Source organism: Hyalella azteca, unplaced genomic scaffold (assembly GCF_000764305.2).
Source record: "Hyalella azteca isolate HAZT.00-mixed unplaced genomic scaffold, Hazt_2.0.2 contig5945, whole genome shotgun sequence".
Classification (NCBI taxonomy): domain Eukaryota; kingdom Metazoa; phylum Arthropoda; class Malacostraca; order Amphipoda; family Hyalellidae; genus Hyalella; species Hyalella azteca.
Genome location: NW_025936119.1, coordinates 132,561 through 190,376, shown reverse-complemented (window position 1 = coordinate 190,376; position 57,816 = coordinate 132,561). Strand labels below are relative to the sequence as shown.

The window sequence follows — 57,816 nt, the reverse complement described above, 5'->3', positions numbered from 1 at the left end:
GGCAGCAACATTGAGCTATGTCGTGCATATGTGATATACAGCTCGTATAGTGTGCATACGTATCACATACAAGTAGGAAGAAAATAGCTTTAAAGTTTAAACTAATACTCGATATATCGTGCTATGCACATTAATAAGTCACTGTATCAGCATCACTCTCTGAGTGCACAATACAAAAATATGAACAACAAAATATCGTTTACCTGACATTCAGACGCGTCAACAATATAAAGACCGTTAATCTGAGGCTATGTACAACGGGATCCTGGTCCTTACAACTCCTATTATATTATCTCTGTACACTTGATATGATAACAATCGATCAAGATGAAGAGCGGAAGACAACCCACTGAAACTTCACCTGCCTGCCAACTAAAGAGAACGTAACAACTGCCAATAACAAACGGGATACCGTAAAATATCGTAGAGCTTCAATGAAACGGTTTGCGTTCACTGTATTTATTATGTATTTAATGGGAGATTAAGACATTAAACAGTACGAAACACAACTGTCACTTATCTTTTATAAGTATGGTTGTTTCACAAATATGACTATAATATTCATTTGTAAATATTTGCCATATTGAGGGTTTTTATCAGCCTCAATCAAAATATTTATAAAGAAAAAACCTTCACCAATAAAGTTCATTCATGCTGATCTGAATGGTAGCTCGGGGACTGGTTTTCCACTCATTATTTAAAGCTGGACAAATTAAGGGAAAAAATTCTCTTGGCATTTACAATTTGGTTACCCGATAAATTGCCTTTAACTGAACCAAAATCTTAGCGGAAATTTCCGGCATATTTATCGTTCAAAGCAGGCACTGCGAAGACAGTGTCTGAGAAAATTTTGGTCTCACGCTATAATGTACGTGAATCACTCAGAGCAAAAAGTTTCAAAGGATTTAAATGTATATATATGGTATGTTACATCCATGATACATAAGGCAATTTACATTTAGAACCTTATATAGAAGCAATGAAAAGTTTATTTAAGTAAATATAAGAATAATGTTCACTCTACACATACTTTATTTCATGTGCCAGTCCCTTTCTTCAGCTGTGTGGGTCTCCAGCTGTACATATTTACAGCAGACCCCGATCAACTAGTGGTCTTTGCATTAGAGAGATACACTAACACTTGTGTGTTTGTCGATCACTGATACAGAGAGGTACAAAGTAAATAAAATACAGAACTGAAACTTCGAAAAGTCTACCATATATTATAGGACAAACTTTATCCTATAGGTAATATAGGATAAACTTTTCGAAGTTTCTGCTCTGTATTTTATTTACTTTGTACCTCTCTGTATCAGTGATCGACAAACACATTTTGGAGCGCAGCAGAGTTCTGTGCCTGCGCTACACGTTTGCGACATGCACCTGCATACACACGAGCATGATCGAGTAGTTTTTTTCTATACATGAAGTATAAAGCAGGAAGCTTCGGTAGCACATATACACGAACATCTCAAGATATTGCTGTCCAATAAAGAAAATGTTAATCAATTGTAGTAATAACTGGGAAAATATAAATGCAGCGGACAGCACAAGATAACAGGAGAACGCGACGTGCTCTGTTGTCTTATGCGGGCGCCTGTTATATTAAAGATGGGTAACGATTAGGCACTTCCTATACGCTCAGTCGGCAGACACTATACAATCCGAGCTATAAATTAATGCGAGCAGCTAAATGACCGCATAAATCCTATTGTACGACATGACTGCATCATATTTGCTAAGTGTTACAGCAGACCCCGATCAACTAGTGGTCTTTGCATTAGAGAGATACACTAACACTTGTGTGTTTGTCGATCACTGATACAGAGAGGTACAAAGTAAATAAAATACAGAACTGAAACTTCGAAAAGTCTACCATATATTATAGGACAAACTTTATCCTATAGGTAATATAGGATAAACTTTTCGAAGTTTCTGCTCTGTATTTTATTTACTTTGTACCTCTCTGTATCAGTGATCGACAAACACATTTTGGAGCGCAGCAGAGTTCTGTGCCTGCGCTACACGTTTGCGACATGCACCTGCATACACACGAGCATGATCGAGTAGTTTTTTTCTATACATGAAGTATAAAGCAGGAAGCTTCGGTAGCACATATACACGAACATCTCAAGATATTGCTGTCCAATAAAGAAAATGTTAATCAATTGTAGTAATAACTGGGAAAATATAAATGCAGCGGACAGCACAAGATAACAGGAGAACGCGACGTGCTCTGTTGTCTTATGCGGGCGCCTGTTATATTAAAGATGGGTAACGATTAGGCACTTCCTATACGCTCAGTCGGCAGACACTATACAATCCGAGCTATAAATTAATGCGAGCAGCTAAATGATCGCATAAATCCTATTGTACGGCATGACTGCATCATATTTGCTAAGTGGATAATTAACTTGATTATAATACTTTTTTACCTTAGTTCTTTTAACTTTAACTCTAACTAGTTTAGTTAGAGTTCATCAATCGATGAACTCTAAAAAAAATAATTGCTGTGTATGAGGCTGCAAACAAGAGGCGAGATCGCGTAGCAGAACATGCAGCCTGGGAGTCAAGAATTACCGACGATCATGTATGAGTAACCGCTATATTTAGTAAAGCGGCTCGGCCATGCTCAACTATGAAATGAATTTAAAATTCTTCTCGTAAAACGGAAAGAGAGACAATTTCGTCGCCCAGGCTTAATGCGATAATGACAAATGCGAATTGTTTTGGGGCCCAAATGTTTATGTAGGGGATTGATTAATTGTAAACAAATAATTTCCATTATTATAAATATTATTTATTTGTCAACATTATTCATGTCAGGCGTTCCCAGCTAATTATGAGAGGGAAAGGTAGTTCAAGACATCAATTTCAATTAAATAAACTGAAGAATTTGTAAACGGAAGAATGCAGTGGGCGGCAAAGATGGAGAAGAACAACAAAAACAAGAGGGCGATGAAGAGCGGCCCAGGACAGGCATGTTGAGTGCGCTGAACCCTGGGTCTGGCGCCGAGCTTTGGGTATCTTCCTAAACCTGGTGACTAAACATGGAGAACCGGGCAAACATTGGGCCGAAATAGTAGAAATCCAAGCGTTTAAACCAAGTTAACTAATGAAAGACTTGGCGGGAATGACATGGAATAAAGAGTCAAATAACCAACTACTAATTAGGGTTCTACAACAACTACATTAACCTAATAAATGGCTTGGCGTAATAACAAACTGAATAATTGAGTTCTATACCATATGAACTAGTAAAAGACTTGATGAAAATAGCACAGATACAATAGTTTTGGTTTCAGGACCAAGTGAACTACGGAAGGCCTTCGCGGAAACTTCAACGGATACCGCAGCTGCAGGCAAGGGTCCCTAAAGAAGTTGACACGGAAACTTGAATACCACACAAAATAAAAATAGAAACAGGACCTATTATAAAAAAATTGAGTATCGACACAATCACTCATCAAGTGATATCTTGAACATAACTTTATTCGCTGAAAATATTGCGACAACATCGCAGCCATTCTTCAAGACGTTGATGTTGATTTGATGAACGAATTCATAGACAGAGCTTGTCACGATATTGATGGTGAGCTGGAGTGGTAGTCGAGACAACATATAATGTGACACCTGCGCTGTGGGCTGCAGACATCATATAGTATGACACCTCCGCCGTGCATGGGCTGCAGACATCATATAGTGTGACACCAGCGCTGAGGGTTACAGACATCATATAGTGTGACACCTGCGCTGTGGGCTGCAGACATATAGTGTGACACCTGCGCTGTGGGCTGCAGACATATAGTGTGACACCTGCGCTGTGGGCTACAGACTTCATACATTGAGATACTTGCGCTGTGGGTTACAGACATCATAGAGTGTGACACCTGCGCTGTGGGCTGCAGACATCATATAGTATGACACCTGCGCTGGGGGTTACAGACATCATAGAGTATGACACCTGCGCTATGGGTTACAGACTTCATATAGTATGACACCTGCGCTGTGGGTTACAGACATCATATAGTATGACACCTGCGCTGTGGGTTACAGACATCATATAGTATGACACCTCCGCCGTGCATGGGCTGCAGACATCATATAGTGTGACACCTGCGCTGTGGGTTACAGACATCATATAGTATGACACCTGCGCTGTGGGTTACAGACTTCATATAGTATGACACCTGCGCTCAGTGCGCTGTGGGTTACAGACTTCATTTAGCGTGACTCTTGCGCTATGGGTTAGCGACACAAATGTTAAACGGATGCCAGCGGCTACAGGTATACTGCATAGATAGGAGCAGAGGATGAAGGTGCGAGTTGCTGCATTATGCGACGATGACATCACACACAAATTCAGCCTCGAAGCCTCAGGGCTTGTTGGCCTAAGCTCTTGCCACCCACAAGCAAGCTGGTCGTTCGCGGTCATGAATTTAAATTACGGCGGCAAGCAGTTCTGCAGGGGATGAGAAGCGGACTTGCAAGGGCCCTACTTGCAAAACTCGCTAAGTTAACGTAAGTACTTACGCTCTATTTTCTTGTCTATGATTGGTGGATTTCGCTTGAAATGCCGTCAATGATTGGCTAATGAACTTACGATCTCTTAACTCTTTTTGAGAGTATGGCCCTTGGACTCTTGCAGCTTACACTGAAATGCTGTCACGAGGAAATCTTCTCACCCCAAATGCGGGATTTTTTACATCGAGTCAATAATGCACTATCAGGAATTTTTTAATTCATGTGCTCATGTTTAACTAAATTTTCAGAAATTTCAAATTTAGTTTTTAGTTTTATATTTGAAGAAAGCATAGCATCAAAGTTTTTGAATAATAAATGGTAATAATTTTGTGTGTAGTCTGAATCTGTATGACTGTACGTAGAACTCAAAAATCGTCATTTTTATTTTTTTTTAATAATGAGATAAGTATTTCAGTTAATACACAGAATATCTCAATAATTAATTACTATTTCTCCATAATGAATAATGAACAGTCGCAGGAGTTCAGGCTTACCGCGGTACAACACTTCAGCTGACGTCGCACCCAGAAAAATAACTGAGCCACGTTGTCTAAAAATGAACACACTTATTTTAACTCCGGCTGGAGCAGAAAGCGGACGTTGCACTAATAAACGCTCTATTGCCGGGCCAAACAGGGTAAAGATGACCAACGCACGCTCAAAAAGTGCATCACTATTCGAACAATTTTCACTTATTTCTCTGAGTGCGCATTGCATATCAAGAAGACCATTGCCGGACTAGAGTCTAAACCGGTCCGGGAGACCCAGACGTCAGAAGTCCTGACTGGGAGACCAGGCCGAGCTGGCAGGGATGGGGGGACGATGGGAGTGTATGCGTCAACTCTGTTCTATGGCTACAGGTTTTGTGTCTATATTGGTAGCTGTTATTTAGGCTCTACATAAATAACAAAATTTAGATGATGAAAAAATTTTGAAGTGGAACTAACGATGTGATGCTAGTTTGTCAACACTATTGCAATGTAGCTTTTACAAACGATACATTCTAAATTATCAAACAATGTATAAATAATGGGGTGAGAACAATTTATAAGATTACAATATGGTGAAAAAGGAGTATATATGTTTAAAACAACAAGAATTACGCACAATACAGTAATTTGAATCAACAAGTAAAGACGGCATCTTCAAGCATCCAAAGCGCCACAATGTAGTGAGAAACACTTCTATTATCACGAGCAACAATCAGGGTGGTGAGTCTATTTGTAGCAAATATACGACTTGAAATTATTTACGCGACTAATATTAGGATTGTATTCAATTACATCCCTATTATAAAGTGTTTGTAATTGATCCTTCCATTGATGTGGTTTAAAAAAGCGAAAATCGAAATTAATCATTCACAAATAGCGACAATGAGAAAAAATTTCGGCATAGCCCAAAGCATATCCTGTGGTAGCGAAGTTGCATACATGTAAAGCGAAAAAGTTTCAAAAGTAAAGCAAAAAAAGTTTCTCATTTTAACAGAAGCAAGAGAGCTGCCAACGTAGTGTAACTTGCACATCGAAAAATGTTTCTTGCTATAACAATTGACACGGATTACTACGGATCAAAAACACTGGAAACGTTAGCATAGACATAAAATGGAAAAGGCAATAATGATGATACTGTTTATTACTTCGTTGAAGATGCGAGCGAGTGCTAAATGTTTCCATATAATTAAAAGCTGCAGGCTTATACCTTGAGAAGTACGTAGCCCCTCACGACGCTTGCAAAGCGAAGGTCATTCATCAGGTCAGGCAACACTTTCGCTCCATAATAAAATAATTTACATCGCTTGACGGCTTGAATATATGTCAACGTAAAATAAAGAATTGTCGTTAGGCTTTCTTGCATAAAACTATCGCGAAGCAAAATCTTTAACCTATAAGTGTCAATCTTCGAGCCAATCAATCATGCTCGCTGAATGCAATTTGCAAACGTGCATGCTCTTCGTGTCCTATTGCTCTTTCATTCATAAATAAAGATATTTCTAACTATAAATTTCAATCTGCTCTAAAGTAAGTAAATTAAAGTTTATGTACATGAGCTGGTAGCTTTAGCCGACTTGGTTACCGAACTTATGACATGACAGCACATTCGAGTCGGACGATCGGAGAGAAATTTTGCACACCCTCCCTCTACACTGGCCAGCGACACACTGACTTACCTGAAACGATGAAAGCGGACAACTGTTATGCGGATTATCCACATTACAACTGAGACACGTTTAAACCATGGTTGAACTAGTAGTAGTTCAACCATGCATTTAAATAACAAGAAATAAGTCCACTTCAATTATAACGGCAATACTTATATAAGTACTTATATTATCAGTCTGCTTATATCGCAAGTTTACAAGGAATTTAAAAGCAAAGAAAACGCCAAGAAAATTCACCATATCGATATTGAAAACGTTTCTCTAGATCTAGTCCTGTTTATTTCGATATAATGTTAGGTCTTGTTTAGATTTTATATCTGTCTTTGAATTTTTACTTATAAAATGATTATATTCATTTTTAGTTTAGTCGAACTGATGATGGAGCTGGACTCCGAAACGTTTTCAAAATTGATATGGTGAATTTTTTGCGTTTTCTTTGCTTTTAAATTCTTTGTGAACTTGCGATATAAGCAGACTGATCATATAATATAAGTATTGCCGTTATAATTGAAGTGGACTTATTTCTTGTTATTTAAACGCATGGTTGAACTACTACTAGTTCAACCATTCCTGGCAATACTTATCTACTAGATAAGTATTGCCGTTATATGTGAAGTTTGTATATTATTAATTTATTATATACTAGATAATCTAGCTAGTATATAGTAATGGGGAACGGGAACCGCAAATCAATTGTCCTACTGTTTAATGCTGACTTATAACACCTCTAAACTCGATCCTGTGGGATTACTCTAACTAGCGTTTGGCTTACCTGTATGGCAATAGGAATAGTCATTGTGGTAACCAATTGTAAGATATTGTTCAGTTTAGTAATAAACCTCTGCCCACTACTGTTGCATTTCACTTGGCCCTCTATACGACGACTTCGGTCACATCAATCCGGCAACAAAATCGGTTCGACATTGAATCCTCCCTGAAGATAAATTTCGAAACTCTGCGGTCATACGAAATATAAGAAACACATTATTTATACATATAAATAATATATATTCTATTTGCCAGGTACGCAAAGAGAAATTCTATATTCTATATAACACAAGGCTATATAGGCAGGGACAAAAGTGAAAATATAAAGAAATATATTCATTTACATGACTCAGTATATCCGTGTTAATTGATTTATTCTCTTGCATTGCGTTTCAAACGATTGCACTCCAGTAAGATAGGGCTTTGCTTTCTCAAACCGATGCAAGAACTTATCGCTTACACAATTTTGATACGACTAAAGGCGTCATGCAGCATACCTGGTTGTCATGGTTACCAATACCAATAGTGTAACACTATGGCCGTATGGACTTTTTACCTCTCAACCATATAAATCATTTACATGTATATACATTCAATTTTTTCACGAAACAATTAACGCATCCAACAAGGCAATGATAAATTTTGTCTTATTTCGCCCGAGATTAGCCAACATGTATTTTTATAATAAACAGTTTAGTAATTTGTGTGGCTGCTCAAAAGTTGTTGGATTTAATTCCAATATACAAGTATCATTGACTATACAAGTAAAGTTGCCTATACAAGTACCATTGACAATATACAAGATACTTCAATTGAATTGAAATGGAAAAGAAGATTTGACTTTTTCTTATGATACGTTAGAAGCTTGCACTATGGGATAAGTGGTCAGGGTATTTACATTATCGATGTCGAGTCATAGAGTAAATTTGGATTTAACATGTTAGATGTTAGAATCGTTTGTACACGTGGGAGGGTAAGGTGTGCGTGTTTGTGTGTGAATCAAGTCTGGAAAAGTGGTCAAATTTGACGTAAATTCGTAATGGTTACCTCTAAGGCTCTAGACATGGCAAATTGTAATAGAGTTTGCTTCGCATCTCAAACTCATAACTCTGTATGTACTTACTGCTTGTGATCGAAATTCAAAACTGCTGTTCGTAACTTGACCTCCGGGGCCGGGCTTCTCGCCAATTTCGTGTCTTTGAGTCAACCAGGATTTTTTTATTAGTTTCCTACTTTATATATAAATTTATTACTATTTTACACGCCGTCATAATTAAAATGAAGTAAGCTGCAGTCTGCACTGCTGCAGCTTATACACATTTTTGCTTAAAATAACAATTTAACTGTGAATGAAACTTGGGTATGAAACTGAAAGACAATTCTGTAATGTAAGAAGACTCTAGACTCTAGATGTAATGTAAGAAGACTAGACTCCAGTCAAGGTCTAGCCTAACCCGGCTAACCATCCTAATGCAGCTATAAACTTGATTTCAGTGTGCACTCATCTTCTCATTTGAGGAAAGAAAGGTGCTATTGTGCTTGGCTTGTCATGTCCATCTGTGACTTTACTTCCTTCCATGACTTCAGACTTCTGACTTCACAGACTAACAGAAGAGAAAATGCACTCACTGTCACTCACAGTCTCACTGTAGTCAGGGCTGGAAAAGTCCTATTTTATTCTAAAATATTGCAGCTCTAATAACTAATATCATATAATTTCAATACGTATGAAATGTCATGGCTCTAATGTCATAAATTTTTGTTTGATTGGAAAAATAGCTGTTTGCACTTCGCAAACATGTTGTTTCATACGATTTTCAACTTCTGCAATCCACACTCCACAGTATAGGTATATACTTCAAAGTTCAATGCTCCTGCCTTCCGCCAAAATAACATGCAGAACGTAATAACAAGTCAACTCAAAACTTTTCATCTATGATTAGATTTAGATTGCGTAGTTGCGGTCACATCAGATGGTCAGGGACTAGGGGTGCCGGGGGTGGTCATACTGCATTATCACTTGTTCAGTTGCCACTTGAGTGAAGACAAATGCTAGTGGCTGTTTTTTCTATGGGACATTGTAATTTTGTAAATAACATGGGACTTTGTATGAATATGACTTTGTAAATAACAAGTTTGTGGGTCATAAATGGCTTGTGGCCAAGATATGGAATTCATGGCTGATGGCTCAAAGACATGGAATCACAGCTGGCAAACCCATGAAGCCATGGTTTGAAAAACCCAGTCGCGGCATGCCAAGTATATTGTAATGATCTTTTGTGCCAAAGTTCAATGAAGAGCTCTCAATTAACACAATTACTTTAATTTTAATGAAAAGTGAGCACTTAAATTACAAACCTTAAACAAAGATAATGTGAACATATGCCATGGTCAGGAAGATGTGCCAGGTGCACGGGAATTTATTGTCATTTTAACAACCTGCGCGGTGCGCCGTACTACGTTGGTAAAAAAATGCACCGTGCGAAGTACTTTAGAAAGCTAAAATAGTTCTACTATTTTAGTCAACAATATATGCGATTATATTGACTACGTGAGTCGAACTGACAATAATAAAATGTAAGACATGTCCGGGTTACTTCTGATTCTTCCGGTTGTCCGCCTTGTCGGATACGGAACGTACCATAATCGTAAACTGCGTCTGTTATACATATGAAATGTAAACAGACCGTTACAGACGGTGTTCAGTGTTGCCATATGACTTTGGAGAAAATTTCTTCTAAAATAAAGATGGCTGGGATTGTGTGAACACGTGCGCAAAGATAATCAATTTTCATTACATTGCGCCAACTGTGCACAGCAATAGCTTAAAAAAGTTAAAATGCGCAGGAAAATTCACCGAAAACATACATCATCCTGAGTGTGGAACATATGAGCATAGGGACAGGGCACACTGCACAGAACTGTTTCTTCATTCATATGCTAGGGCACAGCACAGTAGATGTTGTTCCTCACAACACAGTAGTAAATTTGGATAAGCACAACACTGAATCTTCTGAATACCAGCCTCTCAACCCTTGTGATTTTCTATCTGGGTTGACTTCTCTCTACATGAACAAAATGAAATTTACAATCAGTTGGATAATTTCCCTACTAGATATCTTGCCTAGTATAAACAAACTGATAATAATTACATATAGATAAATATCGACAGTAGAATAACTCCACAACTCTAGAATATTACACGTACCAGTACCTCTGCAGTTGTCTGAATTCACAAACTAGTTCTTGCTTATGTCCCACAACAAGTCTGCTCTGAATTTGTATTTCGTATACTGCTACAAGATGATCAACACTTTAACTTATTCTGCGTTCCACACATTGGTTACTATTGTTCTTATTCTCCCTCTGTTTCCCTAAGTACTCTTGAATATTATGCTAAGTTCCCTACATTGATATATTCCATGCCTGATTGCAATGAGTACAGATATAATTTTTAGACTCATTCTCAAGTTGATTTCTGAGTCCTATGTGTAGACCAGCAAAAAGGACAATAAAAACAAAAATACTTCAATGACTGTTGTAATTTTCTCATTTGAGAATACAATGTCAATTTCCCAATTTTTTTCATACAGTCTTGAAAATGACATCGGTTAAATTGCAACCCCCATTGCTCATGCACTGTTGAAGTCTGTTTTTGAAATTTGTATCAACTCTTTGCAGCTTTTCATCTGGTATGTTGGCAAAGGCATCATGAATGTTGTTCTTTGGGTGTGCTATGGTCCATGGTTGATCGACAAAAACCAGAGATTTCAAATAACCACATAAAAATAAATTGCATGCAGTCAAATCTGGAGAGCATGGCTGCCATTGGAGATTGCCTCTGAGAGAGATGAGGCAGTCGGGAAAATGTTGTCACAACAAATTCATTGAGTCTTGTACTGTGTGTGCTGTGGCTCCATCTTGCTGAAACCACACTTTCCTAACGTTCATCTCTGAGTCTTGGAAGAAAAAATTCCTCAATCATGTTCCTGTAACAAGCTCCATTAATGGTAACTGCGCATTCGTTTTCTTAAAAAATAAGGACCAATTATTCACATTACCAACATTGCACACCAGACAGTAACTCGCTCACAGTTAAGTGGCTTCTGGTGAAGCTCACATGAATTTACACCACACAATAACGCATGTTTTGCTCATTGATGCAGTCCAAAATGTGGAAGTGAGCCTTGTCACTGAAAAAAAATGACCATGTCTTCAGGCAGGTGGTCAACCAGAATTTCACATGCATTTTGGCAGGCAACAAAATCGCATTCAGGTAATTCTTGCACAACAGCAAATTTATTTTAGAAACAAACATGGGAACTTTTCTCTTCAGTGGCACCCTCTCTCTCCCCTCTACCCACCCTACTCACCATACAGGAATTTTTTCAAATAAGTAAGTTTATCTGGTGCACTCTGTACATCATGGATACCAGCATTTTCATACATAAGATATTGTTTTATATAATAACTTTATATCCTAAGTCCATAAGGAAATTGAAAACAGATTACCTGTAAAAAATCTCTGGTTTGCTGATATTTTCACCCATTTTTACTCTCCTCTAAAAAACTTCAATGAAACATAATTAGTCACTTGGCAAGTTGGAAGATAGGTACTGCCTTTACTGCATTACATTGTCAAATATGGTCAAAACTGCCATATGTACAGTATAATGTAGGGTTCTATAGTACTAAAATGAACCAGGCATGAAATATATCTGCTTGGTGAGCCACGATTGAATTTTTGGAGCTGTGGTTTTTTGGATTTGCCAGCCGTGATTCCATTTCTTCGAGCCGTGATTCCATTTCTTCGAGCCGTGATTTCATTTCTTTGAGCCATGATTTCCATATCTCAGCCATTAAAAGCCATTTATGAGCCAGCAGCCACAAACTTTTTACTAAATCCCATGCATGTGTTTAGTGTTACCCCTTATCTCTAATTTTACTCTAAAAACAGTTAACACTAATATTTGTCTTCACTTGACTGGCAACTGATCACATGATAATTCAGGCTGACCGCTCTGATATTACCTACCGCAACTATGCAATCTATTGAGAAACATTTTAGGTTGACTTGTTGTTGTTTCTTTGTGCAGGATATTTTGGCGGGATTGTTGAAAAAGTGTGGATTGCAGAAGTTGGAAATTTTATGAAATGACATGTTTGCGGAGTGCAAACAACGATTTTTTCAATCAAACAAAAATAAATGTCATTAAAGCCACAAAATTTCATACCTACTGAAATTATATGATATTAGAGCTGCGAATAAATACGGTCAGAATAAATACGGTAGAACTTTTCCATCCCTGTAATAAACCATGCATAGTGGCAAAGCAGAGACTTTTTTAGACTCTTCCTCCAGTTCATTTTTAGTCTTATAAGGACTTATACACAAAGTAGACCCCTGGGCACTGAGCATTGTGACTACTAAGATATTTGGACCATGCTGGAAAGATTTGGTCCAGTTTTTTTTATGTAAAGTAGATTGTTTCTATTGAAGTGCAGTTGGTTTGTTTTACTGACCAAAAAATCATTCTACTGTTTGCTTCATTTCCTGCAGCTGCACCAATACTAATGCTATAGCAATCCCTTGTTTTTCAATGATCTTAGATTTATCATCCATGAAATTCATTCTAAAAATTAATAAGTACTTCATTCAAAAGGAATTACAATGGATGACTTATTAGATATTATAACTTAGAATGTTTTTATTGAGATACAGAGATGAGGATACATTTATGTTGGTTCTAGTATGTATGTGCATTTACAAAATTTTATTAAACTTACATTTTTTCAGTGTAAATAGTTTTAAGTTCTCAACTTCTCACTAGTATAGAAAAATGAGCACTGTAAAGGTGAGTGAGAGAAACTAGATCTGGGTGAAAAAAACCATCGCTGGGAGTCATGTGCTGCACGTGTTGTGTACAAATCGTCAAACAAACGTTAGAACTTCTGACATTGACTTCGGACTATCGCCCCCCTACCGCCCTCTTCTTCCTTATCGCCCCCAAAATTTTTCCACCGCCCCTAGGAGGGCGATATCGCCCACTTTGGGAACCACTGCTCTAAATTTATTTTTATATTACTTGCATCATACTTTTGAAATATATTTTTTTTTGTCAAGCATAATAATGAATTATGACAGACAGGGTTAGAAATTTCCTACATAAGAATGAAATCTTGTGGCTCCAAAGTGACAATTTTTCATTACATATGGAAACTTGCAGCCCAATTGTGCACTTTTAATAATAATTGGAAAGGAAGTAATTTATTTTGGGGGAATCTTGCAACTCCTAAAATGCCAGGAAAGCTTCAGTTGCAACTTAAAAGGTTGATATATTCCATGCCAGGTGACAGAGATTTTAAGTGATATGTAGCAGATAAAATTATTCTTTCTTTAAAAATATTAAATCAGGATGCTGATGATGACCTAATTCACCTTGATACTCTACTCAGGTTGGAATTCTAGGATAGTGCCTAAAGTTTCATTTTTGGGCATATGAATGTTCATCTCCAGGCTGTGATTGATTGTGATGTCAACCACTCCATACTGTGTTTGGTTATAGATTGTGATGTCATCCTCTCCATACTATGATTGGTTGTGTGATGGACATTACAATATGCTGTGTTTACTGGTTAATTTAATGCCATCAAAGTAACATGACCATGTTATGACCATGGTTGTTATTGTCATGCCTGAGGGTGTTCAAATTTTTTTGTTGATTGAATTGTGCTTGACACTTATCCCAATCATTTCCAAATGATGTAATTTCTGTTCATTTTCATCATACAAATCTATGCAGGCATGAATTATATCTACCTATCCAGCCATGACTAGAACTTTCCAGATATTTATGAAGCCACAAGCTTCCTGATAGATGATTACTTCCTATCTTATTGTTGATACAGTACAAAATTAGGCCACAAGATTCCAAATGTATTAAACATTTGTCAATTTAGAGCCAAGAGTTTTCAGTAACGAGTCAGAGTTCAAATTTTGAATCTATGGTTTAGCATTTCTCAGGTATTTTCACGCAATAAGCAGTTTTTTTTCAGATGAATTTTGTGAATTAGGCATTGCTTAAATAATTAAACTTATTTATATATTTCAGATTGGTATCATTGGAGGCACTGGTTTGAACCAACCTGATCTGTTCACCCCAGACAAACCTGACGAGCAAGTTGTGACTCCGTTTGGAGATCCTTCAGACACTCTGCAGCATGGCACCATTGCTGGTGTCCCATGTGTGCTCTTGCCCAGGTATGGCTCTGTTACAATAAAATATTTGTCTTTTATGATTATTCTTAAATTAAGTAAGCCCCATCAAATCTTGGTACAGGGTGATGCACAGAATCTTCCTGATTTGATAGATCAATAAAAAAGAACTAGTAAATATATCATTACAATTTAAATTTTGTTGAAAAAGACATTACCTCAATTTTTGTATCACTTAGTTTTAAAGATTACATTTGACTAATGATGGCCCTGTTGTCAATGCATTCAGTTAGTTGTTTCTTAAGTTTTGTTCCACTTGCTGAAGCATATTGAGAGGTGTATTGGCAATGGCTTGGTGTGTGTTGTTCAATGAGATAGGTCTTTGAGGTAACTAGACCTTACCAAAAGACCCTACCAATGAGGTAAATAGACCCTACAAAAAGACCCTACCAATGAGGTGGGGTCTTTGGACAGTTATTGTAAATAATTGATTTGAGATGACCCTATTAAAAAAATCTCATGGAACCAAATCAAGGGATTAGGCCAGATTTCTGATCAGGAACCTAACTTGAAGGAAAAATATGGAACCAAGTCCGGAAGGCTTGTTGAATAGCAACAATAGAATGGCCATTAGACAAGTACGTATGCCTCAACAGCAAACGCACGCTGCTCACTGGTCCGGTACATAGTGGCAATTGATTAGGTGGGACACAAAACTTCATTACCTTGTCTTTCATATGAAATACTCCCTGCCCTTTTCCTGCAACATCTGGCTGCTTAGTTCAAAATAGAAAAGGGAAGTTTCCACAAACCTGAAAGGGACTAGCAAAATTTTCCATGTATGCTGTATCATGACCTGGAATTATTAGTAAAATTTTTTGTTGGTCACCATTTGTGAGAGTTACGAATCTATGTGAATCACATGAGGGACTTTTATGAGGATTTCCTTATTTTTTTGAGGATGATATGAGGATTTGTTTATTCTTGAGGATATGAGGATTTGCTAATTTTCTTATTCTCAGGTTGTGTTGAAAACTTACTATATCATTGGTAACTATTGAATATATTGATACTTTTGCACCCTGGGGTTGGCAAATCTAAGTTCATTCATATTATTTCATGCCACTATATTCCACCATTTCTATTAGAACTGTGACTCAGAAATTGTATTATATTTTTCAACTACACCTCATTTCTGATAACCATTTGCTAGTATCTGTGTTCCAGTTCATTTTTAGTGCATTTTTTCATTTATGGAAATATGCACTATTGTGCTTGCCATGTCCGTCTGTCTGCCCGTCCGTGTCTTTACGTTTTCGTTGACGAGAAAATGCGCTTTCTGTCACTCACTGCAGTGAGTACTGAGATATTTTTTCATACTCACACTCTCACACAGACATGTTTTTTTAACTTTCTGTATTTCTTATTTGTGATTGAAGTCAATGATGCATTTTTTACAGACATGGTCGTGGCCACACCATCCACCCGTCTCGTGTCAACTTCCGAGCCAATTTGTGGGCCCTGAAGGAGGCTGGCTGTACACACGTGCTTGCTGCTACGGCCTGTGGCTCACTTAGAGAAGAGATCAAGCCAGGCGATTTTGTCACCATCAGCTCATTTATTGACAGGTTCAAAGATGCTATTTTTTAAATATCTTGAACTCTTGTGAAAATTGCACCCAAATTTCCACGCTGACACAACAAGATTCATGTTTTTTGAAAGGACATGTATGATTATCATCAATTATCTATATACATTTAAAAGAGCAGAGATTGTTATTATTGAATGTTTCTGGCTACTCATACGATTTTTGATTGGTTTTACCAATATATCCAATAAATTAATAATTTCTACGATGTGCAACATGAAGAAGTAAAACTAGCAATGCTAATGTTTTAAGAATATATCGATGTGAGAAATTTCTAGTGTAGTATATGTAATGCCTCTTGATGTGAAAAAAAAGTTGTTGTTGAATATAATTTGTCTTCTGTGGAATTTAATTGTCATGTTAAGGATCTTGACTCAAATTACTTCCTTTTTACAAATGAAATGGTTTTGCATGCTTCCAAAGCATCCAAGATTTCCCAATTTGAAACTAATTTTTTAATTTATTTGAAAAACTTTTGAATATAGTCTCCGTTTGAGTTTTAGCATTTGCCAGGTAAGAATTGCAAAGATCTTTCTCCTTTTTAGCCTGACATACAAAATTCTAAATTAGCTTATCGGTTGTTGATACTTGTATGCTGATTCATTAGATCAAATGTTCAATTTCCAAAGATCTTGTGATGGTCTGTCAGGAATTGTAGGGACCTCGTCACCTCGAGCTTGACTTGGAGCATTCAAGGTTGATCGCAAATTGATGTATTGTTTATTTCTGTAGGACTTACAAGAGAGAAGTTACGTTCCATGACGGCTCTTGTGATGGTCTGCCTGGGATTCTCCACCTGCCTATGGACGAGCCCTTCTGCAAGCACACCCGTGCTCTGCTACAGCAGGCTTGCGACGCTGCCGGAGTCAAGTGTCACAAGGAAGGTGTGCATTATCAGTAATGCTGTCCATATAAATAATCTTGAATGACTACACTTTTTCTCACGTATGCATCATTGATATTTTTTCCAATTATGATTTTTATTATTCTGTTTCAAACATGGGAAAATTTATAAAAATGATTTGATCAACATTAAATTTTCATAATATTGTCGCTGTAAAATCATCATTTTCTAGTACTCTTGATTCGTTCAGTGACAATTTGTGCAATTAAATATCGTGTGTGACACATCTCCAAACTGCATTTCACGTGTCTGTCCTCCGTCTTTGTTGCGGCTCATTTCTGAACTGTGGTTGCAGGAGTCATGGTGACAATTGAAGGTCCGCGTTTCAGCAGCGTTGCCGAGAGCAAAATGTTCCGCATCTTGGGAGGAGATGTGATAAATATGACCACCGTGCCTGAGGTTATTATCTTAGTGGATGATCACAGTGGCTGAGGTTACTACCATGGAATGAAATACGATATGCTGTGATGGAATCTTCTCTTTAACTTGGTTGAAAATGTTTGGTACTGAAAAGTTTCTAAGCCTGAATTTCCAGTGCTGATTTTTTTATACTCATAGAATTATTCCTTTGTCCAATACAACGCTAGGTAAATATATTTCAGATAATTTTCTCCATAGCCCAACATGCGGAATTCTGAAAATATTCTAATAGAAAATTACCTTTGTTTATACATTTTCTAGCCGCTGGTGTATTCTGGTTATAGTATTTACTCTGTGGTATGTCACTGAACTTTTGTTTAGAATATATTCCAATTCGGTGTTATTAACTAGAAACGGACCAGTTGCAGTTTATCGAAAATGAGTAAGTTTTCGCCAGCCGGTCACTGACGACTTGTCAAACTAAAGCTGCCAATCGCAGATGAGAAGTCGGCCGCTACGTGTACCTTCATAGTACGGCCCCAGAACTGAAAGTGTTTACCCTCATTGAAATATATCTTGAAATAAAATCTCAGATTCACTGGTCTTCTATAAAAACTTCATAACTGAAGAACTTCTGCCTCGGTGTACCAATAATGTAAAATAATGTGCAGGTGGTGCTGGCCCGGGAGCTGGGCCTGTGTTACGCCTCGCTGGCCATGGCCACTGACTATGACTGCTGGCGATCATCCACAGAACCCGTGAACGTCGAGGTGGTCATGGCGACCATGAAGTGAGTAAATGTTGATGAAATTTAACTGCAATGTTCACTCGGCAACATGAGATTTGCTTTGAGGGTGGACTCGTTTTTTGATTGTGTCTGTTGATTGTTTTGTTTTATTATTTTTTTTCATTTTCTTCACCAAAGATACAACGGTGATTGAGCCACATTTTCAGTTGTGATCCTGATGATTGTGGTAGTTGTGACATGTTTTCGTTTTTGTTATTGACAATACTGGGATTGTGGAACATTATGTTTTGAGTTTTTTTCTGTTCCTTGTGATATGTCAAAATTTATTTCTTATTTTATAAATTGCAAGGTTGCTTATGAATCATGAACAGCAGTGTTAGCTACGAGTAAAATAAAACTATTTTCCAAGTGATGAATCATCCTCAAAATTTTCTTGGTACCGTATGGTTCTGTAGCGTAACTCAATCTTCTGCTTCGTAAATTATGCATATCCTCTTCCCTTGTAACCTTGTCTTTGCCGTGAGGAAGGGCTTGTGGAAAATTATTCTGGTTGGGGATACCGGTATGTGGTTGGTTATTCCTTGGCAGGTTATAGATATTGAAGCGAAACATGTAAACTGGCACTGTAGCCAGTTCTCTTTGACTGTCTTCGTCTTTATGGCTAAAGGAACTCAAAAAAGTTATTTTATTGCCTCAACGGGGTAAAGCAAACCGAGCCTTGGTTAGTTGATGTTGAAAAATGTTTGTAGTTTTTACAGTAACATGACATTCATAAGGCTTCAAACCTGGGTGGTCTTGAGCAAGACACTGATACTAGTTTTGATTGGCGGTTCCCCGCCCAAGAACACTGATTTTGCGTAAAAGAGTTGATCCAATTAATACCTGGATCTGGATTATATGGACCCGCTTTTAAGCTCTCAAAAAAGACGCAACCCTCGAAAAAAAGACAGACGCAACCCTCGGTATGTGCGCTAGGGGGATGCGACACAGCGACCTCCAAACTTATTCATTGTTAATCTCTGACAGATCTAATGCAGAGAAAGCGGTGGCAGTGATTAAGTCAGCTGTTGAGCTCATAGCTCAGCATGACTGGACTGAGATCATTCCTTCCTTGAAGGTGAGTTTTGAAGCTTGAATAATTGACCAAACTTTGCTGTCTCCATGTAAAAACGAGTTTATTATTTTCCTCGCTTACTAATTGCTTAGTTATGAACATTGTAACTACAAAAACCTTCAGTTAATGGTCTACTGATTGTAATGGTGTATGTACTATATCGATTACCAATTGAGTAGCAGTATTTAAAGATGATTTTTTATTGATGAATTACTGGATGATACTGTTGTATGATTCGTGTTTCTAATTGGTTGCACGTTTTAAAAATTGTAATCACTATATATTCTCAACGTTAGCGTTGAGAATATATAGCGTTCTTAGTTCTATATATTAGCGTTCTTTATTCGCATTTTTAATTTATGTGTGTTTGTTTTGCGTTATCACTTAATCAATATTTAGTCATGTGATGATAACTGGTTTAGTTTTGGATATGTAAATCCAAAATTGCTCCATTTATTAACCGTTTACGATGTTATTACTTTACGTTGTTGTTATTTAAATTTTGTAGTATTCCTACTGTACGGAAATCATACCGGTACTTCAAATGTTATCGTAGGCCTTAGTAAGAAGTTAACAGAAGGAGGTAGAAGTATGTATTGTTGAAAATATTAATGATTGTTCTATATTTTTCTTGCAGAAAAGCGTGACCATGAACTTGATGCTGCCTAAATGTTAACGACCTTCCACACTTGCCATCTTGCCATGTTTGCCAATTTTTCGTTCTGAAGTTTTTTGGACCTTGAACGTTTGCATTTATTTTTGTTAGCAATTAGAAGTCAATCAATGCTAACTTGATGACTTTTGTTGTTTATTTCTTCTGTTTGATCTTTGAACGCGCTCAGTACGTGCCGATGTTGAACGTACTCTTTACGGCTCAGAGCACGTGCCGATGCATTGTTTGGATTCCTTGTGCATCTGAAATATAGAGCCGTTATTTCATTCCATGTTATTATATTCTATTATTTTTCGTTAAAGGAATTTGTTTTCTACTTTTTAGTAGCTCAAACTTTTTACGTTGTTTAGAATCTCAAGTTAGTCAGCTATGAGTGTATAACTTGGATTGCGCATTCTTTACTAGCTATTTTTGTAGTAGGACTGATTTTTCTTTCTATAAAAGGCTTCCTGGTACAGAATTGTGACCAATATGCTGCGTTTATTCCTGTTTTTGATTGTATTTGTTAGAACTTGTAAGATTTTTCCTGCGTGGACTGAGATAATATTGTACGATAATATGGCCGTTATTGCAAATTAGTATCAAGCTAGTGATTTTGTTTCTTTTATTTTCATTTGAGAGCATGTAGTTTTTTGGATCAAAGCTTGAAATAGAAGAAAACAACCATATTTCAGTTCATCCTTAGTAGGTCACAGCGGCGCAATAATAACCGTGTAAGCAGATTACTTTAAAAGAAAAGTTGTACTATGTCCTCAGCGCTTAAGCATTGCCTTTAAAACTATTGTTGTTGAGAGAAATATTTTTCTATAGAAATTCGTGAAGGAAATATTTTATCGATAAAGTTTTGATCGGAATAAAGAGTGTAAGGCAAGTGTTGTATTATTTGTATCATTGTTATGCAGGGTGGCCCAGTGGTTACAGTTCAGAGTACCAAGATTAGCGCAGAGAGGCGCGAGTTCGATCCCGGCTCAGTGCCCCAGTTTCTGGTCAGAATTGGCAAGGAGGCCGGGCGGTTAAGCACAGCAGAAATTGAATCAGAGAGTTGTGAGTTCGAGACCGCAACAAGCTATGGATGTTCTGCGATGTTAAGAATCGGCGACAGGCCTATGGCCTATTAAACGCTGAAACCGCTATTATTATTATATTATATCATTTTTTTCTATAAAATCTTGCGCAGCCGTATTGATCCGGCTCCGGGCTTCAGTTGTTTTCTGGAAGCGGCAAATCGAAATGCGCTTCGGACCTTGAGCGCGTCTCGTGTTTTTTGGTAGGAGCATTATTTATGCAAAAAGATAAAGTATAGTCTTTCTGGGGGTAGACTGGCAGAAGCGTCAACTTCAGAGGAGGGTGGTATTGTAACTTGTAGGAATTGGTAGTTAGCTTTGAATGTTCGCTGCACGCTGTACGGCTGTAGAATTTCCGCTGGCGCTGGGTCACCATCTCAATCTGATTATATCGAAAAAATTTCAAAGAACACGCTCATTTTCATGCCATTTGTTTCAGTTTACCAAACCCTATCTATAATTTGTCACTTTCAACGCTGCTACCAACGTTTTAATGCTTTTGCTGCTTTATGTCCGGCTATAACTATAAGCTAAAAAACTGCGCTGCAACTTGTCCACCCAACAACATTTCTTCTCACTTCGAATCACCATGTGGAACAGCCTCCCCAGTGACCAGTCCCCACTCCCCGGTGACGTCGTTGGCGCTCCGAGTATGAACGCGTTCCATAACTAACTAGATAAAGCTATGGAAAAAATTTATGTTCAGATTTTAAATGCCTAGCACCATAGGCCTTTTGAACCTGGTGGAAGTCTAGTAGCTATTTCAAACTATCGTCAGTCTTGAAAATATCCTGTCAAATGACAAGATTTAGATCTTCTATGAACAAGTTACAAAAAGTTCAAGATTTGGCTACAGGCCACATCATGCCTACTCTTTAGCACGGACATCACTATCTTATGTTATGATTATTTTTCTTCTGCAAGATGTCTGTGTCTCTGTGACCAGCGACAATGTGGCTGTGGAGTGGTACAGAAAAAACTTTTCTGTTTGTCTTTACTCTTTAATTAAAACAATCTATTACATGAACAAAAAATATAGTACCACAATTTTCTTGCCAGGGGCCAGATAGTAGATTGTTTATTTGTTTGGCTGTTATCAAACCCATTACCCAATTAATGCTTTCAAACTGCTTGCTGGTTACTGCAATACTGGTAATAAATAATAATGGTATCATCATTCATTCAATTATACAGTTACAGGGTGAGGGTGGCTGGATGGGACAGAACTGATTGAGCAGTTTAGACTTTGGAGCAGTCAGTGCTCTGTGGCCTGTGCTTGCTGGGAAGGACGAGGATGGGAGTGAGTAGTTTTTAGTAATCCCATTTCAGTAGCCAACATGCACATGGTGTGGTCATGACTCATGAGAACATTGTGGCTTTGCTGTGCATGCATATTTAGAGATCAATCAATCTGTGACTGCAACACAAAGAGCTTTTTGGTGGTGGTTCAATATTCCGCGCAATGATACTCTTCCTTAGGCAAACACAATACGGTCCTGGATTAATAGGCAGTTGGAGACTTGGAGGCAACTGGTAGCCATAGCCCATAGGCCCGTAGCACTAGCACACTAAGAAGAGATACACATGGCCAATGCAGGTCCATCAGAACTCAGAAGTTCAAAACGCCAGAAAATGTTGAGAGGGTGAGAGCAGCAGCCATCCACTTGCCAATACGTTCTGCATGAAGCATAGCTACCATTGCTTTGGAAATCTCATGCAGTTTTAGGAGGATTCTGAATAGGGATTTGCATTTCCATGATCCATCCCTACAAAATGATGATGGCCCAAGCACCCAAGCCACCCAACAATTTAACAAAGCAGACTTTGCCAGTCGCCAAAATCTGTGTGAGAACATGCTTGAACAGATTGCTCCTGATGCAGCTAATGTTATGTTATGCTAACTTCAAGGAAAATAAACTTTCTTCTTTATATACCTCCATTAATCTTTTACTTTGCCTCAAAACTGCTCAATTGTTGTTGTAATTGCCCATCCTGGTAGTGGCAACTAGAAAGGGGGGGGGTGATAGGTCAGTTTTTCCAGGCACTCGGTACCACTGGTAGTTCTACGACAATCACTGGCTCGCTGATCCGCTGGAACCATTTGATTGCATTACACAACACCCTGGACAAGCCAGGCAGTCAGTTATCAACCAGAGTTGGATGAATGGCTGAGCTGAGCATCCCGGTAGAACTTGTCCTCAGTGGGACTCAAACCCGGGCGCTGGGTGCGAGAGACAGAGTCTCTCACCACTGCACCACCACAGCTCTGCTCTATTGGTTCTGCCCACCCTGTACTGAAGTTAATTTGGGATTCAGGGTTTCTTTACTTTGGTCATTTGATTTATATTTATTACCAGTTAAATTTATAGCATTATACTTGTTTAAGTTGTTTGTGTTACCATCCAGACTGTGGAGCAGACATACAATTTAGTTTAGTCAGTTATTTTCATTTAAATTAGAACAAAATTGTAGAAATCTAGTGAAGAGCAGCCACAGGGAATTTGTTTAATACAAGGTCTGGCAATAAAGCCTCCCCAGTTTGAGGAAGCCACTATATATATCCATTGCTGCATATGTGCCGTGTTCAGTGTGCGCCATGGCTTGGCACGGTGAGCATCGGGCGTTTGTTGTGGAAGAGTTTATTACAAACGGCGGTTCTGTGATTTCTACTCAACGAGCGTTTCGGATTCGATTCAAACTTGGCCGACATGAGAGTGTTCCTTATGCGAAAACGATTAGACTGTGGGTGTCAAACTTTAGAGAAACAGGGTCAGCATTAAAAAGAAAGCCAACTGGCCCACCTTGTACTGCAATAACCCCGGAAAATGTGGCGCGAGTGAGAACATCCATCCAACAGTCTCCAAAGTGTTCAGTGGTTAAACATGCAGCTGCCCTGGCATTGTCAGAAAGCAGTGTAAGGAGAATTCTGCATAAAGAACTTCAACTTCAACCAAGTAAAGTGTACTAAGTGATGTAAAATGGCATCAAACAAGCTATTCACAAATAAAATTAATTGTTCTGTATGTGTTGTATGATTTTTGCAAAAGCCTGTTGAAATCAGGAAGGTTTTTTTGCTGGACCCTGTAGTATACCTTCCACCTGAAATTGAAAATGACTTGGCAAGTTAGGTGCCTCTTAAAGATTGATTCACAATTATGTGGTGGTAGACTGGTAGATGACCACTAAGGCTAAGGTTCATTTTATGATATTTTGTATGTGTTTTTAATTTAATTATGCTGCAATTGCATGCCTATGTGGACTATTGTTGATGTCAGTTATCAATGTTGTTTTGAATCATTCATGCATACATTGACTAAATCTTTGATAAAAATAAAAATTTTTCCCAGGGCCCAGGCAGCAATTGAATTTTCAAATTTTTGTTTATCCAAAATTTTTACTCCTGGAGACCAGGACCTGTAACNGTTGGCCAAGGGAGTATAATGCTGAGTCTCTTCGATATTTTTGACTGGTTGAAAACCCAGCGGTACTTGAGAGCCCTGCGGTTCCAGAATAGTGAGAATACTGTCCGTCTTCAATTCGTGTGCCATGCAATAATTCAAATTTTTAATCTAAATTAATGTTAACAGAAAAAAGGCCCATTCAAACCAACATATCATAAAAGCCCCGCTTTTAATTTCTATTTGAAAATTAAACGGAAACTTCAGTTCTGGAGAAAAATTAAAATTGGGGCGAAATTAAAAATTGAATTTTTACATACGGCTTACCTTTCTCCCCTCTACCGTTTGTAAATGCCACCTGACTCCACCTCTTGGAAGCAAAATTCTAAATCCAGGCCCACTCCAAAGGTAAGGCATTGTGATTACGAGCTCGAATAGCCCACATATGTTACCAGTGCTTGCCGTTATGTGCTGTTACCAGTGCTTATGTTACCCCACATATGTTACCAGTGCTTGCCGTAACACCAAATCTAAAGTTTTTGACGCCCATGTTTTTAGGCAGTAAAATATACAGGCCATAAATGGATTTTCATAGCATTTTTTATATGCTATAGAATATTTATATGTATTTTATAAATATATAGAATTTTTTCGAATATTACGGCTATAATAATATTTAATTTGTTGTATATTACTTGGCGATTTTTCTGGTGTAAATTATTCAAAATTAGTAAATGGTTTGAGCGTTAATACAACGGCTCAGACTTCGCGAGTTATAGTCGTTGTTATTTAATTAAATGCTGATTAGTTTTGAAGTAAAACATTCTGAAGGCTATTAATAGAATGCACTAGAAAGCTCGTGCTTAATTATTCTGTTGACGAGTTTCTTAGACCATGAATTCTTGAATTTCGAGTTGGACTGAATAATTTGACACCGCCTTGGTTTATCGTCAGAAACATTCTGTGCGTTTTCATTGGAGTATAGAGAATGTTCCTGATGATAAATCAAGGCAGTGGCAAACTATTCAGTCTAAATCGACATTCAAGAATTCGTGGTCTAAGATGCCTACATGGTATGCATACTGATTAAAGTAATTAACATAAAGGACTAAAGGAGCTATCGTGAGAGTTACGAACAACATTTAATTTCTCATAGTCAACTATATTTCTTCTCGCTTCGAGTCACCGACATTTGGAACAGCCTCCCTGATTACATCGTTGGCGCTCCAAGTATGAACGCGTTCAAGAACAGACTAGATAGAGCTATGGAAAAATATATGTTCAGGCTTGAAATGCCTAGCACCATATCGAACCCGGTGGAAGTCTAGTAGCTATTTCAAACTATCGTCAGTTTTGAAAAGTTCCGGTCAAAGGACCTTTTTTTAGATCTCCTGTCAACAAGTTACAAGAATCGGTGACAGGCCACACCAGTACTATTATTCAGCACCGACATCAATATACTATTCTATTCTAGTCTATACTATACTAGTATACTAAATATCACTCATACTCTCGACAGAACGCAGAAAAAACGTTGAGTAGGTATGTCAATGCCAACCCAACCCAATTTGCATTGCTTGGGCGTAGTTAAAGAGAGAGCTGAAATTTCACCAATTGTGGAAGCACGTAATCATTAATTCAGTCACAGTACGAAAAACTCACATACAAATTCTTGTATAATCTGACGTGTCTCACGGCTCTTCGGAATCTACCTTGTGTTAAAAAAATACACAAGCAATTAAAACCGTCAAATCACAGTTGTTCTACAGTTAATACCTTATTTACCACTCTTAGCTCTTGATGCTGACAACCTCATCTTTCATCGTTAAGACTTTAGAGTAAATTGACTGTTTCGATCTGGTGCTCTGTACAAGTTGATTTATGTTCTCCGGAAGTTACTTATTCTGCGCAATCTTTCTGAAAGCAGTCTGCAAGTCTCAATTCGATTATTATTTAAAGTATCTAGACACTAACTTTTTTTTGCAACCCAGCCGCCCCCGAATTTTGCTAATATTACAAAGTTAGTATAGTCTCGGAGAGACGAACAGGTCTCTGAGAAAGGCCTCAAGCGTCTAACTTGTCAAGTCAAGTTATAAGTAGACCAGTAAGTATCATGGAATGGATACCACATACTGTACCAGCATTATCATACTTAAAGTTAAGAAATTGGTTAAAATCTTGAGTAAATAAGGAAATTAAAAATGAACTAATTCTAAAAAGTCTCTGGTTTGTCACTATGGACTAGTAGTAGGAGTAACTAGCCTATTTCAAACTATCCCCAGTCTTAAAAATATCCTGTCAATTGACAAGACTTAGATCTTCTATGAAACAAGTTACAAAAAGTTCAAGATTTGGCGACAGGCCACATTGTGCCTACTCTTTAGCGCCAACATCACTATGTTATTGTTATGTTATGAATTATGATTATTTTTCTTCTGCAAGATGTCTGTGACCAGTGACAAAGTGGCTGTGGCACAGAAAAAACTTTTTCTGTTAGTCTTTACTCTTTAGTCTTTATTATATAATTAAAACAATCTATTACATGAGCAAAAATATAGTAGGTACCAGTTACCACAATTTTCTTGCCAGGGGCCAGATAGTAGATTGTTTATTTGTTTGGTTGTTATCAAACTCAATTAATACTCTAAAGTCTCTAACTGCTGGTAGCCTAATAAATAATAATAGTATCATCATTCTTACAATTATACAGGGTGAGGGTGGGGCAGAACTGATTGAGCAGTTTATATATACTTTATACTTTAGAGCAGTCAGTGACTCAGTGCTCTGTGGCCTGTGCTTGCTGGGAAGGAAGGGGATGGGAGTGAGTGGATTTTTTCCAGCCCCTCCACTAGCTATTCCCATTTCATTAGCCAGCATGGTGTGGTCATGAGTGACTCGAGAGCATTGTGGCTTTGCTGTGCAGTGTGCATGCAGCATGCATATTTAGAGAACAATCAATCTGTGATTGCAATGCAAAGAGCTTTTTGGTGGTGGTTCAATATTCCACGCAATGAAACTGAGAAACTCTTCCTTAGGCAAGATTTAGATCTTCTGTTTAATCTATTATTACCATGAACAAGTTACAAAAAGTTCAAGATTTGGTGACAGGCCACACCCACATTGTGCCTACTCTTTAGCGCTGATGCCTGACATCACTATGTTATGATTATTTTTCTTCTGCAAGATGTCTGTGACCAGCAACAATGTGGCTGTGGCACAGAATACACAATGATACTCTTCCTTAGGCAAACACAATTTGGTCCTGGATTAGGCAGTTGGAAGCAACTGGTAGCAGTAGCACACTAAGAAGAGATACATCATACACATACCATGGCCAACGCAGGTCCATCAGAAGTTCAAACACCAGAAAATGTTGAGAGGGTGAGACCCGTGAGAGCAGCAGTCGTCCACAGTCCACTTGCCAGTACGTTTTGCACAAAGGCATAGCTACCGTTGCTTTGGAAATCTCCTCATGCAGTGTGAGGAGGATTCTAAATAGGGATTTGCATTTCCATGATCCATCCCTACAAAATGATGATGGCCCAAGCCACCCAACAATTGAACAAAGCAGACTTTGCCAGTTGCCAAAATCTGTGTGAGAACATGCTTGAACAGATTGCTCCTGATGCAGCTAATGTTAGGGTAAACGCAGTATATTCTGACACATTAATTAAGGATGTAGCAAAAAATGAATGGCTATAATAAATCACCATATGCGCAACTCGAGTTCTGTTTGCTTTACATCACTCTCAAAACACCGCACTACAGGCCAGCAACAATGAAACGTCACAAACTGCTGCCATATTTATTTAAAAGCCTTTAGAATGCAACCCTACCAAATCCATATATTCTGACGCTGTGTGTGACTAAATTCGGCATTTTGTGAGACTAATTCCTGCCGAGCTTCAAACTCTACTAATTCGTAATTCCGACCCTCTTGTGTTCAAATTCAGATCGCTGTGTGAGCTGCATCAGAATACGACACAGCTCAGGGTATTACTTTAGATTAAGTGCATACAAAAAAAAGGGTGATTTTTTGTTTATATGTTTTTTGGGGTGTAGATAAAGAATCTGAAATCCGTTTTTGGCGGTTGGCATTGGAAAACCGATTTTTATATATTTCCAAAGATAAAATGCAAGTTGAATCTTGGCCCCAATATTCGTGGATTTATAGCGTTTTTAACTTAGCCTTGGTGACCTATATACTCTTGCAACCACGACATTACAGGCAACCACGACATTGCAGCCACGGTTAGGTTAGGTTTTTTCACCAATTTTTGCCCAATTTTTTTGACGAATTGGAGCCTTGGGGAAAAAAAATCGGTTTTCCAATGCCGACTGCCAAAAACGGATTTCAGATTCTTTATCTACACCGCAAAAAACATATAGTCAAAAAAACACCCTTTTTTTGGATGCACTTAATCTAAAGTATTACCCAGCTCGGAATTAGAACACTATTGAATATACTACTTAAGTAGGCTTTTAATTGAGAAAATTTTAATTTTTGCACACAGCAGGGAATGAGCTGTGTGTGTCTAATTCCAAGCTGTGTTGGAACTAGTTAATGTGTCTAAAACCGTCTCTCAATTTAATCATCTATTGATTTATTTACCACTTGAAATCAGCAAATATAAGTATACTCAAAGGATTCCTAATATATTCACAGACTTATTTAAAAGTCTCAAATCGTAATATTCTTTCTACACAAACAGTTTATCACTATTTGGTAGAGCAAGGCCAACTATCAAATTTGACACGTTTTTCAATGTTCTCACTGGGTGACTTGCACTGTCTCTCTTTGGATCTCAACATTTTCCTGCCAGATGGCCCAGACCTAGTGTTTTGGCAATAGTATGGTGCGCAATAGTATGACATCACTATTTCAACCATCAATGAATGCGTAGAACTAAGACAGCTTAATATTGTGGAAAAAAGTTGAGAAGTGTCGGAATTACCCACGATGTCGGAATATACCGCATTTACCCTATGTTATGCTAACCTGAAGGAAAATAAACTTTCTTCTTTATATACCTCCATTATTCTTTTACTTTGCCTCAAAATTGCTCAATTGGTTCTGTCCCACCCGGTACTGTAGTTAATTTAGGATTCAGGGTTCCTTGAATTTGGTCATTTGATTTATATTTATTACCAGTTAAATTTATAGCATTATACTTGTTTTAAGTTGTTTGTGTTACCATCCAGACTGTGGAGCAGACATACAATTTAGTTTAGCCAGTTATTTTCATTTGAATTAGAACAAAATTGTAGAAATCTAGTGGAGAGCAGCTACAGGGAATTTGTTTAATACAAGGTCTGGCAATAAAACCTCCCCGGTTTGAGGAAGCCACTATGTATATTCATTGCTGCATACGTGCCATGTTCAGTGTGTGCCATGGCTTGGCACGGTGAGCATCGGGCGTTTGTTGTGGAAGAGTTCATTACAAATGGCAGTTCTGTGATTTCTACTCAACGAGCGTTTCGGATTTGATTCAAACTTGGCCGACATGAGAGTGTTCCTGCCGCGAAAACGATTAGACTGTGGGTGTCAAACTTTAGACAAACAGGGTCAGCACTAAAAAGAAAGCCAACTGGCCGACCTTGTACTGCAATAACACCAGAGAATGTGATGCGAGTGAGAACATCCATCCAACAGTCTCCAAATCGTTCAGTGGTTAAACATGCAGCTGCCCTGGCATTGTCAGAAAGTAGTGTAAGGAGAATTCTGCATAAAGAACTTCAACTTCAACCAAGTAAAGTGTACTAACTACTAAGTGATGAAAAATGGCATCAAATAAGCTATTCACAAATAAAATTAATTGTTCTGTATGTGTTGTATGATTTTTTGCAAAAGCCTATTGAAATCAGGGAGTTTTTTTTTTTGGTCATTTGATTTATATTTATTACCAGTTAAATTTATAGCATTATACTTGTTTAAGTTGTTTGTGTTACCATCCAGACTGTGGAGCAGACATACAATTTAGTTTAGTCAGTTATTTTCATTTAAATTAGAACAAAATTGTAGAAATCTAGTGAAGAGCAGCCACAGGGAATTTGTTTAATACAAGGTCTGGCAATAAAGCCTCCCCAGTTTGAGGAAGCCACTATATATATCCATTGCTGCATATGTGCCGTGTTCAGTGTGCGCCATGGCTTGGCACGGTGAGCATCGGGCGTTTGTTGTGGAAGAGTTTATTACAAACGGCGGTTCTGTGATTTCTACTCAACGAGCGTTTCGGATTTGATTCAAACTTGGCCGACATGAGAGTGTTCCTGCCGCGAAAACGATTAGACTGTGGGTGTCAAACTTTAGAGAAACAGGGTCAGCATTAAAAAGAAAGCCAACTGGCCCACCTTGTACTGCAATAACCCCGGAAAATGTGGCGCGAGTGAGAACATCCATCCAACAGTCTCCAAAGTGTTCAGTGGTTAAACATGCAGCTGCCCTGGCATTGTCAGAAAGCAGTGTAAGGAGAATTCTGCATAAAGAACTTCAACTTCAACCAAGTAAAGTGTACTAAGTGATGTAAAATGGCATCAAACAAGCTATTCACAAATAAAATTAATTGTTCTGTATGTGTTGTATGATTTTTGCAAAAGCCTGTTGAAATCAGGAAGGTTTTTTTGCTGGACCCTGTAGTATACCTTCCACCTGAAATTGAAAATGACTTGGCAAGTTAGGTGCCTCTTAAAGATTGATCACAATTATGTAGTGGTAGTCTGGTAGATGACCACTAAGGCTAAGGTTCATTTTATGATATTTTGTATGTGTTTTTAGTTTAATTATGCTGCAATTGCATGTCTATGTGGACTATTGTTGATGTCAATTATCAATGTTGTCTTGAATCATTCATGCATAGTGCATACATTGACTAAATCTTTGATAAAAATAAAAATTTTTCCCAGGGCCCAGGCAGCAATTAAATTTTCAGATTTTTGTTTATCCAAAAATTTACTCCTGGAGACCAGGAACCATAACTCTAAAGCAACTAAAGCTAGAGGTCAAGTTTAAGGGGAGCATCTGGCCAAAATTTTTAATTTTGACATTTCCGGTTTTTAGTCTCATCTTAAAGTTGACATTCTAACCCATCCAACATTACCAAGCCATCTCTGTATATTGATTTATGTGTTCACAACAAATCGTGAAAGAGTGGGGTAGTGGAGTTCTTTAACATTTATCATAGGGAATAATTGCCACAGTGCACTTTAAATAGCTAGTCTTAACACACTTTGCTTCAGTAACCCTGCTGCAGTCATGTGGGATGGTTTGCGTTCCGTTAATCGCACCGTCCTTGACAGGAATTGAGCTCCAGTATAGACTAGTCTAGCATTCTTGCCACCTTGAACGCCTATTTTGAGGCAGGTGCACGTGACTTTGTCGGGCTCTACTGAACAGTTAACTTATTGTCACTGCAAACCTATCTCCTCCTAGAGTTTTTGAGCTATAGCAATGAGAGATATACCGTTTGATCCGCAAATAAAAGATCTATCGATTTATTGTAACTGGGTACTCTTGTAACTAAAATTTTCTTCCTTACAGAATCGTACAACAATTGTTGCAAATCCATCATGGGTCCAAAGAAGGTAAATTCAAAGCGGAAGTGTGGTGCTGCTGATGTGCTTGCAGAAGAAGTGGAAGTCAAATCTTCAAAAGTAGCCAAAAAAAGTAAAGGAAGCCTATCACAAATATCTGTCATTTCTTTGTGTTATATTTTTTGTTTAAGAGTCATCTTGGGGGCAAACTGAAACATTTGACAAATTTTTCTCAAAGCCTAAAAAAATTTGCTTCTCATGGGTGGCTGCTTAAAAGTAAGGGCAATTTTTTTTGTATTGGGTTCATGTATGTATATACCTATAATAGTTAATGAAAGACTTTTTAGTTAAGAAAAATGTAAAGAATATCAAGTCCTCATGACGGTGCAGAACTTAAGTGTCTCAATCATGGATACAATTTCTTTAATATTTAATATATGCAAACAAAACTGAGAAATAATTATTTGTGTGTGAATGTGTGAAATCATCCTTGGGCTTCTTTTTTTTTCATTCATGAGTAGCCCTTACCTTAGTGTAGGTACTGCACGAGCCCTTTAGTTTATTAGAAGGTATTGTTTTTTTTTCTGGTACTGCTTGATTTGGTGGACTGTACTACAACTTGAAGCTCTATAAATGTATCAAATATTTATAAGTATTACACACTGGGCTCTAGTTAGCTTCCAACATTGGCTAGATTTATTCCAGTCTAGCCAAGATTTATTGGCTAGCTTGTAATTTCATGTTTGTATAGGTAGTAGTAGATATCTGTTTACTAGAACTGTTTCTAAATTAAACCAAAACTGTTTAATTAATATGTAACGGGGAATAAATTTTCTTCCAATTTTATTTTACCTACGTACATACTGCAGGCTATTAGTTACATTTTAATTTTATAACATAAAAAATCATGTTTGACTACCAATTTCAATTTGTCTATATTTAAATAATTTTACTGACTTGCAGATGGTGCTGAAGGAAGCAGCAGCAGCAGTGTTAATGTTCTTGAACTGAACAAGATTATCATTGAGCATTGGTGAGGAAATGAGTGGCGTTGAGTGGTGTATCAAGTGGTGTTGATGATAACAGTTATATTATGTTGTTCTGTTTAGAACAAATTAATTGATCATGTCATTTAGTATTTTTTCAGAATTTTTTCCATCTATACCCTACAAGTAGAAGCTTTTTTTCTAATTTAAAAGTATTCAGTTCATTCAATATTGGGTTTTGTTAGATAGCAAATAATTTTTCTTCCTAGATTGGGTGTTATTGAAATGCACCTTTTCAAAATCAAGCATCATTTCATCAGCGTGTTATTTATAATTAATATTTGGATTTTATTCTGTATAAGTAAAAGCCCTTGAAGCTATAAATTTTGTATTCTACTAGACTAGAGCTTTGTTAGTTTTTTTTTCTGGAATGATTTAATTGACTGGAATCATTTTAATTGAAGGCTATTATTTTTTTGTAAAGTATATATTTTATTGTGATATCATCCCTATTGGAAGTTTCTCCTCAATTTAATTTCTTTTCTTCTGGCAGCAAATCCTGACGAGTGTATGGCCGCTCAGCAGAGCAGCTCCTGGCTGCTTTGCGAGAAACCTTCCCCAAGTTGGAGGCTGAGATCAATCCCTCCAAACCGCGCTCCAAGTCATTTGAGGTCTTGGCTAATCTTATGTTAAACAATTGGGTTACATGGTGTAATTAATTTAACCAGGGTTTTATGGACGATGTTTGTATTTTTTATTTGTTGAATTGAGACAAGCTAAAAATTTTTTTTTTTGAATTATTCATCATGTTGGCTTGATTTTTTCCACAGATATTATGATGAATATTTTAAAAAGGACTCACAAACTTTGATCCATGGTGATAATTTATCTTTAAATATTTTAAATAGTTGAGCATAATGGATATGCAGGTTAGAAACGTCTTAATGTGCTGTTATATTCAGCTGGTTGTGCTGTAAAGTGCAGGGTAAACTCAGAATTATTAACTTTTTTCTTTTCTTTTGAACTTCCATCTAGAGAGCAAAATTAATTATAGTATTATTTAGAGCATGTATTGTGTATCAGTTGACAATAATATTAGGCTTGCTACAAAATCATGTTACTATCTAATTTAGGACCACTGTATTAAATATTCGAGGTACTTTCATAAGTTGTCTTGTATAAAAATGCTCTAAAAAATGTGTACTTTAAGAAGTTATTTTGTCAATTTCTTATCAATCATTGGCTTCTCTATGCAGCAATGGTTTATGGTTGTAAAAATGAAATAGTCTTATGTACATGTACAGGTGACGGGTGTTTTTTCGGATGGCTCCGAGGTTCTGTTGTGGTCTGGGCTGAAAAAAGGACCGCCTCGCAAGCTCAAGTTCCCTGAGCCTGATGTTGTTGTGGACGCCATCCGCGAGCACCTGAAGTAGAGCCATTCACCGCCCGCAGCTAATGCAGCAGAGTTCTCATCGAAGTTGTATCATTTAATATTGTATCCACATTTCGAGTGTGTTGCGAGTCTGCTAGTAGAGACCTGTTCATTTAAATCTTATTTATTGAAAAATGTAAACTTCCAGGTGCAATTGGTGTCTAATCATTCAATTCAGAAACTTGGATAAATTCTTTGTTCATTCACTAAGCGAGAGCTAGTATCATCTCTAAGAAAATTTTGAACATAATCTCATTTGTTTTTAAAATTCGAATTGGTTGATGATTAATGTTTAGAAGGGATAGTTCGTCATCTTCAAAATACTAATGATTACTGCTGAAATCCTGTGCTATATTTCCTTATTCGTGCTGAGATTGAGAACTCTGACGGTACACCGTCAGGATGGGGACGCCTTCTCCACGACCAGGGGTGCGGTGAGCTCTCGTTACCATGATGGTGGAGACCCACAGGAGCTCGTCTCCCAGTCTTTGCCGGAAAACTTAATTTACGAGCGTTTGCTTTGCCCTTGATCTTGGAGAGGCGTTTGTATCCCTGACGTGCATACCGTCGCCTTAGTTACTACTAGTACTTGTTTGTACTACTGCGGTGCTATTTTGTTGGACTTAGTTGTTTATCTAAAGTTTAGTTTAGTTTAGTTGTCCCATCTGAAACGCATCCACAAACGTCTGTGCCAAGAATGTCGTACATTAGAGTACAATGTTTGGTTTAATGAAAGTAGATTGAATAAAGAGACTGCTCTGTTGGTCGTGTAATGTTTGTAGGCATTGTATGTTATCAAATTATTACATTCAAGATGCCTTAATTTTCGATATCGTAACTCATTTATAAACGGCAGTAGAAAATGCGACGGAAAATCCACTTAAGTTTTCCTGAGTTACGTCTTATTTGAGAGCTCAAATGGAACTTAGCTTGCTGTTTTAGTTGTTGGAATAGTTGTTCCGAAGTTTAACGTACGACGCTATCACAAGAGCTGTATTAAAAATTATAGGTGAATCTGGTCACCGCGATGCGTTCTATAAAGTAAAGGAATGTGTTTGTTATATTGATTTGTTTTTATTAATTTCCTGCAAGCTTTTATGCAACTTTTTCCGAGGAGATTAGTAAACTGAATATTTTTTTTCTACTTTAAGTGCTAATCAAAGTTCAGATACCGTTTTAAAGTTTTTTATTCATGTTGGCCAAGGGAGTATGATGCCGAGTCTCTTCGATATTTTTGACGGGTTGAAAACCCAGCGGTACTTTGAGAGCCCTGCGGTTCCAGAATAGTGAAAATACTGTCTGTCTTCAATTTGTGTGCCATGCAATAAGTCAAATTTTTAATCTAAATTAATGTTAACAGAAAAAAGGCCCATTCAAACCAACATATCATAAAAGCCCCGCTTTTAATTTCTATTTGAAAATTGAACGGAAACTTCAGTTCTGGAATAAAATTAAAATTGGGGCGAAATTAAAAATTGAATTTTTACATACGGCTTACCTTTCTCCCCTCTACCGTTTGTAAATGCCACCTGACTCCACCTCTTGGAAGCAAAATTCTAAATCCAGGCCCACTCCAAAGGTAAGGCATTGTGATTATGAGCTCGAATAGCCCACCCATGTTACCAGTGCTTGCCGTCCAACACCAAATCTAAAGTTACGTACGCACATGTTTTTGGCAGTAAAATGTGCAGGCCATACATTGATTTTAATAGCATATTTATATGTTATAGAATATTTATAGATATTTTATAACTATAGAATATTCTCCGAAAATTACGGCCATAATTAATATTTAATTCGTTAAATATTACTCAGTTATTTTTCTGGTGTAAATTATTCAAAATTAGCAAATGGTTTGAGCGTTAATACAACGGCTATGATTTCGCGAGTTATAGTCGTTGTTATTTAAATGATTAGTTTTGAACTAAAACATTCTGAAGGCTAAAAATAGAATACCTAGAAAGCTCGTGCTTAATTATTCTGTTGACGAGCTTCTTAGACTATGAATTCTTGAATTTCTAGCTGGACTGAATAATTTGGCACCGCCTTGGTTTATGGTCAGAAACATTCTGTGCGTTTTCATTGGAGTATAGAGAATGTTCTTGATGATAAATCAAGGCAGTGGCAAATTATTCAGTCCAAATTGACATTCAAGAATTCATGGTCTAAGATGCCTTCATGGGATGCACATTAATTAAAGTAATTAACATAAATGACTAAAGTAGCCACCGTGAGAGTTATGAACAACATTTTCTTTATCATAGTAAACTATATTTCTTCTCGCTTCGAATCACCGACATTTGGATCCGCGTTTTTGTCCGAGACGTGAAAAGCCTCCCTGATGACATCGTTGGCGCTCCGAGTATGAACGCGTTCAAGAACAGACTATGGAAAAGCGTTTACCATAGAGCTATGGAAAATATGTGTTCAGGCTTGAAATGCCTAACACCATATCGAACCCGATGGAAGTCTAGTAGCTATTTCAAACTATCGTCAGTCTTGAAAAGATCCGGTCAAATGACACAATTCTAGATCTTCTGTGAACAAGGCACGAAAAGGAAAAGAATCGGCAACAGGCCACATCAGGCCTACAATGCAGTTTAATTTTACGTTCACCGCATCTGAGGTTAGGTTTCAGATAGCATAGTTCTGTTCCAAAATTTATCGTCCTTCGACAAGTGGCCGTTCGACCGAGGCCTGGTTCGACCCACGGCCTAGATACGGACGGCTTGAAGTGTTGAAGGCTAGGTTCCGGAAGGCAGGAATCATGATGGTCCTTTACATCCAGGGCAGTGGTGGTCTTCGGCAGGCGACCCTTATTCAGCGCCGACATCACTATGTTACGTATGTTATGTTATAGTTTAGTAGTTAAATGATAAGGTCCCAGAAGGTTTACAAGAATTTTAAACAGGAACCAACACCAGGGGCCACTGCTAAACCTATGAAAACTGCGTTGTAACACATCCACGCTTTAGCATTTCTTCTCGCTTCGAGTCACCGACATGTGAAACAGCCTCCCCGATTACATCATTGGCGCTCTGAGTATGAACGCGATCAAGAACAGACTAGACAAAGCTATGGAGAAAGATATATTCAGACTCGAAATTCCTAGCACCATATGAACCTGGAGAAAGTCTAGTAGCTATTTCAAACTATCGTCAGTTTTGAAAAGTTCCGGTCAAAGGACCTTTTTTAGATCTCCCGTCAACAAGTTACAAGAATCGGTGACAGGCCACACCAGTCCTATTCTTCAGCACAGACATCAATATAATATACTGTTCTATTCTAGTCTATACTATACTAGTATACTAAATAACACTCCTACTCTCGACAGAACGCAGAAAAAAACGCTGAGTAAGTCAATGCCAACCCAACCCAATTTGCCTTGCTTGGGCGTAGTTAGAGAAAGCTGAAATTTCATCAATTGTGAAAGCACGTAATCATCAATTCAATCATTATACGAAAAACTCACTTAAAAATTCTTGTATAATCTTACGTGTTTCCTGTACCTTATTTACTACTCTTAACTCTTGATACTGACAACCTCGTCTTTCATCGCTTAGAGTAAATTGACTGTTACGATCTGGTGCTATGTACAAGTTGATTTATGTTCTCCGGAAGTTACTTATTCTGCGCAATCTTTCTGAAAGCAGTCTGCAAGTCTCAATTCGATTATTATTTAAAGTAACATGCATTAGATTGCCTCTGCGATTTATATTAAATTCAGGGTTTTCTGGCTTTAAGCTGCTTGAGCTCCTCCGATGCTTCAGCGTAACAAAACAAATCTCCCTGCAAATTGAACGCGACGTCAGATACAGAGAGTGCACATCCGCTCATCCATCGTACGCTAAATCGTCCAAATCTAGAGATAAATTACCGAGGTGAGGCAAGTTCGAAGATTATTTCTCACATCAAAGTTGACCTCATCATTTATATCGCAACAATTCTGCGTAGTTGTCACAGTATACGGAAGTTTGGCTTTGATAAAAAGCCGAGCGTAAGATCAACTGATGTCGGTTTAATCAAGGAAGATGGTCGTCAAGTGCCGTTACATTAGACAGAAACTTTCGTTAATAATTTATAAGACATCCTGCGTTCCGGATCATCAATCTGATTATTAGCAAACCGCTGCCGGGTTAACGCTCTGATTAATAACGAAATCAATATGCATCTTTCAACATAAAGGGAGTGATTACTAGAAAATGTCCAGTCCTAGTATAATTGCACATTCAAATACGAGCCTGTAGCTTAATATAATTCCCATTATATAATTATTGTAATGCAATATGATTGTTTAGGTCTGAGGATTATGATGCGGGTACGTGATATTAATGATCATAAGAAGTGCGTCTGTTCTCGTTAACCTGGCGTAACTCATACATTGAAAAAATAATACTAATATTCATTCAAAGCCCCAGCTAGTGTTGTACGGGAAGACATTAAATATCAAGGCACCTCACTAGACGGCATTAAAGTCCCATCTTAATGTCAGAGAGCGACAACGCCCGCTGCCTTCCCTGGAAATTTGGTTCTTGTTATGATACCTTCTTGTTAAACAAAACGTATACCTGGGTTTACTTAATAATAGTTTATATTAAGTTTCAATTAAAAGGTAAATATGCCAGGTTTTTATTTGCCTGCTGAATTTAAACATTTATAGATGGGACTTTTCCTGGGCATTTGGAGTTCGAAGTAAAATAAAATCCCGAGTTTCATCGTTGCCTGTATAATTGTAATGCCGCCTCGAATACTGGAATTATTTATCTCTCATGTGGATAATTGTAATGCCGCGACAAATACTGGGATCATTTATCTCTCGTGCCATAACACCAGGAAGCTCGAGCACTCACTTACCCATCCCAGCACGCCAGGTGGCCCCTATGATTGCCCAGTTTAAGGACCATCGAGGTAAAATGGACTGGAATTGATCGTTAATTGTCACACTCGCTCGTTTATTCCAGGCATGACAACCAGAACGGTAATTACAGATATTTGCCGGATGAGACGTGAATGTAAAGAAATGTCTTGGGTTCATAATTAGCTCAGGCACGGCGACTAAATCAGTGAGAAATATTAATGTATAAGCGAACAGGTTTGTAAGAAAAATTTTGGTCAACGGAATCAATTTTGTTAAGTTTGCTCAAGCCTAAGTAAAAAGTGCCATGACGGATTACTGCGTGTTTTTTACAGGGAAAAATACTTATAAACCTTTGAGGTAAGTGAAGGTCAGCATTAATGAGAAGATCCTAATTGCTCTTATTACCCATATGCCTCGATTGCGAGATCCTGGGTTGCCTACAAGTGACGTTCCTTGAATCGCATCCGCCCTGTTGGAGGAGCGGAGGCGTACAGCAGGCGGTGCTTCTGAGAAAGGCAAGTCCAGCGATCGCGTTCAAGAAAACCATGGATATGGCAGATCAGGCATATAATGCAGACAGCAGGATCATGGCGTTTTATCAAATGACTGTTGTTTGAAGTCATAATTTCGAAATAATCTCAAGGGGACTCTGAGCGTGAAAATTTTCAGATTTTATGGTTCACGTACGCGACTGAAGAGCTGGGGTGCACAATTAAGCTTTTCACACTGCGCGTAGCAATTATACGCTTCGATATTTTTCCTGGCTAAACTGAGTCAGGATGACCAACACAAGGGCAAAAATGCATCACAATTAGGACAAAGTCTCATTGCTTCCTCTGAGTGTGTTGTGCATGAGATATTCTGTGAACCGCTGGCCCAGATATATAAATCGATGAAAAACAAAGCGCCAATTCGGTGAAAGGCAAATTAGAACAGCTTGGGCAGCGAACAACAGATCACTCCTGCACTTATGTTCTTGTTGGTTAATCAGTTCTTAGAACTAAATGATAAATGCTCATCAGGAGCCTCGCCAATTCCGGTAAATTAACCGAGTATTCATCCGCATCACAGATCTCCCACGGGCGGTGATAAATGCAATGAGAAAGTTTTAATTTTTGCTTGATTAATCTTCCACTTCAGGCCAATTGGTTATTATTCTAGCTAAAGATTTAAGGAGTAAAACGATATATTAAAATAAAAAAAAGACTGGATTGAAGAAAAGCGGTGATGATATACATATACATTAGTGACATGGGTAATGGTTCTCAGGACTCAGATTGCTAAAATGAGCTCCTTTTGGTAACCTTAATGATGAGGTAAGGTAATTATTTCTCATAAATCCAGTCAAATTGCATCGACTGGAGCAGGTAGTGCCTGCAGCTTCCGCCTGCACCTTCCATTAAAGCTGCCGTCGCCTGTGTAGTCGAGAAGCAGGTAGATCTGCTTATCGTCAGTCAGAAAAAAGGGCAGAGATGCATTTATTAAAATTAAATATCGCTTAATTACGCGCAATGCTGAAGTGAAGGAAATAATTTCAGCTTTTCTTCACCGATAACTTCTCTGCCACTAATTAGAGAGTAGGTAAAATTTTCTAAATGGTGGTTCGTCAAGAAAAAGTTTTTGCGTGTATAAATGCAGATTAATAAAACATTGCATTGAAATATTCAAAAAATGTCTAGGCCAAAATAATCGATGTTAGTCGTGTTTCAAGGCCTCGGCGATATAGTGAATTATGATGATATGGTAAATATAGATACGATGATGATATGATACACCTCCTGATGAATGATGATACAGCGAATTATGTTCGATAAGCATTGTTTTTGTGTCAACTCTGCAATCAACATTTGGCTCGCATGATATTTTTACTGCATGGCTGTTGTTCAGAGTTGAGCAAGGCCATAGCCTACTCTTACCTGTGCTTAAGATTTGTGCCAAATTATTAGGTCGTGGACCGTGTACGATTTATTATGAACCGTGTCCTATCTATTTTCCATGTCTGACCTGTCTCCTCGTCATCACCGTGCCCCAGCTCTGTAACAGGATAAATTTCCTTATAATATAGGAGGTTTTGAGAGTATCTAGGTGTCATTTTTTATCCTACGTGTCATTTCGTCATTTGTTAAGACAAGAGAACCGTTGACGCTCCGAACGAACCACATACGGTTTAACTAACTTGACATTAGAGATTAGGAAATTAACGTAACGTAAAACCCGAGGTGATGAGAGTTTCTGGTTGATCATTGCACAGAATACGTTGTCCGGAATTAAGCTATATATTAAAGAAAAGCATCAAGAACTTAATAGAATAGGACCATCTCCATCCTCCTCCCCTCTTTACTTTAATCACTGCTCGAGTTTATAGATATTTTGACATATTTATACTATAAACCAACTAATTATACATTGATCGCCCTAAGGCACCGAAAGATTATTTGCCTGTAAAAATGTCAGTAACTTTTGTCCCCGATCGTCAGTGGTATTATCTTGACCACACCCGAACATAACTTATTATCTGCATAGAATAATATGTCTTCTATACTAAAACAAACCGTTGACATTTTTTGTGAGTTATAGCGAAATAAAATAAGAAGACATTTTCAGAACCTTAGAAATTTCCTCTCGAAACGGAACGTAGTACCTAACGATTAGGTGTACGTACTGATAGTCGTTATATATACAGAGTTTTTTTGGAACTTGAAATAATCTACAAGCAAGTTATGCAATGAAAAACCACGTCAAATATAGTTAAAACTCTATCGTATTATCTACCCAGACAGTTACTTGATATTTTCACAGTATTTTGTACATTTCATGATGCTGCATATGAAATACTCGAGGCTATGAGAAGATATACGAAGTTAAAATATCTAGAAGCTAATCTCCTCTTGTGTAGCTGATCCATTTTAGTTCATTGTGCTCTGTCATTATGCTGGTCACGATCCTCCCACTATCACAACGCACTATATGGAGAGCCACAGACGTACGATAGGCCTGAAGCTCTTCACGGGAGACCGTCAAAGAGGCCTGTTTTCGCTGAACAAACACGCAAATATTGTGAATAAGGCACGGAAGAATTTATCGAGCTTGGTACGACACCTGCGGCACGCCTCGGTCCAACTTCTCTCTTCGCCTATGCCCAAAAATCGGCATTTGCATGCCCTAGCTCTGGTCAGAAGTTTGCCCTTCCCTGGCACTTCTTGTCGGTCACGCCCGAAGCAAAGAGCAAAACGACCCATTGCGTCGCTGCCCATCTGGGCCTGCCCCAGCTCTGTAACAGGATAAATTTCCTTATAATATAGGAGGTTTTGAGAATATCTAGGTGTCATTTTTTATCCTACGTGTCATTTCGTCATTAGTCAAGACAAGAGAACCGTTGACGCGCCGAACAAACCACTACGCTAGGCAACCAGACATTAGAGATTAGGAAATTAATGTAACGTAAAATCTGAAGGGATGAGAGTTTTTGATGATCATCACAAAGAATACGTTGTCCGGAACTAGGTAAAGGAAAGCATCAAGAACTTAATAGAATAGGGCCATCTCCATCCTCCTCCCCTCTTTACTTTAATCACTGCTCGAGTTTATAGATATTTTGACATATTTATACTATAAACCAACTAATTATACATTGATCGCCCTGATTATTTGCCTGTAAAAGCGTCAGTAACTTTTGTCCCCGATCGTCAGTGGTATTATCTTGACCACACCCGAACATAACTTATTATCTGCATAGAATAATATGTCTTCTATACTAAAACAAACCGTTGACATTTTTTGTGAGTTATAGCGAAATAAAATAAGAAGACATTTTCAGAACCTTAGAAATTTCCTCTCGAAACGGAACGTAGTACTTAACGATTAGGTGTACGTATTGCTAGTCGCTATATACATATATAGAGGTTTTTGGAACTTTAAATAATCTACAAGCAAGTTATGCAATGAAAAACCACGTCAAATATAGTTAAAACTCTATCGTATTATCTACCCAGACAGTTACTTGATATTTTCACAGTATTTTGTACATTTCATGATGCTGCATATGAAATACTCGAGGCTATGAGAAGATATACGAAGTTAAAATATCTAGAAGCTAATCTCCTCTTGTGTAGCTGATCCATTTTAGTTCATTGTGCTCTGTCATTATGCTGGTCACGATCCTCCCACTATCACAACGCACTATATGGAGAGCCACAGACGTACGATAGGCCTGAAGCTCTTCACGGGAGACCGTCAAAGAGGCCTGTTTTCGCTGAACAAACACGCAAATATTGTGAATAAGGCACGGAAGAATTTATCGAGCTTGGTACGACATCTGCGGCACGCCTCGGTCCAACTTCTCTCTTCGCCTATGCCCAAAAATCGGCATTTGCATGCCCTAGCTCTGGTCAGAATTGTTTGCCCTTCCCTGGCACTTCTTGTCGGTCACGCCCGAAGCAAAGAGCAAAACGACCCATTGCGTCGCTGCCCATCTGGGCCTAACTTATTGCCCATATCGGGAGCACATCTTGATGAGGCTAGCCGAACTGTGCCCAAGTGTGGCCATGGGCTCCGAGCCTAGAGAACTTAAGGCACGCGTCTTCTATTGAAATTAGCACAAACCTACGGCGCACTGAATGCTAATAAGAACATCTCACGAGAGATGGTCGGCCATCATCTGGCGCCTTCAACCTCATTTGCCTCTACATGGGCAGAAGTGATCGCATTTTTCCACGAACGTGATATACCTGTTACCGCACTCGTGTGCTTATCACACTCGAGTAAACAAATCAGAATTTCATTATTTCGTTCTTGCAGCCAAGGAGACAAACGATTCCTTCTGCCAAAGCGAGAGTTTTAATTATGATGTTCTCATCCATGCGTTATGATAGTTCAGTAACGTGAAAAAACTAAAACTGAGACGAGAAATTCTGCTTGGGTAACATGATCGGCGGTGCCGAGAATCACAAAGAACTAAGATGGAAAATGTGAAAGCTTTGAAAATAATGTACCTGAAATTTCTAGTTAGCAGAAGCTTTAACTATTAACCACCTTGATAGATTACCCACCAATACGGCCGAAACAGATACATTAGAAATAGATACGTAAGTGTTCGCTATTAGGGGGGGGGGTCGTGAGTTCCCATCAGTCCCTTTGGCGGACTAGAAAGCAAAGTATATGAGGGCAATAGCTAGACTGTCTTGTGTTATATCTTTACTTTGAAAGTAGCGAGGTGGATTAGCAGCTCAGGTATGTCTCGCCTTCACGACCAAGCTGGTCGCTCGTTACAGCTCGTCTCGGCGCGGCTCGCCAAAGCAAGCAAAAACAAACTACATAAAAAGAGACACACGCACCTGAGAATCTCATGAGATTTACGTTCGAGTTTGGAGCCAAATTGCTCGAAACAAATGTATTTACTTCAGAAAATTTTATATTGAACATAGAAGAAATAACGTAATTCCGATGAATAATTTAATACCCAAGAGTCGAATCAAGTAATGTTTGCTTGCAACATTTAATTATGAATAGTGCGCGTGAAATGCTTGTGAGTTTAAATTAGCCATCTGTCTTATGCGACGTTGAGCGATAGGCAACAGAATCTTTGTGACCAGTTTCGAATGGGAAAATATAACATGAAAAAGATTTTGACCTAATACAAAATTATTGTTATTTCCTTCTGAAGATGACAGGCCGCCGTCAAACCGACAGAGCTGCCAAAGTCGTCCCAGAACTACGCTGAGACTTACGAACATCTTTTGTCCTAATGTCAGTACCGGAAAAAAAAAAATATCTTTACAATACGGTATCTCTCCTGTTGAAAATTAGTATAATACTGATTTAATATTATACGAACATTTCTAAGATTATGTTATGATCTACATCCAAATAATTTGAAACTGTTAGCTACGATCACCCGGCTAATTAAGATTTTAATTAAGTTTAGCAGTTGTTAAGTTGGCTATTCAGTGATACATGACAGAGAACAGGCTGGGCAGTGAATAAGTACTGGAAGCCTCCAAAACCAATTATAAAATATATTCAATGATTTTATAACTACTAATGAGCACGTGATCGCACAGGTGTCCGAAGCAGTTTGTCACGGCAGGGCCGAGCGATCGAAAACCAAGTCGCGGCCAATCGTTTCTGTGCCAAGCGAAGCCATGAGTAATACGTACAAAATTTTCGTACAGTGGTTGGTGAATTTCTGACTGTGCAAACTTATCGTAAATAGGACCGTTTTATTTATTCTCTACAGTTAGACTATTTCAAATGGTTCGATCCATTTGATAACTTATAATTAATAATTTGGCATGGTTATGACTCTCAATTTCAAAGCGCAACGCGTGTTTTGTGGGTAATTCGGGATTTTTCAAAGGCATGTAAAGTTTTGTAAATGAAAACGAAGCCATCATTACACTGTAAATTTATACAATGGCTAATATGAAAGTAATTAAAATATTTTGATATCCATTTCATCAAATTACACAAATAATTTGAATACTGACATTACGAAAGTTGCTAATAACTTTCTGGTGAAGTTCATTCTTTATTAAAGGCACATGCAAGACGTGCGTACTGCGGTCGTTAAATTTCCAGCGCAAGACGTGCGTACTGCTGTCGTTAAATTTCCAGCGCAAGACGTGCGTACTGCTGTCGTTAAATTTTATCAGGACTGATTTAATTACAACTGTTAATTTAATTTGCAACTGTTGCAAAATAAATTAAACTTACTGAACGTGAGTAATTTCGCTCAAAATATTAATATAGGAAGCTAAATTCAGACCATTTATAAACGTACTCGCTAAAAAGAGACCGTATTGAACAGCTGAAAAAAAAGTATTCTCTAGCCCATTTACTGGAAAATCAGATAGAAATTTTCCAAAATCAACGTAAGAATTAATTTTCTGTTCTATAAACTTGATGTCACCGGTCAAAATTTGCAAACTATCACATTTCTTCCAGCAATTTTTTTAACATAGTAATTTTGTGAGTCCAAGATCATTTAAACGACGATCAATTTAATACAATCATTATTGTAAATGCAGCTTCAGATCATTTTAGGCCGTGTTTTCCAGGAGCACCTGCAAAAAATAATAGCAAGCGTCTGATTGCTAAGCCCTTTAGCAATCAAATCAATGGCATAAGAAAAAATAACTGGGGCAGCTCAATGTTATCCGTTACAAAGGCCGGTTCTCGAGCCGACAAAAACTGTTGCGTTGAATTTAAATTTTGTTCTCACATCGCACCTGCCGTTCAGGAATTCACGGCGAGCAGGCAGCCCGCGCACCATGTCTAGACCGGATGCGGCAGTCGGCAATCTGAAGTGATTTTCCTCATAATAAATTTCGCTTTAGTTCTTTTACCAAAACTTATTTGAAGTTAGCAGGGGCAAAAAATTAATTATGTTTCCTATACATCATGCACCGCCTCTTTTTACCATAGTTTTACCATACAGGGTATTTATGTTGTGACATTTACAGTTGCGTTTGAACATCGATCGATAATATCAATTCAAGTTTATTTATTTTCAATTCTAATTCTTTATTCAAGTCATGAGAATACGAAGGCTTTAAACAAAAAAATAAAATCCTTAAACTCCTATATGCCGAAATCATTATGGAATGCATTAAGGATTCCAGTTTTTAATTGATAAAAAACCATTAGTCAGCGTAAGGCAGTAAAAAGTTGACTCGGTGTTTTGGGGGCCATATCATTACTGAAGAAATATTTTATATAATAAGTTGAATGCCAAATCCGGAAAACCCAAGTTTTTCTCGGGCGAATGAAACAATTTTGTGATGCCTTAAGGCTAGCACAGAGGCCTAAAGATTTCTCACGGTATCAGTGGGGTTCTGTCCATAAGTTCTGTCAATTTCTCACGGTATCAGTGGAGTTCTGACCCTAAGTTCTGTCCATTTCTCACGGTATCAGCGGAGTTCTGTCCATACGTTCTGCCAATTTCTCACGGTATCAGTGGAGTTCTGTCCATAAGTTCTGTCCATTTCTCACGGTATCAGTGGAGTTCTGTCCATAAGTTCTATCAATTTCTCACGGTATCAGTGGAGTTCTGTCCATAAGTTCTATCAATTTCTCACGGTATCTGTGGAGTTCTGTCCATAAGTCCTGACTATTTCTCACGGTATCAGTGGAGTTCTGTCCATAAGTTCTGACTATTTCTCACGGTATCAGTGGAGTTCTGTCCATAAGTTCTGGCTATTTCTCACGGTATCAGCGGAATTCTGTCCATAAGTTCTGGCTATTTCTCACGGTTTCAGAGGAGTTCTGTCCATAAGTTCTGTCAATTTCTCACGGTATCAGAGGAGTTCTGTCCCTAAGTTCTATAAATTTCTCACGGTATCAGAGGAGTTCTGACCCTAAGTTCTGGCTATTTCTCACGGTATCAGTGGAGTTCTGTCCATAAGTTTTGTCCATTTCTCACGGTATCAGTAGAGTTCTTTCCTAAGTTTTATAAATTTCTCACGGTATCAGTGGAGTTCTGTCCATAAGTTCTGTCCATTTCTCGCCGGTCTCAGTGGATTTCTGCCCATAAGTTCTGTCCATTTCTCACGGTATCACTGGAGTTCTATCCATAAGTTCTGTCCATTTCTCACGGTATCAGTGGAGTTCTATCCCTAAGTTCTGTCCATTTCTCACGGTATCAGCGGATATCTGTCCATGAGCTTCACCTGTTGGGCCTGGTGGCGGCCATCAGGACACGAGGGACGGTTTTAAGTTCTGTCCATTTCTCACGGTATCAGCGGATATCTGTCCATGAGCTTCACCTGTTGGGCCTGGTGGCGGCCATCAGGACACGAGGGACGTTCTCACGGTATCAGCGGATATCTGTCCATGAGCTTCACCTGTTGGGCCTGGTGGCGGCCATCAGGACACGAGGGACGGTTGTGAACAACACATGGCCGCGTCTGTTTACATTGCCTTATCCTAACTTTGTTTGGCCGCAACTTTTGTTTGCTTTTGCGTGGCGAGTGACGCTTGACAGCAGACGCTCTTTTACTGGCAAGCCGAGCACCGGTTTTTGCATTACTTTCACCACTAGAAGGAAACAAAATAAGCGATAAAAAGTACCAAACTTATGGTTTGTATAAATAAAGTGTGGATAATTTATAAAATAATTTGAACGACACAGAAACTTAGGGTAATTTGTCACCCATTGTGGAATGAGATTTGCTCTAACGTGTCGTTACTCGAAGAGGAAATATGAAACGAAAATTGTTTTTAAGGATATTTCGGGTTTTCTACCGGTACATTATGATAAGAAATTTCTTTCAGCGTCACGCATTCCTTCATTACTGACGAAACAAAAAATTTTTTCTCGCGAAGGCTCAGTACTAATTGACAGAGTAGCGAAATGTCTAATTCACTTTATGTAAATAAAGCCCAAGTCGCTTCTTCAAGAAGCTTGAGTAGCGAAATGAGTCAGAAAAATGTTTGCGATGAGCTGTGACCACATCATTAGGTCGCGCCGCAGTCTGGGCAAACCGTCGTGGTTTTTAGAACGCGTAGCTTTAGTTTGCAACATTCAGGACTGCGGTGTGCAAGAGCAGCAGCAAGCCACAGCAATAGCAGCAAGCCACAGCAATAGCAGCGAAACGTGCCACAGTGAGATGTAATAACATTTTAAGAACTGCCACATCCGTTTTATGGAGTACACGTACCTGTTGCTCCACAGTATCACCACACCTGTTGTGGGGAGTACACCTGTATCTCCATTGTACCATCACACCTGTGATGTCCATTACAGTAGCTATTAATAAGTACCTCCCTTGCCAGTAATAACTAATGAAAACATTTTTAATGAGAGGAGCAACAGGTGTAGGAAATTCAACAGCTGTATGATAAATAACTGTGCGACTTTGTCCGTATGTTATTCTTGTATATGTCAAAAATATGTTCCTTCGCATGGTATGAATTCATGCGAGGCTAAGAATACATTGAAAAAGATTGCAAAATTACTTGTAAGCGAATATTCATCAACAGTCAAGCCCTGACAAAGCAATTGATTAACACGTGAACGAAATTCTCGGCTACCATGAGAGCAGCCTGGACAAACCGTCATTGCTCCTTACCATTTCCTGGCAAATTTTTCAATTTTATCAATAATGCTGATTACTAATGATATTTCACATGATCAGATGGAAAGTATAGCCGTTCAGCAAATGAGTAACATGATTGATTAATAATAATATATTTCATTCATTTAAGTGTTAAAAATGAATGAAAATATTATTTGTTATGTGCACTACTCTGAAAGACAACTAGAATTCCCAAATGATAACATTGAACGCTCCTTGAACGCAAAATTAAAATAAACAATTGAGCTTGTGTGGTTGCCAAAGTGTTTGGTATTGAATACATTGGCACTGCATGCTTTTCTGCAATATATTATCAAAAATTCATGAATAGATTATCTTCACTCCCTTATCTGTATTTTAAAAATATCGTAGCACTAATTCTTCGGCTTCTTGCTCGTAAATATAATTCTGAGCACAGATATAATTCTGTTGTACTCACAAGAAACGAGTTTATCAGGGAGTGCATCGAACGTCTAGTCGAAACACATGTGGGGCGTTTGATAAACGCTTCAAGCGTTGTATGTAATAAATAAACGTGTCGGGCGTGGGATGTGATAGATAAATGTGTCGGGCTTTGAACGTGATTGATAAATGTGTCGGGCTTTGAACGTGATAGCAATTGTAAAACAATGCGTGACTGAAGGAACGCTGTCGCACCTGACACCTGAAACTTGACCACGCAGCTGTGCTCTGCCTCAAGTATACCCAGGCTGTTTACCCACCTTAGCTTCCCACTACATGATTTTTGCTAGGGTAGAGAGATGGTCGAGATAATAGGTGGATAAATTTTTAAATAGGTCGAGAGATTAAAAAGTATATACTCGTCTTCTACCACTGCTACCAAATGTATCCATCAACTGTTATTTTTCAATTACAAATTTTACAGTTTTTCTCAATGACTACATTGCATTTTTATAATCGGGAACAGAATTCCTCTTCGGTCAAACTTTGCGATAAAAATTAATTCATTCATAGAAATATATTAGGAATGACTGAGCTCAGACGGCAGTCACACTTTTGTAGTCACATAACAATCATGCTGCATGGAATGACTACTAAAATGTATTTTTCTTATACCCCAAGTCTTAAGGTGTATAGCAAATTTATTATCTCCGGATTAAAAATAAAGTTTTTCACTAACAAAGTTTTCTCACAACAATTGTATTCTCCCCGTGGTTTATCCAGCTCGAAAGTTTTCATAGTTCATGGCATAGGCCTACATTGAAGTGCCTATATGTGCCGTCACATGCCACCAGATGTCGCTGCCTGAGAATGTCGCTGCCCCTATTGCAAAATATAGCGGTTAAATATAGCGGTTTCAGCGTTTATTAGCCCGTAGGCCTGTCGCCGATTCTTGACATCGCAGAACATTAACAGCGTTTTGCGGTCTCGAACTCGCAACTCACTGCTACAATTCTGCTTTTGCTTAATTAACCGCCCGGCCTCCTCGCCGATTCTGATCAGAAACTGGCGCACAGAGCTGGTATCGAACCCGCGCCTCTCTGCGCCAATCTTTGGTACTCTGAACTGTAACCACCAGGCCACCCCAAAGATTTTGGTATGTTTTGATAATCGCCGATATTGCTTTGGCCTTGTAAACACTATCAGCGTATTGTGTAGGATTTCTTTTTGAAAATTAGTTTGAAGTTTGTTAATGATCTTGTCGTATTGAGTGTCTGTATTATTGTTCCAGCTGTGCTGGGTTGCTTTGCTGGAAGGAATGCAGGGCTGGCGACAAATCGGAATCAAATGACGAGAATTATTATCGATTAAAATTTATTCAGTTACTAATCATATCTTGAAAAACTTTGAAGAAAACGTTGTTATTTATTGAATAACACATCAAAGCAAGTGGCGGAGGGGCAGTATTTTCGAAATGAATGTATGTATCTTCGAAATTATTCTATGTATCTTCGAAATTAGTCAGTCGCATGTGACTGGAATCAGCGGTGTAAACATCATAAAACTTGATCGCCTCACAGAATAAATTTACAGAATAACAAAAACATAACATTTATATCATTCTCCCTAAGAAATTAACGACACTGTAATTATGGTTAGAGTGTGTTATGAAATTATTACATCGTCTGTAAGGATGAATAATATTGACCATTAAGATGAAGCAGTCTCCGATAATTGTAAATCCAATCTTCCATCGCCCTGCATCTGAGGTCGGCAAAGTAACAAATTATTTAAAGATCTTGGAAGATCTCACTTACTGCAATATCTAAACAAGTTATTCATGCATAATTGCAATCGTTTACAGTTCGTTCAAAATTTTTCCTTTTTTGTGATCTTCTTACAAGTTTAATGTAAATAAGAAGAATGATTTTAATTTTGGAGATATTTTCTATTAATAGAATCTCAAATGCTAATCATTGCTTCATATCAAATACTAATCATAGCCTTTTTTGGGTGCTGATTTAATGTACACTACTTATTTGCAAGCACATTTGATAACAATTTCTGCACAGCAAAATCAAGCAGATTATTTGCTTAAATCAGAGTAGTATATCCAATCATTTGCATTCAATGATCCGCAATCATTACCTCTCAATAAATCATCCCCGGTTACCAGCAAAAGACTGCGTATCGATGTCCATCTCCAACGTCAAGCATGTTCAATCGATGTCCATCTCCAACGTCAAGCATGTTCAATTGATGTCCATCTCCAACGTCAAGCATGTTCATGAATTTTAAAGCATAATTTTTTACCTCTTACCTGAGTTCCTATTTCATCATTAGCCTTTAATCTTTATCCTAGAGTGTTCATTAATTGTGCAGTAATAATAGCGCAAACTCTCTCGATGCCATTCCGGTTAGTTATATACAGGCCCTTCAAGGATCGCTTGCTTCAAACAGTTTAATTGATCCCTCGGTATAAGGAGCGGCAGGTGCTCGGGATTTATTGGACCCGTGGTATTGCAATCAAAATAAATCTATGGTGTGAAGCCAAGCAAGGGCCATTAGCGAGGTGCTTCATCACTCAACCTTCATCTCATAATACCGTCAAAATGTCCTAACAAATTTATACGACACTTAAATAAAACAGGCTTACCAATAGGCCGTTTGGCTTCAGCATCGCAAGGTGTTGTTTATATCTTCAATGTCCTTGTAGCTACATACGAATATTTGTCATTGCCTCTATTGCCCACGTTTCTTGTTCAGGCTGTGATAGTAAAATAAAAAATTAGTATTGGCATTTCCGCAGTCGTTAGGTGTGCGTTATCAGCACCGGCCGTAAAAAGGATCAATATGAATGCATAGAGGACGATCGTATACGGCTCTTCTGACTTTTAAATTACAAAAACATATTCCGAATTGAATCTAAAGTACCAACGACAGTAATCGTATCAGAGTGTATCGAATTCCTGATAACATAAACTGTGGGCAGTAGACTGACATGCAAACTTATGTTGTTACGAGTATAATTACGATGATTGCTGAATATGCTATATAGTTAGTGAGAGCGAGTGAGCTCATGTTCATTCATTGCAAAATCAAGGCAAAATCCTGGCACGAAAAATGCCAGGTCAATACGTCAGAAGTCAATATTAGCACATAAATTTTATATCCGAAACATGATCCATTCCAACAATGTGGGCTCAAATTAAGAAATGATTACTTCTGAATTGATTTATCAACAGTCATTAGAAAGGCAATAAAATGTTTAGATTAAAATGGGATATACTGTATGATAGGAATTCAATTCTCCAGCCGTGAATTTTTCTGAATGCACCTGGGAAAAGGTAGTAACTCGAGTTCATTGTAGTCCAGCACTGCCTAAGTCGACCAGTCGCAATGAATGGACATTCATTCGACCGTCTTCATTCATCCCCGGAATGGCAGGCTGTAAATTCTTTCTTTTTCGTTACCACACAGGAAATTCTTGCCGTTTTAAGGATCCATCCTCATTTACTCAGCGTGGTTCCTGAGACCTCAGGGTGAGTGAGGGCTACGTACAGGTCCTTTTATCAGCAGCCACTCATTATTTCGTCGCTTTGACAAAGCTTCCAAGTCCTGTCGTACAATGGCATGTGCTCCATACTCTCAAAGATACGTGACGACTAACGTGCCTTTGAATGCTTTCGTACATAGAGGCTTATGTTCATCAACATATTTTTCTAGTAATTCATATTGCAAAGTAGATCTCCAGTCACATAGGTGAAATTTGAATTGAATTTTACCGTATACTTGAGAAACTTGAATTTTACTGTATACTTTCTCACTTGGTCAGTAAGAAAATGTGCGGGCTAGTTTTGGCCTACTGTAGTTCTATAACACATTTAAATTTGCTGTATTAATAGATCGCCGTCGGAACAATGCTCCAATTGTAATGTTATGGAAATGACTGTGGAGATAATGAATCTAAGTTCAAAATATTTAATTCCGTACACTGGTCGAATATTGTTGTTGAAGTTTGAATAACTATAGTAATAACACAAAGACAAAAATTTCAGGCAGGTGTATGCATTTTATTTCAAATCTACATTAAAAAATTTTTGAAAAATGAGTAATTATTACACTGATGATCAGAGCCATGTTTGTGAAAATTTAATGAACGCTACCTAAGCACGAACCTTTATCAACGTTTTTCATTATATTATATGGAATACTTATGCTTTTAACGCAAGAAATATTACTCATACGCTTTATCGATGCAGGTTAATATAATTACTGGTGGAATTTAAACTCAAAATTCTGAACATTGAGAAATTTAAAATTATTAAAATAAAATGCTTAGGCTTCGATTTAAAAAAATTGTAGAAATATGAATTGCAATTATATTCACAAACTTAGATTTTTTTTGATTTCTGAGGATTGGAATATTTCTGAGAATTCATCCTTCTTTCAAACAAAATAATTCGCGCTTGAGTAAAGAAAGTATCACATGAGATCGGTGGCAGAAAATACGATATACAGGAAACACGGAGGCAGGAGTTGAATTTCGCACACAGAGGACGTCTGTGTGGCAAACCTCCGTACGACGTGTAACCTTAGCCCAAATCATTATAGCTATACCCTTAGTTCAGTTACCCTTCTGTTCCTTATACCCAACGCGCCTGAAAACAGCGATGTTCCCATAGACTTGACAGCGTCTGGTACACCCAACATTTCCATTCCGCTGATGGGTATAAAAATGAATGCTGCATGCTTCACCGAATATACTAATCAAACTTATTCGAATAGTGGTATGAATTAAAAAAGTATAAGCTGAATTTAATAACAACGAGCTTCAACAGCTCGATTTACACTCAGTTCATGAAACAGTTCTTAAAAAAATGAGATATTTTGTCCTGATAGCGATGCTCTTCTTGCACTTGTGAAGGTCATCCTGACCCAGTTTTGCCTGGCAAAAAGACATATCAGTTCTAAATTCATAAAGTAGACTATATTTTGACATTATGGCCACTTTAGTTTTCTAAGTGTACAACTCGAGATCGGTCCCAGCCATGGCACGCAGTGTCAGGGAGCGGTCGCTGCTGATAACGTGTCGGCGCTGCTGTCCATTGAAGGCTCTTGTGCAATATATTGCGCAAATTTTCTTGCTTAATAAATGACGTGGTGCACTTGACTTTCATCAGTTTGAATAAATGAAAACTATATGAGATTTTTAAGGAATTTTATTGTTTTTTCAAGTTAAATTTAATTAACTATGTATACTGTATTAACTATATATTCTCTTGTGTTCTCTTGAAAAAAAGTTCTTATATTAATGTTGATTACCGAGATCGTAGTATGACATACCGGCCCATTTTCACCCATTTATAAAACTCACTCTTTTTCGACTATCCTTCCACACTAGTACAAGATATTATGGTCGCTATCGATGGCTGCTATTTTCAGCTATTACGCGTATGTGGCCCATCTTTATTTATGGTTGGCTTGTTGAGTGTGGCCTATTTTCATTTATGGTTATTTTGTGTCGTGTGACCCAATTCTAGGTTCTAGGTGTCGGGAATTTGTGTGTTGTGGCTCACTGCTATTTATGGACAGCTCATGGCACGTATCTTTATGGAAAGGTTATCTCATGGCATGTAGCTTGTTTTTATGGATATCTTGTGGCATGTGGCCCGTTTTGTTTTTATGGATGTCTTGTGGCATGTGGCCCATTTTGCTTTCATGGATATCTTGTGGCATGTAGCCTGTTTTATGGATATATTGTTTCATATGGCCCGTTTTCTTTTTATGGTTATCTTGTGACATGTGGCCCGTTTTTATGGTTATCTTGTGGCATGTGGCCCGTTTTTATGGATATTTTGTGGCATGTGGCCCGATTACCGCGGCACTTGTTTACGTTCAAGCGAGGCTTGACAAGCAGGCGACGCTATGCGTGGTCACGTCGCGTTTATGGACAGCGGCGTTCACGTTAAAACAACAGGTAATTATTGGTGTTGAGTAATTCTTGGCTGACCTTGAATCACAGGGAATTTTTATTGAAAAAAGATAGACTTTTCGGTCCTTTGATGTCACAAATAAAAATTAAAATGAAGAAATTCTAGTAACTCGTTAACTATCATTAATTAATGAAGAGAGAATAATTGTAAGCTTATTTTAATGCTTTTCTTTTGATTGAAAACACGATTATTCGGACGAGGAGCCTTGTTTATGCAAATTACCTAACTATGCTGTTACAGATTGACTCTTGCTGAGTGTCTCTTCTTCTTCTTAATAAATTACTTCTAATTATAGAATATTTTAATTATTAACTCCAATGCTAATTTTCCCACTCGCTTCCTGATTGTTGTATGGTTCACGATATTTCAGTTATTAAGTTAATAATGTAAATTATAACTAAGCCAATCCTTAGAAGTTAATTCACTCAGACATAAATGGGTCATGTTTTGATTGTTTTCCAAATAGTGACAACCTTTTTTCCCCACCACAGAAGCAAAGAATTGACCCAGCACTTATATGTCCATTTACCGGGATAAATTGGGTGCCGGATTACCCACACGAGGGAAAGAAGTACATCAATATTTGGACAATGTTCCACTCATTTCTGTGAGTGAAGCTTTATTTTCACAGCCAACGACGCGTCGGTATTGAGGGACGCCCGGAAGCGACGATGAAGTCACTTCCCATGGCAATCTCGTTCCCAGGCTCAGCGGGCCTGGAATTTATCGATTGAATTCCTGCCACATGCACGACACACTCGGGTGCTGCCACATGGCAGGACGGGTGGCAGGGCATATATAGGATACCACACTCGGGTACTGCCACATGGCAGGACGGGTGGCAGGGCATATAGGATACCCAGCTGCTGATCAGCGTCTGCAGCTGCTGCTGGTCTGTAGGATACCCAGCCGCTGGTCTGAGTCTGCAGCTGCTGCTGGTCTGTATCAAAAAACTCGTTTGTGTCGCCCAACAAATGTTTTCAATAACAAAAAGCTTTTGAGTATACATACACGAAAGGCGTCTGTATGAATGGCAGCGCTCACACAGACGGTCTCGTTATGTGTGTACGGTTTGTACCTCGTTAGCTCTGTGTGAGGCTGTGTTTGAACATTCCATCCATGAAAGCCTTCATGAAAGCTCTGCTATAGAAAATAGTTTGCACAACATGCATGGAAACGAACTAAATTCCTGAAAAATTTGCTATTAAAAGAAACGAAATTTATATTTTCGATACAATTCCTCATGTATATATATTCTAAAATTGAATGCTCTATGTTAAGGAATAAAATCACGAAATGATTTTAAACGTGAATTTAATATGCAAATATTTTGTTGCATCCAAGTTATCTAAGCTGGAATGTAAGAAAAATCTAATGTTTAAAGTTCGAGAAAACTTTGTGTAGAAATGAACGTTTATCATGTAAAGAAATGAACGTTCTGTGTATCATTGTTTAAATCTGAATTGAAATATTAATAAACGCCTCAGATTCAGAAAATTTCTAAATTGAAATATGAAGTAAGGAAGAGAGCAATAAATCTGGAATTTAAAGCAAAAAAACGTCAATAACTTTGTTGTGCGCGAGGCCTGGAATGTTCACAGAACGCAGGTGGGCTACATTCGGGAATCAGGTGCACAACTGGAATGCTGTAATTCCTGCTGGAATGAAGGAGGCGGTACCTGCATTTGCCTTGATTTTGGTGATCAACTGATCTGCGAATACCGTAACCTTATTGTTCATTTCCAGGTACATTTTTCAAGACTCTAGCATTAATCGTATTCCGATTTTTCATCGTATTCTGAGAAGTAACTTAGTTTTATCTCAAGAATATTAATCAGAAGATATTTACTCGAGATTTCGTCAGGTTGTATAGCGTTGGTTTGTAAAGCTGCAGTCTGAGTCATTGAATCTTTGCTTCTCAAAATTGCAACGAAACATTTATGTCAAAAGCGAGAAATTTGAAT

At 38.0% G+C, this 57,816-nt stretch overlaps 1 protein-coding gene and 1 long non-coding RNA gene across 4 annotated transcripts; both read left to right on the top strand.

Moving 5' to 3' along the window:
- Nucleotides 1–12,932: 12,932 nt before the first annotated feature.
- On the top strand, nt 12,933–20,984 carry LOC108672775 (S-methyl-5'-thioadenosine phosphorylase-like). Its single transcript, XM_018160506.2, has 8 exons — nt 12,933–13,305; nt 14,563–14,711; nt 16,127–16,294; nt 17,047–17,198; nt 17,514–17,617; nt 18,250–18,368; nt 19,353–19,443; nt 20,078–20,984. Exons 1-8 carry the CDS (start codon nt 13,291–13,293, stop codon nt 20,114–20,116), a joined length of 837 nt encoding a protein of 278 aa, XP_018015995.1. The 5' UTR covers nt 12,933–13,290; the 3' UTR covers nt 20,117–20,984.
- A 5,576-nt stretch (nt 20,985–26,560) lies between these two features.
- Nucleotides 26,561–35,586, top strand: LOC108672774. 3 transcript variants are annotated; one of them, XR_007156727.1, is made up of 5 exons: nt 26,561–26,679; nt 32,113–32,238; nt 33,069–33,138; nt 33,645–33,762; nt 34,396–35,586. It is a non-coding gene; the product is annotated as an uncharacterized LOC108672774 (long non-coding RNA). The 3 variants fall into 3 exon arrangements; XR_007156726.1 differs by lacking the exon at nt 26,561–26,679 and adding an exon at nt 30,526–31,079; XR_007156728.1 differs by lacking the exon at nt 26,561–26,679 and adding an exon at nt 31,241–31,253.
- The last annotated feature ends 22,230 nt before the right edge of the window (nt 35,587–57,816 follow it).

Coding starts and splice junctions, on each gene's coding strand:
- LOC108672775 (XM_018160506.2), top strand. Junction 16,295..17,046: donor ATCAGCTCATTTATTGACAG/GTTCAAAGATGC, acceptor TTATTTCTGTAG/GACTTACAAGAGAGAAGTTA. Junction 19,444..20,077: donor AGATCATTCCTTCCTTGAAG/GTGAGTTTTGAA, acceptor TTTTTCTTGCAG/AAAAGCGTGACCATGAACTT.